This window comes from Xenopus laevis, chromosome 2S (genome assembly GCF_017654675.1).
Source record: "Xenopus laevis strain J_2021 chromosome 2S, Xenopus_laevis_v10.1, whole genome shotgun sequence".
Classification (NCBI taxonomy): Eukaryota; Metazoa; Chordata; class Amphibia; order Anura; family Pipidae; genus Xenopus; species Xenopus laevis.
The window spans coordinates 131,699,297-131,760,244 of record NC_054374.1 but is presented as its reverse complement, the minus strand read 5'-3'; the positions used below and the strand labels follow the sequence as shown (position 1 = coordinate 131,760,244).

The following is a 60,948-nucleotide window of genomic DNA, read 5'->3' as shown; positions in this document are numbered from 1 at the left end:
TAGCTGTGGAATGTTTCCTTGACTGATTTAGCAGTTCTGTGTCACTGTTTGTTTTGCTTTGTTGGGGGGGGGGGGGTTTGCATCCTTAAGTCTGAATGTAAAGAAATGGGTCCTCATGAATTCCTTAAACTATAACTTGCTGTAGCACACACCATTGCAGACATCGAATCCTTTTTATAAACCGAATGCACCAGCGTTTTAGACTGAAATGCAAACCTTTGTCTGTTTTAGAGGAAAAACAGCTATTCTTCCCATTAGTGGCTTTATTGTGTGGCCCAGTGCTTGCCAGTGATACTTCCCAATAATGGCTTTATGGTGTGGTCCAGTGCTTGCCAGTGGTTTATGGGAACTTTAGTTTTGGGGGCCCATTTACTTAGCTTGAGTGAAGGAATAGAATAAAAAAAACTTTGAATTTCAAAAGTTTTTTTTTTTGGCTACTTCGACCATCAAATGGGCTACTTCGACTTCAAAACGAACGATTCGAACTAAAAATCGTTCAACCATTCGATAGTCGAAGTACTGTCTCTTAAAAAAAAAACTTTGACCCCCTAGTTTGCCACCTAAAACCTACCGAAGTCAATGTTAGCCTATGGGGAAGGCTTTGCAATCTTTTTTTGGTCGAAGAAAAATCGTTCAATTGATGGATTAAAATCTGCCCCTAAGTGTTGCTGTTGCTATCTTGTAAATTCAGCAGGTGAAACACATCTTGGCTGGTCTGGCTGGCAGGGATTTCATTGTACCAGAAAGTTCAATGTTGCTTTGAGATCTCTGGAGGAGATGAGACAGAGGTCACCCATGTCTGGCCATGAATATATGCAGAAAAATAAACGAACAGCAAGACTAAATGCTCATTGATGCTTTGAGAGATGGTTGCATTTGTGCAATCTGCTGCTGTTTAGAAGCACCTTTGTCTGGAGGCTGGGGTTGCCATGTGGGAGCATCAGTTTGAGTGATTGATAAAAGATGTGATTACAAACTGGGATAATAATTAAATGAATTGGCTGCATCAAAATAAGGCACTTTAATGTTAATGTTAAACTGCTTGCAGAAGTTTCTTGTATATAAATGTGTCATGGGAGTAACCCCCCATTTTATGTGACTGCTTGAAACTCTAAGAAGAGTCAATTTGATGAGAAAAGCTCTCCTAATTCAATTCCAAATTTTTCCATAGAACCAGTAAGGAAAACGTTTCTCACCATTTATCACAAAAACTCAGTTGAAGTCTTTGGGGGGAAAAAAACTGATTTAGAAGTTTTTTCTTTTCAAATTGAATCTCATCCATAACTTTTCACATGATAAACCATAAAATAACATTTTCATGTAACTACTGGACTATAATATGATGCCAGCTCTGCACCTCCATTACATTAAATTGCTCAACTGTACAGCTATCTCATCTTTATGAGATGACCAAAATATCTGTTATAAACTTTGTCCAGTTTGTTTAAACTAAACCAGTTTGAGACCCAAGGAAACTAGGTATTATATATTGTATAATACCTCCCCTGTTTTAATGTATCTGCACACTTGCATTGCATGGAAGAGCTTTGCTATATGTACACATGACATTTTTCTATGCCATAATCATAGAGAAAGGGAGAGCCGCCGACTGCAGATTTAGCCGTTCTTGCCACGGCAGCAAACAATCAGCTTCAACACATGGCAATGGGGATTATTGAGCCGGTACACAATCCACTTCTGATGAAGTGACATAGTAGTCACGAAAAGCTTTGTCTCCCTGCCCGCTTGTATCTGTCATTTTAATATGGATTAATAAAGTTACTTTTGTTTTACTAAGTTTCGTTCCACCGTGGATCGTGTACCGGCTCAATAATCCCCATCGCCACGTGTTGAAGCTGATTCTGTGCCATGATCATGCCTCTTCATATTTTTACCAAAAAAATAATGTTAGAAGGGGTTGTCCTTTGTTCATTAAGGATTCTTTCCAAAATAGATTCCACTGTTAGTCTAGGGATCAAATTTCTAAAAATGATTACAGCAGGTTTTGGAACGTTTTGAGTTTCTTGAATTGTATCCATGGAACGTAGTGTGAATGTGTTGGGTAAAATATCATACAGTGTTTACCAGAATGATATTTTTTTTATATTAAAAAAATTCCCTAACTATAATTTTAATATTTCTTGAACAAATGTATCAAGTCTTTATGAATGTATTTGTTTCTTCTAAACTATTTGCCTTTCGCTTTGTCTCCTTCCTGGAATTCCTTCTGCCACCTGGTTCGTAGAAACCACAAACTGGACTGAACCCTTTTCCCTAACATTTCATATGGTCACTATTAGAGATGGAAGCACAATATTAATTGAGACATGAGAAAAACACATTTCAAACAAATACTCATTCTCATTTCCACAGTGAATTCCAATTCGAATGCAAATTGTTTTATGTGTGCAACAGATACAAACTCCTAGTAATGAAATTGCTCCTGTGCTTTCCTTGTCCCCCCAGTTTCCCACTTCTCAGCCACTTCTCCAATTCTGGTTGGGTCTACTGCCTCCATTCTATGGCTGCTTGTAAAGTTTCCGATTTCTCTGTGTCAGCCTTTGCCTTTCAGCTGTCCTGTTACCCTCAGACTTGTCACTCCCTCTCATTTAAGGAGCAGTTTGTTTCATTATCTGAGAGGAGTATACGAAGGATCTCTGCACCTCTCCTCTAAGGTTTAAGTACCTTCTGAAGGCAAAACGTTCCAGTAGATCCCATCAGGTGAGGAATATCTGTGCTATTTATGAATACTTGGATGCTGTGCTCTGTTTCCATAAGAAACTTTGTCCTTTGATGATCCTGTGTATGTAGGTGTAAATTATTTTTATGCTGCATAAAACAAAAAAATCCTGCACCTGCTTGGCTTCTAGTTGTCTTGTTAGAAAAATTCCGAAAGAATTTACAAAAATAATAAATAAATATAATAAAAATAATAATTCGGATTCATCAAGTTTGTTAATAAATGTACCGATCTTTATCATTGTTTTATAAAGTAGGAGGGATATAGTTGTGTTTGTTACAAATGCTTTTTGCCTCGTGAACCAAAAAAATTGTGTTTCAGTTTAAATATATAGTAAAACAATTGTCAAAGGTGTTCAACTTCTATAGCAAAAATGTCTCTCTTGTAGTGTTTCAGTCAGAGTAGAATTGCAGGGATTCTGTTAGCTGTAGTTCGAGAAGAATTGGGGAAATCGAGGGCAAGATGCCTATTCCTGTTAAGGAACACTAGTTAAGAAATAATCAGATTTCATATCTGAGCTGGATGACTTAAAGCAAGTCACTAACAAATACTAAAAACCGATTGTAAGCTCCTTAGACAGAGATGTGTATTGCCTGATGTGCTCATCATTAAAGGGGCACTATCATTAAAATGCAGTGTTTGCTCTCGTACTTTAGATGTGACAGTGTTTAGTTGCAGTTTTGAAAAACATGATATTTGTCTTTGTGCTTGCATTTGGTTTGTACATTTTGTTTGTCTACTTCTGCCATATGGCTCAGATTCCTACTATCCTTATAGATCCTTATAGAACAACATTCCGTAATAAGAGTCATGGAGCACCTGTCTGAAACCCACTGTTTACACCACTACAGCCTTTACAGACCTTAAATGGGATAGCAGGATGCTTGAGCCTGGAAACTAAGCAAATGCTGTGAAAAACAAAGCACTGTAACTGTTAATTTGTGATACTATAAATAAAAGAACAAGTATTAATGTAGGAATACTGTACTATACTAAGTTATGTCATACGGCTTATGGGGGGCGGGGGCGTTTATCACTTTCCTGGAAGTGTTGCCTACTAGGGATTATATTATTATTTAAACATACTACCTCTTTTCAAGCTACAAAACAAGTTTGTTGAACATACATTTTAAAGGAGCAAGGGAATAGGATATCTACCAGAACCCATTGTCATCATCCAACTTTCCTCCCAGAGTTTAAGCATTAAAGGAGAAACAAACCCTTAATAAAAAAAAAAACCTATCCCCCTACCCTACATAGAGGAGGGGTCTATGTAGGGAAGGGTTTTTTTTAAGGGATTGTTTCTCCTTTAAACCTTAGGGGGCGTGTCACTGGCAAATAGCCATCGAGGTTCTTTGCCAAGTGTCCAGTTACATTCTTGCCAATGCTGATTACAAATGGGGATATTTGTGGCCATGTTTCCAATCCACCAAGGCCACACCCAAACCTGCCCATAATGGCCTCAAACATAAGGACATTTTATAACCCAAAATCTGAGACTGTACTAGTTAAAATGGGATAGTTGTTGGACATGAAATTGTGTTGTCTTGGTGAGGATATTTTGTGAACAACATTTCTTCTAGGACCTACTATTCCATGTTTGGGAATCTAATGTTATATGTACTCTACTTCACTTACGGTAATTTGGCCTTAAACTAGCTGCCTCCTGGAGCTGGAAGTTAGAGTGCGAAATCACACATCACTCAGTTGTTGAAGAAGAACCCCCAATAAGGCACTTCACCGTGTTCTTTCATTTAACAGCAGACTTTATGTATGCAGGTCTGTAGGTATCTGCAAATACTTCCATCTAAATATTTTGGAGGGCACATGTTTTAAAAACATATCTGTGTCATATTCGCTGTTTTCTGTGCCTTTAGACACATAGGGAGGAATGTAATTAAAGTCGCGAAGAGAAAAACAATTTGCACCAATAAGAATAAAAATCCACATCTCGCAATGTAATATTGTTCCTTAAACTGTTATTGCATTGCGAATTTTAATTGCGCACTCTTAAGAAGTGCTTAAAGGTGTCGTCATCTTTTGGAGCAAACATAAGGACTTTTTCATTAAGAAGTTTTATTACATTTACTGCGCATTGGTGCCAACTGCAAAATTCACAAACGATATTCCTCTGTCGGAAGAGCTCGCTAAACAGTTTCCGGGTTTGCAAAAGCTATATCAAATTCGCGCACAGCAAAATTGGTTAGTGCAAAAGCATAACTTTTCACATTGCGAATAGTTTTCCCGTTACTTTTATTACATTCCCCCGATAAGCTGTTAATTCTAACCCCTGGCATCTGGAAAAGTATACAGTCGACTGCCAAGCCTTCTGAATTTTTGTGGGATTATGTCCCATCAGAGCATTCGGACAGAGTACAGCTGTTATCAGCCATCAAATGTAGCTTTTAATATATCCGGGGCTTCTGTTACACAGCTCACCAAAATAGTTTGTTCACAAAACCCCAAGTGCAAGTACTGTCTGCGGTTACTATACTGAATGCTGTGTCTATGGTTTTCGTATTTGCGTAATTATACTGCATGCATTGAATTGCATTAATACTGCTGTGGTCTTTGCACTAATGGTATTTAAACAATGTGTAGGTGAAATGTAGAAAAACAACTGGTAGGGTGCAAAGGGCCAACAGGTCTTAACACCCTTGTGATGAAAGAATTTTTATAGTGCAAGAATCAAGTTAACAAGTGACTGCAGATGCACATCTATATATACATGCATACAAATACATACCCAGGTGCTGTTTAATGAGGTATCATACAACCATAGAAGGATATAAGCAGGTGTATGTGTGTGTGTATAAAAATCATAATTTGGGTCAATGATAACAGAACCTAGAGCAATAGTAGGAGGAAATCTTCTCTTACTTGCCTAGATTTAGACTGACGGATATCCACCAAATTCATATACAAAAGCCAGTGCACCTCCTGTCTACTACTCTAACTGATGTACACAGAGTAGAGTAGTAGACGGGAGGTACACTGGCTTTTTTAGATGAAATTAAAGAGATGGGGAAGGCTACAATCTGGTTGGTGTGGAAGGTAAGGGGTGCATAATAAAGAGTCAGACATTTCATTTCTTCTGCATTTTTTTTGGAGGGGGGGGGGCAACCCCCAGTGACTGCTAGGCAGTAGGGCAGTAGTTGACACAGTCTAGTCATGGCCTCCTTGTGGTGCCTTGGAGCAGTGATGGGGCGAGCCATTTAGAGTAAGATTTGGTAGGTACTGTTCTTTTCTGCTGGCAGCCCAGATTTAAGGTCAGTTAGGGCTATATTTATTTGTGGTGAATATTTATTTAGTGTCCTAGATATTCTTGGAACTATGATACACCAATGTTTTCCTAAGGAGCTACAAAGGGCCATGAACAAAGGTTGATCCTTCCAGGGTGCTTAAACCAAAAGAATCTGACAACCAGTGCAGTAAGGAGTAATTAAATACACATACAGTATGTGTGTATTTTCCTCCGTGTGTTAGTGTTCTGTTTCATTCTTCCCTCTGTGAATCGGTTAGTTATACTGCCAAGCCTTGTGCTGTGCTTAAACTACAGCTGACCCTCACACAACATGGATTTACATATCTCCACACTAACAGGTTAAAGGGGCAAATTCATTAACCTCTGGAAATTCGCAAGCGACAGCTTCGCTCACATCGCCACACTTCGCCAGGCAAAAATTTGCCAGGACAACGCTAATTCACTAAAATGCGAAGTTGCGTCCAGGGCGCCGTACGATGGCGAAGTTTCGCTAGCGTTAATTCGGCAAGCAAAGCGAAGTTGCGCTAGTGTTGGCTAATTTGCATACGATATGAAGTTAAACTTCAATGGACGTATATGTTGCAACAAATACATTGAACCTTAATAAAAGAAAATAGAGCTGTTATATTGCCCTACACATGAGCCCAGTGTATAGTTTATGTGCCATATGTTAGGAAATGTAGGGGGGAAGCCGGGTACCCTACAGAAATTTACGATCTTTTGCAGCCTATCACCCTGAAAAAGTCACCAGCGTTTTTTGGCCCTTAGAAAAATGTAAAAAAATGTTTTGAGGAACTCCTATCTACTCTGTTGCACTTCACCTGGTCTAAGGTGTCAAGGGCAAGTCTGGCGCAAGAGGTTACATTCATTAAAATCCGCATCTTAGTGAATTTACGTAGTTACGTCCATTCGCCAGACCAAAAATTCGCCTGCTGTTAGAGTGCGAAGTAGCACTAGAGTCTATCTCCTTCGCTAGCGAAGTTACGCCAGTGCCCATTAGTAAATCGGCAAAGTCCCGAAATGACGTCACGCCGGCAAATTTTCGCCAGCATTAGTAAATTTGCCCCTTAGGGTTCTGTAATTCTCTTGAGAGACAAATGACCTGAGAACTGGGATAAGGGGCACCACTGGAGATCAGACAGGGTTGGAATGAGAAAAAAACCTGGAGGGCCCTGTCGGCCCAGATCTACTCCCTGCCCAAGTTCTTTGTTCCTGCCCCCAACCTCCTTCTACAGCCCGGTCATGGCAAAAACCAGGTGCAAGCAGTGCAGTTCTGAAGGTGGGTTGGGGCTGGGGTTATTAGCCCTGAGGGGGCTTTGAGGCAGGGGCAGAGAGGGGTCCTGAGCCACCAGCTTCACTGGGACCTGGGCCCGTTCATCCCAGAGATCAGATCAGACTTAGTATAACTAAACAGTGGAAGTGGAAAATCTGCTGGATAAGGATGACCTGTAGGATATGTTGAGCATATACAGTAGATACCTCTGAACAGAAAGCCAGGCCAGGGGTCAGATTATAGTGGAGGCTACGTGCCAAGCACTGACGGTGCTGCATTAAGGTTACATTAATAAGGTAAGAACAGAATGTTGGGCACAGTATCTACATAAAGTTTATTTTTGCCTAAAAAGAGGGCATATATGCACTGTAAATGGACCCTACATTCATTAGATAGAATTTAATATTAATGGGAAGCAGCTAAAGCATTCTTTCAATTGAAAGATGCCCTTCCAAAAGGAAAGATTTAAAAGCGGTCAGAAAGAACAGGGGTCTTGAAAGTTTGTGAACCCTTTACAATGTAAAATATCTTTATATGACTGTGACCTAAAACAGCATCTGATTTTCAAAAAAATATCTTTATTTGACTGACCTAAAACAGCATCTGATTTTCAGATGCTGTTTTAGGTCAAAAGTATATGAAAAAAACCTAGTGAAGCAAAAAATATTATATTTGGTTGTGTATTTATTGAAAAAATATATTGGTCATTCGTCTGGCAGAAAATTCTCTTGTGCAGAGCTTTTGCTCTAGCGAATTGTCTTACTCGCCTTTTAGTAAATAGGCAATGTTGTTTTAAATTGTTGTTTTGTGAATCTTCACCAAAAAAAACCCCCACAATTTCCCCTTTAATAAATGTCCCCACTGTCTCCTAAAATTTAGTTCATGGACAGATCTCGTGACATTTTCCTTTTGAATTCTCTGGTATAGTTCAGAATTCATTGTTCCATCAATGATGCAAAGCTGTCCAGCCCCAGATGCAGCAAAACAGGCCCAAACCAGAATACTATCACCACCATGTTTCACAGATGGGATAATATTTTTATTTTCTAGAATTTAATGCTCCTCATTTAAGCCAGAAAGTTCTATGTTGGCTTTATCCGTCTACAAAACATTCTTCCAGTATCCTTCTGGTGTGTCCACATGATCTAAAGCAAACTGTAAATGGTCAGCAATATTTTTGGGGGAGAGCAGTGGCTTTCTTTTCTCTCCTGCCATACTCACCATTGCTGTTCAGTGTTCTCCTATTGAACATCAACATTTGCTTATGTGAGACAGGCCTCTGGTAGCTTGGGGTTCCTTTGTAACCTCTTAGACTATTAGACGCCTTGCAGTTGGAGTGATGGTCGACCACTTCTGGGTAGGGCAATAACGGTCTTGAATTCCCTTCATTGGTACACAATCTATCAGACAGTTGATCGATGAAGTCCAAACTCTTTAGAGATCGTCTTGTAACATTTTCCAGCTTTATGGACATTATTATATATGTTATTTTTCTGAGGTCACTAGACACCTCCTTTGTTGGATCCATTATTCACATCCTCAAATATGTTGTATGTGTGACCAATCTTTGCTGGATCCCCGCTCTTTAAAGGGATACTGTCATGGGAAAAAAAACATATATCAAAATGAATCGGTTAATAGTGCTGCTCCAGCAGAATTCTGCACTAAAATCCATTTCTCAAAAGAGCAAACAGATTTTTTTAAATTCAATTTTGAAATCTGAAATGGGGCTTGACATATTGTCAATTTCCCAGCTGCCCCAAGTCATGTGACTTGTGATCTGATAAACTTCAATCACTCTTTACTGCTGTACTGCAAGTTGGAGTAATATCACCCCCTCCATCCCCCCCCCCCCAGCAGCCAAACAAAAGAACATTGGGAAAGTATCCAGATAACAGCTCCCTAACACAAGATAACAGCAGCCTGGTAGATCTAAGAACAGCACTCAATAGTAAAAACCCATGTCCCACTGAGACTCCTTCAGTTACATTGAGAAGGAAAAACAACAGACTGCCAGAAAGCATTTCTCTCCTAAAGTGCAGGCACAAGTCTACTTTTTTGACTTGTTTGAAAACCAGATGGTGTTTTAGGTCACTTTTCACCAATGTAGATGTTAATGAGATGCACTGTAGGAGTGGGGAGAGAATATACACAAATAAAGTTTTTTTTCAGGCTTCTTAGGAGTTTCTGAAGCAATATGACTGATACCATCCTCCTGTTTTATGAAGCCAATAATCCAATCTAAGCAAGTTTATTGCAGCTATTTTAGGATCCGCTCTAACATAGTCTGAAATAGCTCCATAAAGCACATTTATATGTTTCTGCAACATAGTAATTACAGATACTTCAGATTCAGTTTTATTTGAACAAGAAATTTCAAAGTTAAACTACACCAGGTATTAAAAATATTTTTTTGGAATATTTTTGTAACCAAAATACCAGTGCTAGGTGGCAAATCTAAGGTGTATTTAACTTGTGATGGGTCAGACTGTCCACAAAAGCCGGTGCAGTTCTGTGGGGCTCCCATGGGTTTGTGCTCCAAGAAGAGATTCTGCATAGAGCAATAATGGTCCAGTTGAACCAGTGGCACAAGGAATCACATCCACATTGATCACATTGACAAAATATGTGCATCAGGAATTGCCTGGATATCAGTTTGTACTTTAGGCGGAATCTATACAACACCACCAGTTAGATCCCATGTATGTTTCTCCAATCTCATTTTATAAAAAAAAAACAGAAGCAACTCAATGACACAAATGACAAAAATTAAAAACATTAGAATTAAGTGTAACCCTATCTTGGCTTAAAAATGCCTTTCCAGCTAGTGTAATTAGAACATTGGTCTTATGGGGCTCTCCTACCCCGATGGGCCCATGCTAAGTGAAGGAGAAGGGAGATGGTGTTGTGCAACTAAACACCTCTCTATTACTAAGTAGAAATAAAAATAAGTACAGGTATGGGATCCATTATCTGTAAACCCATTATCCAGAAAGTTCCAAGTTGCGGAAAGGTTGTCTCCCAAAGACTTTATTACAATAAAACAAAATCCAATTTTTTCCCTGTAATAATAAAACCGTATCTTGTACTTGATCCAAACTAATATATAATTAACCAGCTTATTAGGTTTATTTAATGTTTATATGATTTTATGAAGATCCAAATCATGGAAAGATCCTTTATCTGAAAAATCTCGAGCATTCTGGCTAACAGGTCCCATACCTGTACACCAGAGGTTCTTGCAAACAAAGCAATAGTAGTTTTATTGAACCACATCACAGGCTACATACTCAGATCATTGCTGTAGTATTTTGATCAGATATAATCATAAGGTAGAGCAAGGTTTTCTGAAACCACTGTCAAGATGCTTGGTGGGTTTAATATACACTTTTGGATTCCAGCTAATGGTCTTGATTAGAAGCAGCAGAAATTGTTCAGGGCTTAAAACACAAAAGGGGTGCCTTCACTTTAGGCCAGTGATGGCAGAGAAGAGCTATCTTCAGCTACAATTCTTGGAGAACAAAATGGTTCTTCTGGTTTGCTTTACTATCTTACTTTCCTAGAATGTTAAATGGAGTCTAATAATAAAAAGTCTTGTAACTGACTAAGACTTGTTCCCCAACTTTCACCAGAAGGGTGTCCCTTTAGGGCAGAACTCTTTACTGGGCCTTGCTGACACCAAGATCCACAGACACGTCCACCTGGGTCAGAAGATGAAGATAAAAGAGAGAGAAACACCCAATTCCAATCACTATATTCCAATGTAACAGGAAGTGGTCACTAACCTATGGCCAATAATATAGATATGTAAATAAGAATACGTAGATACAATGTTAGCCCTATTGGTCCCTACATAAGCATGAAATATTTTGTCAGACAATTCCAGAAATAGGCCAAACACCAGTTTGCATGACACAAAAATGTTTTAAAACCATGGAAGGACAGAGAAAGACTCCCCTGAAAATAATCAGAACTAAAATTATACTCAAATAAATGTTGCCTTTATGTCCTTCCAGTAACCTACCGATATTAGATTATAGACATAGAGAACCGAGGTAATACAAATTACAACATAGGGGTAATTAAGAGCAATGACAAAATTCTGACAGTTTGCACATTAGACCCCCTTAGAGCACATTATCTCCCAAAACGTCTCGTTGCTCCTGGTAGAAATGAATGAAAAAGCGCCATACTGGGTGCACACAGAGAGATGACATATGGATTTAAGGGCAAAAACAAAAGAAAATGTGAGATAGAAGGTACAGATAAGAACCATAAACTGTAGGCAATGATCTAAGGCTAGGAGGGCTAATTGTTGAACTTGCATAAATCAAAGAATTCCAACCCACAGCCAATTATTAGTCCCTTTAAACTACAACTCTCAAGAGCTTGAGGGCTGCAGGCTGAAACATACATTACAAATACTTAAAACATGTACAGGCATTGCACAATGTAATACAAGTCATTTATATTTTTTTCTAACAAGCCCTTCTGACTATATCTGTTAAATAGTAACTCCAACCTTGTTGTTACCTTTGCCTTTTTATGCTACAGTTATCATGGGTAATGTGATTCAATGCTCTATATTTGTACCAGGTCTAGTAACTCACAGGATCCAATCAGATGTTTTCTATTAAACACATGACTAGTTAATAATACCTGCTGATTGGGTGATAAACCTGTCACCTTTTATTTTACTGTATAACCAATTAAAGCTATAGGGTAGGTTTTTTTAAAAAACAAAATACGTATGCATTTCTGAATTCTACATCTACCGTACATACATTGATGTATGCATCATTTCTTGCAGGTGAAGAAATTGCCAAAAATGTTTAAGAAGAAAGCAAAAGAAGAAAATGAGTCCCCAGTCCCTGATGCTCCGTTAAACGGGGAGCTGCCCAATTCTGGTCCTATCATTTACTACATCTATGAATCAGAGGAAGAGGAGGAAGAAGAGGAAATCGAACCACCCCCAGAGCCCCCAAGGCCAGTCAATGACAAACCACACAAGTTCAAGGATCATTATCTTAAAAAGCCAAAGTTCTGTGATGTGTGCGCCAGGATGATTGTCTGTAGGTTATGCTCAGGTTCTGGCCTGGGTGCTTTTGTTTTTTTTTTATTTACTAAACTAAAGGGGAAAATTGCAGTTTACATAAGTGTGTATTTGAAATGTATGTATCATAGCAATGCAAGAATGATGCTACTTCACTATTTGTTCTTGCTAGGTGGCCACATCAGCCAACCATATAGAGAAAAATATCTCTTCATGCTCCAGACACAATTTTTCAATCCTAGTCCTTAGTCAAACTTAAATCTTTATTTTTGTTTGGTCACTAAGGTCATCTGATCTTTACATGAGCAGGAATACTATCACCAGATTAATGTCCCATAAATTCCGTCTCTACCAGTCTGTTCTAGTAAACCACACGGTCACCTACAGACCAATGTTCCCTATCTTTTCCTGCAGCCTGGATACAAAAATCTCCTATGAAGTTCACAATTTGTTGAAAGTTGGCGGCATAAATATGAATCATCTATTTGACAGAACTGCGCCAAAAATAGCTTTAACGGTCCACTCACTTTAACAGTCATAAATCTCTCTTGGCCAATAGAACTAAAGCATGTTTATTTATAGTATGCAACATTAAATAGGAATGACTAAATATATCTATGTTTGTTACTATGGGTAACAGATCCATGTCACAGTCTAAATCCAGAGAAATTATAAATATTCTATTATATACAGCCTGATATAAACTTTGGGGTTCCAGTAGAGCAGTGTTAGTGCTGTGTGGGTGATGGAAAGGCTGCGGGTGATGGGAAGGGTTTGTGGATTGATTTAGAAACAGGAACATGAGTGTGGAACTGTACTAAAGTTATCCACAAGGAATTCCTAAAACCAGGTCTGGACTGGGAGTCTGTGGGTTCTTGCAAATGCCAGAGAGGCTGCTGTAAGATGCAATAGACAGTCACTATTTATTGGGCCTATGGGGGGCTGTTTGTGACACTGTTTATTAAAATACCTGGGGCCTATTTTGATTCTCCGTCCAGACCAGCTAAAAACAATGTCCGGTTATTATCTGGAGTATCTAAGTGGCAGATGGGACACTACACAAACTTGTCCCTATGATTGAAGCAATTGACTGGTCCACTAAATAAGAAAAGGTGCCTCCTGTGAAGACGGTAGTTTAATATTCAGAACAGGATTTTTAGCCCTGCCTATTTGGGTCTAATGCATGATTCAGAGAAGCTGGGACAACCCTGTAGAAAAAAAAGGAGCAACATGGGCAACAGAGCACTGGCTCAATGAAGACTGCTAGTACCAGCTACGTTCTGTTGCTCAACTGCTAGTCTGTTGTTTGAGGATCATCTTTACCTCATCAGGCTAAAATATTCCTCTTTTCTCCATCTGTTGCTGCCTGGAGCTCCCTCTGCTGTTCAATCCATTCAATCGGTTTGTCCTAGTGGGCCTTCCCTTGCTCTATTGTAGACCAGGTGCTCTCTGGTATGGGCTCTATATAATCACATTATGCATTATTTAATACGTTCTCTGGATTTATACTCTGAAATAGATGTAACACTATCCCAGTACACAAGGGTGTTACACCCACAAGCTTCTTATATCTATAACATAGCATAGTTGCACTCACCAGCATGTACTGGGCAGGCCTCCATTGCTCCTTGTGCTCACTGGACATATAAGAGCTAGAATGGTGGATACCTATATGCATTGCCAAGCCGCCCTTAGATTTCACCTTGCCTGTTTCAGATTATGACACAAATGATACACCGGAAAGTTGCAACAAGGATGAAATGTAATGCTTTCTTACAATAGAACCTGGAGTGGAATTAGCCTTTGAATTATATGTAAATAAATGACATTAAATATGATTTTTTTGGGTGAAAATTCTGAAAAAATAGTGAAATTCGTGAAAATCGGATGAAAAAATTCGGGAAAAATGCAAAGCAAATTTTCTGGAAAATGTAATAATAAATAAGCATAAAAAACCCGAGTGGATTTGATCGGAGTTTGTAGCAGAAAATATTGAGATAAATTCGGACTTTGATAAATAACCCCTCAAGCGTTGGTATATGATTTAAATAAATCATTTCAAAAGATTTATTTTATTGTTCTTTTTTATAGAATAAGGAAATGGAAGGTTGCTGATAAATTAAACCGATTTTTTTCTCTTTCAAGTAAATAACAAGTTCGGATTGAGATGCAAAAACTGCAAAACCAACATTCACCATCACTGCCAGTCCTATGTGGAGTTCCAGAAATGCTTTGGGAAGATTGTAAGTTATGGCAGCTGTCTGTCTTCCATTTCTCTTGTCCCTATTTATGACTATGTTTTGTTCCTGTATTTTCAAGATGGTTTTTCTGATCATTTCCATTTATAGTTGAGAAACAATGGAGTTAATTCTGCATGGAGCTCAACTGTGGACTCCTCCTAAATGACCATACTTGTACCCTAGCTGGGTATTTAGTTTAGTACCAAGTAACTGCTTTGTGCCCTATGCACTGTGGTGCCCTGCATGCTCAGTGGCAGTTGCGAATCTGGCATTGTACCTTATAAATAATATTATTCCAGGAGATCCTAAAATACTCACCCCTGGGGTGCCACCCTGCAGATTGTACCTCTGCTATTTTTCACACCACCATGCCCTGCCCAGCAAAACAAAAATGATGCCAGCTAGAGCTACTTCATTGTTTTTCATATGAATTTATTTAGTATAAGTATGGGATCCATTATGTAGAAATCCTTTATCCTGAAAGCTCATCACCCATATACTTAATTGTAATCAAATATGTAAAATAATTTTAAAATGACCGTCCGTATATCACAAACTGCAAGAGGCCGCTCCAACTCACCACATTGCCTTAATTTTTAAAATGATCTCCTTTTTCTCTGTAATAATAAAACAGCACCTTGTCCTTGATCCCAACTATGTTATAGTTAATCCTTATTGGTGCCAATATAATTCTGTTGTGTTTATTTAATGTTTAAATGATGTTTTAGCAGACTTAAGGTAAGTTGATTCAAATTAAGGAAAAATCCCTTCTCTGTAAAATCCCAGGTCCCAAGCATTCTGGATAACGGGAATACCTGTACTAGCAAAATCACTAGCTTTTATTGTCACAGGTTAATGAGTTTACCCTTCCTAGATCTAGAGGTTGTGGGCTGCCATGATTGCTAAAAAAATTGACCCCTAAGCTCCACTTTCTTTTATTCTCCATATTTCTTCCAGCCTCCTGGATTTCGCCGTGCATACAGTTCCCCACTATACAGTAACCAACAATTTGCCTGCGTAAAGGAACTAATGTCTTTCTGTAAGTGCAATTAAACCATGTTTATTTCTGTTGGCTTGTATGTGTGTCTGCACAATAGGGACGCCCTGGAACCAGGTCTCAGTTAGAGATTCGGCCACATTTCACCTGTGATCTGGAGGTTTGAACCTTTAATAGCCCTTTTCCCAATGTAAAGGTCCAGAGAAAACCCCAAATCTCAAGATACTAATCAAAAAAATTAAAAAGATTTGTTCTCTTGTCAGTGATATGTCACATGACCACCTTAAAGGGGAACTATCGCTAAATTGAACATTTAATATAGGCTTCAGCATACTGAAATAAGTTTTCTAAATATAATGTATTGAACTTCTGTACCTTTTCTAAAATAATCAATTTTATCTTTTCTATCCAACTCTCAGCATCTGTTTCTTTTCATGCAGCAATTGGGTGTCAGATATTCATTGACAGTTAGATCTAATATATCTTATAGGGGCGCTCATTTTGCCTAGAAGATGTATTAGAGCTCACTCTATTAAAATCACCAGAAATCCTGTCTCTCTATATGCAGAATTTGTGCAAAAGGCAGTTATTTTGTTAGATTTTGTTTGTACTGGAAACTGGAATTTGAGTGAGCTCTAATACATCTGCTAGGAAAGGAGCCCCCCTATAAGATATATTAGATATTACTGTCAATAAATAACTGACACCCAGCTGCTGCATGAAGTCAGAATGAAGAGAAACAGATTCTGAGAGAGGGATAGTGAAAATAAACTTGATTATTTCATAAATGATGCAGAATATTTAACTGATTGCATTTAGAAAGTTTCAGTATGACGAAGCTTATATTAAATTTTCCTTTTCACGATAGTTCCCCTTTAAATTCAAGCATCAGATGACTCAGACCTGTTATGCTCTCTGCCATCAAGGAATCATAAAGACCAAGGTGACCCGGTGGAATCTTGGTGGTTCACAAAATCCATTTATGTGGATAGAACACAATATCTGGAGGAAGTCAGAGAGTGACCAATTTTAGGATACATATTTAAAGGAGAACAGAAGGTAGAATCGCTGGGGGTGCTATTTTATTGGGCATTCCCCAGTTATTCTCTTAAGTCCTACCCTAGGCCTGTGCTTCTCTCCTTCAAAAAATAATGGGGTCTTTTTTTGTGTTTGTTCCAGTGACATAGACTCTCCCTGCTCCTATTGCAGCTGGACAAACATATAGTACAGAAATCGGCAAAGATTTGATGCCCAGGGTTGCATGAATGCATATTGTTGCCCAGGGTCGGACTGGGACACCAGGGACCCACCCAAAAACCTTAGACCAGGGGCCCATTCTCAGTACTATTATTCTTCCTCTCCTCACTCAACCTCTATTCTTCTAGTCTCTATTCTTTACATATTATACATTATTATTTCATCTATTTAGCTTCATAGAAATAGGGAATGGCCATGAAATAGGCCAAATGTTTAGCAGCATGAGGGTTCACTGACACCTGGGCCCACTGGGAGTTTTCTGGATATCCCGGTGGGCCAGTCCGACACTGTTGTTGCCCCTAAAACCAGCTGCATCAATACATTTATTTAAAAAAAGCTGCCCTGTATATCCCAGGTGCTTCTTCATTTGTTTCAGTTCTCCTGTATCTACTCAATAAACAAAGATCATGGGATCATTGTGGGAGTGAATCGTGTTACCACAGTATGTAACTGTTGCAGAATTTGTCCATAAATCTCTGTCCGCTCTCCTCTATCATCCTGCAGATTGAAAATGAGAAAATAAATGATAGAAAAAGTAATCATTTTATTGACACGGCAGCTATGTGATGTCGCTGGGCTGCAGAGTTCTCTCCTGATTGTTTTTGTATTACCAGCTCCCACCGATGCAAGAAGATAGATGACAGTACAAAACCAATTTCACAGGAGCAAACGATCAATATCTGTTCTGAGCAGTGACCACAAGGTGGCATTATTGCATTGCTAGCTCCATATGAACTAAGCTCCATTCCTGAGTGCTAGAATTAGATCAGGAATGTGTATGTGTGTGTGTATATGTATGTATGTATATATATATATATATATATATATATATATATATATATATATATATATATATATATATATATATATATATATATATATATATATATTTATATGTACAGTACATAGGATTGGGAATGAAATTAAATTATCCAGACTGATAAAAGCAGATATCATTCTAAGGCTAATAACACATGGGGTGCATTATCCCCTGGTGTATTTTAATTGACAAATCAGCCAATGCTTTCTCCCAAACATCTGACAGCACTAGAACAGGCTGGAATAGGCAGAACATATGCCCCATATACAATATCCTTATTACCACATTAATAGATAGAGCTACAACAGGAATGTAAAGTTGAACAGCACTTAGCTGCCCAGTTTTTTACTGTCAATGTGTCCAGTTGCAAATGGCAGTTCTTATGGAATGGGAGGCAGAGAGGTGCAGTTCGGCTACAGAGAACTAACGTATCTTGTCTGCTTTGTTGGCTCACAGCTGCTGCTAATCGTACAGATCCTGTTTTTGATTCCCTGAGGATAGGGGTCATTATGGCAAATAAAGAAAGAAAGAAAGGACAGGATGACAAGAAGAATGTAAGTAACCAATATGAGTTAGATGGATTCATGTTCTATTTATTTGTGTTGTTTTTAGAGAAAATGAATAGCAAACAAAGAAGAAAATAGCTTGGGAATTGATTTATTAAAGGTCAGACAGGGATTTCCTGAAGCAAATTCACATTCATCAAAGGTCATTCATGTTCCTGGGACAATTTTCACAACAATTTTACTATAATCAAATAATTTAACAAATCAGCTCACTGTCACTTGGTTTTAATTAGTGATGGGCGAATTTGTCCCGTTTCGATTCGCCACTAATTTCGTGAATTTCCCACGAAATTTGCGAAACTGGCAAAAGATTCGTGATACGGCGATTAAAGCCATTAAAGTTAATGGGCATCCATTTATTGTCGCTGGCGTCTAAATTGGCGCCAACGTCGTAACCGTCGACGGCATCGAAAAAACTTTGACGCTGGTGTATTCGCCCATCACTAGTTTTAATGCATAAAAGCTGTTAAATTTTTGTGATTGATAAAACCTGTCCTTAACCATTATTTGTCCTATGGGTCAAAAATTAGCTAATCTGCTTTCTCTAGCACAAATATAGAGTATATAAGTTATTAAAAGTCTCCTTTCAGAATTATTAAAATACAATGCTATACCCTTTATTACTTGTCTAGTGAGGCCAATGCAGCAAAGCCCTTATCCCGACTGTGTGTGGTTTTTTTTTATAATTCGGTGTTTATTGATGACATGTATTATACAGTAACATAAACTATAAAGATACTACACTGTGGTACAATAGTAAGTCAAGTAAAGAAAGATTTTTCCTACAGCATAGTCTTTATATACTGTTTCAGACTGTCAATGTATATTTACATGTGGACATACTGTACATGCAGAGCTCATTTGTAAAACCCTGCTTCATCTACATAATCCATTTTCATAAAAATATACTTTTTCAGTAGTATGTGCCATTGGGTAATTATAAATTAGAAAATTGCCATTTTAAGAAATAGGGGCCACCCCCTACGATTCATGGTGCACACAAACAAACCATACATGTTAGGTTACATGAGCCATTGGACATTCTGTTGCTTAAGTATATATTTTGGGGGTATAGTTTTCCTTTAATCTTTATACAGTATATGGGGGATTATGCAGCCCCCCCACCATGAAACTAAAATTCTAAAACTCAAAAATACAGCCACTTTCTATTCAATATTGTATTCTAATTCTGAAAGTTTACCAGTGCTTGTACCAGTCTATATTCTGCTTTATCTAGCCTATGCTTGAGGAGGAACCCGAGGAGCCTCCACCAAAACCAGAAGAAGGAAAGCAGGAAGGAGGTCAGTAGAGCAGGGGTCCCCAACCTTTTTTACTCGTGAGCCACTTTTAAATGTAAAAAAAGAGTTGGAGAGCAACACAAACATGAAAACATCCATGGGGATGTCAAATAAGAGCTGTGATTGGCTATTTGGTAGCCCCTATATGGACTGGCAGCCTACAGGAGACTCTGTTTGGCAGTGCACCTGGTTTTCATGAACTAAAACTTGCCTCTAAGCCAGGAATTCAAAAATAAGCAGCTGCTTTGAGACCGCTGGGAGCAACATCCAACGGGTTGGTGAGCAACATGTTGCTCGCGAGCTACTGGTTGGGGAACACTGCAGTAGAGAATGTATTAGCCTGAAATGCTTTTTTCATAAGAACTTCCAACTCTTCAGTCCTGGAACGTCTGTCTCTGGTAGCTGATGGCTCTCTGGGGATGATACGAGTGACAGTTCAAGAGTTGTTAGTTTGCAGATTGGACAGGACTCCTTTAGTGTGCTTAATTATGCGATCATCTTGATTTCTTCTTTTCATGCGCCAGCCATATCATACATCTGTTCACCAGGGAAGGCAGTTAAGTAATTTAAAGGTAATGGCTATTTTCTGTAATATTATCCCTGATGGGAAGGTCAGACTTGCAATCTCACCAAAGGTCAATTACGTTTTCTCTTCTCTCAGAGAAGATAATGACCACCAGTGATAAATAAGTAATTCCAAGACGCGTGAGTAATTGGGAAGAACAGTACATCACAAGTGTAACCTTTCATGTTCTCACCTGTTCTCCTGTTTAATTCTAGACATGCCTGACGGGGACAAGAAAGGTGACAAAGGTGGACAGGATGCTAAGGTATATATTAGAAGGTTTACTTGGTGGTACTAGTAAAGGACTATCCTATAAATGACGTTCCTTCGCTTAAAAGTTTATGATCTTTATGCCGTATATGAACATAATCGCCAATTTGAACTATTATTGAATATTCTGCCACAATATATTTTCGCTCGAGCTGATTATTTCATGTGTAACGCTCAATACTGAAGGAAGAGCTGGAAATATGGTCACAGTGAGCTTTTTTACCTGTAATAATAGGCTTTGAGCTTTGGCAAATATTTTTAGTATTGGTGACAGCAGCCAGGACTTACTGCTTAACAGGGGCGTAACCAAACCACCCAAGCTTTGATAAACCAGAATATCGATAGCGTCCAGAATATCGATAGCGTCTCATTGGAAATCTAACACTATCCTATATAATAAAGTCCAAGTGTCTCTGCGTCCAGTCCCTGTGTCCGTGGAATTCGCTACTGCGCATGTGCCCCACCTGCCTGTGAAGTCACAGGGCTGCCTGTGAAGTTACAGGAGATACACACACTTCCCCTGCAGCCAGGCAGTCCTACCCACTAACTGTAAATGTGTGATAGAAACATGAAATACATGCTTGCCTGCTCCCATCCTCCCTAGAAGAAGTTACCTTGAGGCAGCCCTGCCCTGCTGCTCTCATGAATACAGGCGGACACTTCCCCCGCAGGCTGAGCTCCGTGGCAGGAAGCACTAGGACAGGCGAACCCCCCTCTCGCTATCACCTTGGTACGTCTAGCACACAGGCAGCAGCAGTAACACACAGACACGCCACCTGCCCTGCAAGGGCAAAGCCAACCCATTAGCCCTTTCCCATTCTAAGGAAGGTACCACTTACAGCCACAGTGGGGACGAACGAGACCATCGACTTCCTCCTAAACGGACATGGTGCTGGCAAATAATGTCCGGATCTGACCTGAACCAGTTTTACGCCCCGAAAAGGCCCGGGGATGTTGAAAGGTGAGACCGCAGAGGAGACAGAAACACTCACACCAACTTCAGAGGTGGTAAAAGAGATTCCACAGTCACTGTGAGGGAGCCGGGTGTGGCTGCCCGCACCTCCGTCCCTTTAGCCTATCACATGGCAGCATGACTGGGGCAGCTTCCTAAAAGTAAAGCCTGTCAGTCAGATACGCTTTGCATGGCCGGATCTGCACTCTTTGTGGTATGCCTGCACTGAGGCAAATGGGGGAACGTTACATAGGGTTGTTAAGTTTTTATTCGACTTTTACTTCGCCGTCGGCCGCTTGGCTTTCCGCAGACAACGCAGTGAGTGCATTTTCCTGTCTGCTGTAGAGAGCCACTCTCTTATTGGATCAGTTTGGCAGCTTGACCAATCACAGATGGCTTCTCATGCAGTAGGGAAAGCGCGTGTGAAAAAGGCAAAAAGTTTGCAGGGAGAGACTGTGCTCTGTGACTGTGAGAGTTTCTGTCCTGAGCAGGAATGTAGAAAAGCAGAGGTGAGAGGGAGGAGGAGTGTGTGCTATAAAGAGCCCAACGAAGCTTTTTGCTGAGCTGTGACACCTGGTTTTGTCGAAAATTAAAGGGCTGGACTCGAGGTCAGATTTACTTCACCAGCTTAATACAGACAAGATGATTATACACATCTCATGCCTTTTTGCTCATTTATAAGCAGCCAAGCTTGAAGGCAGATACTAAAGTATTGTGGTGGACAATTCCAATGTTAACCCCCCCCCCTGGCCACCAATGTTAACCCCCCTGGCCACCAATGCCCCCTGGCCACCAATGTTAACCCCCCTGGCCACCAATGTTAACCCCCCCTGGCCACCAATGTTAACCCCCCTGGCCACCAATGTTAACCCCCCCTGGCCACCAATGTTAACACCCCCCTGGCCACCAATGTTAACACCCCCTGGGCACCAGCATTAACCCCCTGGCCACCAGTGCTACAAAGGGGGCCCTGACTACTAATGTTACCCATTCTGAAATGTTGGGAGGTATGTGACGACATATGTTCCAGCGCCCATTAATTTAACGGGCTTAATGTCTAGTACCCTATACTATACAATATACTATATGGTTGAGACCAGGCGGCGGGTAGAAGCCAATCAGAAGTTTGAATATGGCATTGCCAAAATTCATAATAAAATTCCTCTCTATTTAGAGACATTGGCGCCACGGGAAATGTTAGCTTCTGGAGATTGATTAAGGGTTTTTGTTTTTTATATACAGTAGTCCTGAGGACTGGTTCCTCTACACCATACCTTTACTTGTTACTGCTGGAATGGCAATTCTTTAAGATAACATTGTAACTATAATGCTATGTTATTGTTTTCTTTATATATATATGTATGTAACTTGAGCATTGCACTAATGTGTGGCTTTAATAACTGTCTGCAAGATAACACTGCTATGCTGAATAAAAATTTTAAGTTACAAAAAAAAAAAAAAAACTATAAAGCAGACCCTGTGGCTGCAGGGGGGCCCCAGGAGGTAAAGAGGACTCATGAGGCTCTAATTTGTATACATATAAATTTGGAATAAATACTGGTAAAACAAGTCAACCTTTAGACATTTTTGGGGCCTGAAAAACAATATGCTGTGGGTTCAGCAATATCTAGTTACACTACTGCTGCTCAAGCTACTTACAATCATATACGGCATCTTTCTGGCATGTACACTGTCAGAGATACACAAGTCAGTAACCGAAAGAAAACATTCATAAATCAAGAACATGATTTGAACACTTAGGGGCTGATTCACTATGGGTCGAATATGGAGGGTTAATTAACCCTCAATATTCGACTAGGAATTGAAATCCTTCGACTTCGAATATCGAAGTCGAAGCATTTAGCACAAATTCTGCGATCGTACTATCGAAGGATTATTCCTTCGATCGAACGATAAAATCCTTCGAATCGAACGATTCGAAGGATTTTAATCCAACGATCGAAGGAATATCCTTCGATCAAAAAAAGTTAGGCAAGCCTATGGGGACCTTCCCCGTAGGCTAACATTGACTTCGGTAGCTTTTATCTGCCGAACTAGGGAAGTTTTTTTTAAAGAGACAGTACTTCGACTATCGAATGGTCGAATGGTCGAATAGTCGAACGATTTTTACTTCGAATCCTTAGATTCGAAGTCGTAGTCGTAGGTCGAAGTAGCCCATTCGATGCTCGAAGTAGCCCAAAAAAACCTTCGAAATTCTAAGTTTTTTTACTTCGAATCCTTCACTCGAATTTAGTGAATCGGCCCCATGGCATTCAATTTATGTTGACTAAACCCAAAGTCTATCTGTATAAAGCAGTACAGGTAAGGGACCTGTTATCCAGAATGCTTGGGACCGGATAACGGATCTTTCCGCTATTTGGATCTTCATACTTTAAGGGGCAGATTCATTAAGGGTCGAATTTCAAAGTTAAAAATACTTCGAAATTCGACCCTCGAATTGAAATCCTTTAGCGCTAATCCTGCGATCGATCGATCGAAGGATTTTTCGTTCGATCGAACGATTAAATCCTTCGAATCGAACGATTCGAAGGATTTTAATCCAACGATCGAAGGAAAATCCTTCGATCAAAAAATCACAGGCAAGCCTATGGGGACCTTCCCCATAGGCTAACATTGACTTCGGTAGGTTTTACCTGCCGAAGTAGAGGGTTTTTTTTAAAGGGGAAGTACTTCGACTATCGAATGGTCGAATAGTCGAACGATTTTTCGTTCGATTCGTTCGATTTCGTTCGAATTCGAACGAATTTAACCAATTCGATGGTCGAAGTACCAAAAAAATACTTCGAAATTCGAATTTTTTTCATTCGAATCCTTCACTCGAGCTTCATGAATCGGCCCCTAAGTCTACTAGAAAATCATGTAAACATTGAATAAACCCAATAGGCTGGTTCTGTTTCCAATAAGGATGAATTATATTTTGGTTTGGATCAAGTACAAGATACTGTTTTATTATTACAGAGAAAAAGAAAATACTTTTTTTTTTGGATTATTTGGATAAAATGGAGTCTAGGGGAAACGGCCTTTCCATAATTCAGAGCTTTTTGGATAATGGGTTTCCAGATAATGGATCCTATACCTGTCGTAGTCTGTCATTTTCATGCCATTCACTAACAAGGAGATGATGTCTTTCTTTGTTCATCTAACCTGTTCTACCTTTTTAAAGTGCTATACTGTCATTTGTATTGTTTTGAGTGCCTGGAGTACAGAACACAGCAAATATTGTATTGTGTATAGACGTCCTTTTGTGTTGCCTGCCAGATACAAGGAATATTTAGTTGAGTTTTCTTCTTCTTGAGCTGATGAATTTTATTCCGTAAGAGAGAATGTTTCTCTGTGTGGCTTAAACTATGGAAAAAGCACAAGCTGTATGGTTTTTAAGAAAAGTTTACACTTCAGTTCATGTGCAAACAGGTCCACACTTTGGTTCACGTTACGTTCAGAGGATTCTTTCAACAATCATATTTCTTGCGCTGCTAAAGAAAGTTTAGGAAATCCAATTTTCAAAGAGAAATGGTTTGCTTCGCTTGCTTAACATAAATATCTAAACTCTGTCCTTCCCACAAATTCATAGTTACATATAGTTACATAGTTAAATTGGGTTGAAAAAAGTCCATCAAGTTCAACCCCTCCAAATGAAAACCCAGCACCCATACACACACCCCTCCCTACTTTCACATAAATTCTATATACCCATATCTATACTAACTATAGAGCTTAGTATCACAATAGCCTTTGATATTATGTCTGTCCAAAAAATCATCCAAGCCATTCTTAAAGGCATTAACTGAATCAGCATCACAACATCACCCGGCAGAGCATTCCACAACGTCACTGTCCTCACTGTGAAGAACACATTTTAAATTTAAATTACAGTTTCATTTCATTGGTTTAAATATGTTCAGTGACGACATTAGGTCCTGCAAGGAATTTCTTTATTTCCTTTATAATTGTGTTTTAATTAGAGGTAATAAAGCCACATGGAAGAAGTTGGAAAGATCGGATACAAAATACCATTCTGTGTTTGTCAGATGATGCAGAGAGTTGCAACACAGCAGCAGCATGCAAACACATATATCGTGCCATCTATTTTATGTAATTGGGGAATGTTGGGGGAACATCCATATTCTACAGTTATTCTTTCACAAATAATATTCAGTTGTTATTTTTTTACTCCCTATTGTTTGTTTCATGTCATTTACATTCCATTAATGGCCAAAGCTGCACAAGGTAACATGAATTTTTTCAGCAATTAGTCCTTTTTTTTCCACAGTGTAACCTCTCTGCTTCTTTCCACTTGTGTTTCTAGAATAAGAAGGCACAGCCTGGGTTCATGCAGTCCCATTATTTTGTTGCCTTATATCGCTTCAAAGCTCTGGAGAAGGATGATCTAGATTTCCAGTGAGTAGAGTCTTGTTGTTGCTAGTAGAGTATCATACCCCTTGCTCTAGTGCACCTTGTGAGAGTCAAGAACAGAAGGTGACTTATTCCTATTTGTATAGTTTGTAGCATTAATACACAGACAGATAATGATTGTCAACTCACAATTTTAGTATAAATAAACACAATCCTATATGAATATATACACATAAATAATTGCTACAAAAATCGATTATTATATTGCCATCATCATTATTGTTATTAACACAAATTCCACATCACTGTACAATAAATGCATGTGTAGGCTGACTGATAAAATAACTTTCTCTTTAATTAGATAGTCCACTAAGGTTTGGGGCCTCAGTCTACGTTAAGACAGCTCTGGGTACATTTTGTAGTAGTCCTTACCTGAACAGGCAAGAAAGGTCTTGTGGAACCTAGATAGGTCAGAAGTAGCCAATGGTAGTAAATAATCTTTAATAGGTTGCTCTAGACTGATGCGTTAGGGTTATTTAGCCGAGCAGCCTAAAGGTCCAGTGAGGAGTGTTGGTAGGGCTAGGTTCCTGGGTGTACTACTGTACAGAAATAGGGAAACTAAATGTACAGACTCAGGGGCTAGGAAGGTACATTTGGGTTCCACTTAGGCTAGGGCCTGAAAACTCAGAGTGCCTCTTTATAAGCTGCACAACATTGTATGTTGCGAGTATATCTTTGCTACCACCCTGTTTTTGTTGTCCTGCAAAAGTCTTCTATGATATCTCATTGCACTCCCTTGTGGATATTATCAATAAATCTGTTTATGGTTAAATTAAGAACCTCTGGCGCTTGTTAACTGTATTCTACCCCATAATTGTAGTTCAATAACACCCTGCCTTCAGTACAAGCGTGGGGTCACGCCTGGGAAAAGAAACTCTTATCTGGAGCAAAGCTAATGGTTTTGGGAGCTCTGAGTTGTCCCATTTTACTATAGCTTTACAAATGTATAGTACATACACATTTACATAAAAAAACAACCAATAACCACTACAAGAGGTAAAGCAGATATTGCCATATGAGCTTACCATTTACTACCACCTCAGGCCCCCATTATTATCCTGTCTTTGGCTTTTGGACCAATTGATTATATCATCCTCATGAGGATCAGCATGTTGTTGGCCAGACTGGTCAAAAATTTGCTTGTTTGATGATTTTGTGAAAGAAGCAGATCTTAATATGTAGGCCCACTTAATCTTAATCTCCAGTAACAGCATTTATCACACGGCCCTGTATTCAGGGATCATAGTAAAATAAGTCAATTAATATGGGTTTATTCCTGTGTAATCAGCAAGCCTTGGATTGATGACCCAGCAACATGTATTGATTGGATTTATTCATAAATCATTACTGAGGAATGGTCTACCTTTCACCTAAGCCTAATATTTCTTGGAAAGCTACCAACCCACAAGTACCTCCTTATGATATACCTAAGCTGTTTTATGCACATTGTGGTTTGCTGTAGTGTAATTTTGTAATAGAAAATTGAGAATTTTGGCCTCTGCCCCTATTTGTACCATTTTCTAAATATTTTTTGTTATGAAACATACCCTGCCTTTTGCTCATGCAATACACTAGCATTTACAGCATATGGGTAGCCAGTGTTTGTTCATGTATTTGCCACCATACAATTTAATTACCAACTGGAGCTCATTTACTAATACTGGGAAAATTTGCACCAATGCAGTAACCCATAAAAACCAATCGCCAATTGGTTTTGATATGGTAGCCTCATGTTGATAAAAGTAAATAAGTGGTTGAAATGGGTTACTGTCCTGGTGCAAATGTGTCCAGATATAACAAGGGCGGGACTAGATGATGCGTTCTGACCTGACACGTCTAAACTAAATGCATGCGACGTGTCGGATGGTTTAGTGTAAACGGAAGTGAAGGAGAATCGCACGTTAACAACTACATTGATCTGACTGTCGGATGAAAACGCAGCTTGCTTCTTCTTCACTTCCATTTTCACTAAACCATCTGACACGTCGCATGCGTTTAGTCACATTGCGACGTGCCGGGTCAAAACGCATCATCTAGTCCTGCCCTAAAGTAAGTGTTTGGAAGGATTATAGGCTTCTACTTTCACCATTCAATATGTAACAACAATCTGAGAAATGTTTATTAAAGGAGTTGTTCACCTTGGAGTTAACTTAATGTAGAGAGCAATAATCTGAGAAAATTTGCAGTGGGTTTTTAATTTTCTATTATTTGTGGTTTTTGAGTTATTTAGCTTTTTATTCCGCAGCTTTCCAGTTTGCAGTTTTAGCGATCTGGTTGCTAGGGTCAAAATGATCGTAGCAATCATGCAATGATTTGAATAGGAGACTGGAATACGACTAGGAATGGGTCTGAATAGAAAGATGAGTAATAAAAAATATACAATAAATTTGTAGCCTTACAGAGCATTCGTTTTTTAGGTGGTCAGTGACCCACATTTGAAAGCTGGAAAGCCAGAAGAAGAAGGCAAATCATTCAAAAAGTAAAAAAAATGAAAAATCAAATTAAAAGTTGCTTAGAATTGGCCATTTTATACATACTGAAAGTTAACTTAAAGGGATACTGTCATGGAAAAAGATGTTTTTCCCAAAACACATCAGTTAATAGTGCTGCTCCAGCAGAATTCTGCACTGAAATCCAATTCTCAAAAGAGCAAACAGATTTTTTTATATTCAATTTTGAAATCTGACATGGGGCTAGACATTTTGTCATTTTCCCAGTTGCCCCAGTCATGTGACTTGTGCCGCTACTTTAGGATGGAATTACTTTCTGGTAGCCTGTTATTTCTCCTACTTAATGTAACGGAATCAGTCTCAGTGGGACTTGGCCAAGAAGTGTATATTCTATTTATACTATATTTGCTATTTAGTAAAGGTTTCATGCTTTGTTTTCTATTGTGGAAGCAATATGGTGCTCTATGTCTTGTTCCTAAATTTCCCTCTCTCCTCTTGTTTTCACAGAGCTGGGGAAAGAATCACTGTAATAGATGACTCCAATGAAGAATGGTGGAGGGTAAGTAAAGAATATACAACTATCCTTGTACAAACTGCATACTCCGCAAAATAAACGTTGTGGCATATAGAAAAAATTCCAGCACAGGCCTTAGTTATCAGAACTTAGATATCCGTCACTTATTCATATATTCCAAATATTAAAAACACACTGAACTGCGGAACTGAAGTACAGGGATAGGATATTATCAGCTTGAAAGTATGAAGAGGTCATGAGGCTAGGAAACCTTAAGGATAGGACTACACAGAATTTTTAGCCGCGATCCTACCAGATGCGTCAAAACGCATGCAACAAATCGCATGTGATGGAAATAAGGTAAGAGATAGAAATGTCGGATAAAGTTTCAGCGTCGATCCAAGTGAAATGACTGTTGGATGCGGACGCATCGTGCAGCATCTGCATCCGACTGTCATGTCACGTCGTATCAATGCTGAGACGTCTTCCGACATTTCTATCGCTTACCTTATTTTCGTTGCATGCGTTTTGTCGCAGCGCGTCAGATCGCGCCGAAAACGTCTGTGTAGTCCTACCCTAAAGTGCAATAGATAGAATCATCTGCTGGTTATTAAGTGAAAGTTGTACTTGTGACCCTTCCAATCAAATCTACATTTAGGAATTGCAGAAATCATAATTTTTGCAGTTAAAACACATTTAGAAATAAACAATAATTCATAAATAATCCATAAATAGAATTACTTATTTTAAAATTGGGGAAAATGATTTATTTCAGTAGAAATGTTTCTTTTAACAAAACTGAAATTGACTAGAATATAGTGTGGATTTGCCCCATGCATTCTCCTAATTGCAGCAATGTTAATTACTTTATTATTTGTCGGGAGATATCAAGGCTAGTGATGAGTAAAACAGGTGCATTTCACATCACCAACAAATTAGCAAAGCTGTGAAATTTTGCCCAAATTCACCTGAGTCAATGAGAAGGCGAAATGACATTGCATAAAAACTCCTTTGTACGACGTTAAATAAACTTGGGATTCACACTCACACATTCACCTTTTGGTTTTAGGGCAAGATTGGTGAGAAGACAGGCTTCTTCCCAGCTAACTTTATTATCCGTGTCCGAGCTGCAGAAAGAGTGCATAAAGTCACACGGTCTTTTGTAGGAAACAGAGAAATTGGACAAATCACACTAAAGAAAGATCAGGTAAATCTCTATTAATATTGTATGATACAAGAGAAATTAAATGAACTTATTGTGCAATGTGAATTTAAAGAGCAAAGTGCAATTTTGGAAGCAAATCGGCATGTTTACACATAATGCAGCATTTCCTCATACATAATTACAGCTTTATTTCAGCCACGCTGCAAATCATGTCAGGAAGAATTTCTTCCATTGCATCAAAATGGATGCAATAGCACTTGCATTTTACCCAAAACAGATGCAAGTTGTCTCTAACATTTTCAGAAAAGGGTTTGCATCACTTCTGGAGCACACGGACAAAACTGCATTTGCACCCAATTCTACTGCAATTCATTTTTCTCTGGTTAAAACCATCAAGCATGGCATGCAAGTTTTCAGCTTGTTTCATAATTAGACCTGATAATCTTTCTTTATACACCCAAGCAAAGACACCTATTCCATAAGCACACATACAGCTATTCAATTATGAAGTGTTTTCTTACCCCTTGCCATTAAAGATACAAGTTATCCATATTTACTGCACATACTTTAAAAAAATGGTTCCAATTCCATATAAATCCAGAGATGGAAGTCAATAAATGACATTATAGTTCAACATGGAAGTGGATTGCATTAGCTATTTATTTAGGGAGAGATTTTAGGATAAAGCTGAGAATTTTTTCCCTCAATCAATTTTTAACCACTAGTCCCTGCCAAACTGCATCATCCTGACTCCAAATAATGTGCCCACATACCTACTGGTCAAATACAAATGAAGCAGCAGCCATGTTTGGCTCTGTAGCTTCCGGTCTAGTCTCAACAATCACAATTACCTACAAGGATCATGCACACTGAAAGCCAGGAACTGGTCTGATGCAATATGGCAGCCTCTATATCTCATAAAGTAAGATAATGATACGTCATTGGTATAATGAGTTGTTATTATATTATTATCTGTCTTTTAAAACTGCCCTTTCTACTGGGGTAAAGAAGGACTGAGGTCAGGGGGAAATAATGGCAAATCTTATATACACTTACACAGTTACACAGTTAAATCAGGTTGAAAAAAGACCAAAGTCCATCGAGTTCAACCCCCTCCAAATGAAACCCAGCGTCAATACACACACACGCTAACCCCTCCATACACTCACAAACTATATATACTCATTCACTAACTATATCACAATAGCCTTGGATATTATGTCTGTCCAAGAAATCATCCAAGTCATTCTTAAAGGCATTAACTGAATCAGCCATCACAACATTTCCCGGCAGTGCATTCCACAACCTCACTGTCCTGACTGTGAAGAACCCCCTACGTTGCTTCAAATGAAAGTTCTTTTCTTCTAGTCTAAAGGGGTGGCCTCTGGTACGGTGATCCACTTTATGGGTAAAAAGGTCCCCTGCCATTTGTCTATAATGTCCTCTAATGTACTTGTAAAGTGTAATCATGTCCCCTCGCATATATCTCTCAGTGGGGCCATAATAAAAGATAAAGCAATAAAAGAAATATACAGGGTTAACTTCCTAGCAACAAATGGCCTCTTTCTTTATAGTTAATGATTACTTTCCATTTATTAACAGAAAGCATACATACTGTACATATCAATGGTAAAACAATGGTAAAAATACTAAACACATAGAGGCACATTTATCAAAGGTCGAATTTCGAATTCATGTGAATTTTCTTTTTACTCGAATAAATTAGAATATATTCGAAATTCGATTGGGAGGATATTTATTAAAAAAAAAACGAATATCTAAAACTTGAATGAATATTACCAACCTGAAAACTCAAATCTTAACTCAAACTGAGTTTTTTCTCAAAAAAACTCGAATGTCAGGAAGGCTAGTAAACATGTTCAAATTGGTCCCTGGACCTCTCCCGTTGACTTATACATGAACTTGGCAGGTTTTAGATGGTGAATAGTCAAATTCGAATTTTTAAAGGGCCAGGGCTTGATAAATCTCGAAATTCAAATTAAAACTCTAATCGAGCTGTTTGGATTATTCACAATTCGAATTTGAGAGTTTTGACTATAAAAGAAATTTGGATTCGAATTTTCAATTCTACCCATAATAAATCTGCCCCTAGTGTAGCAGGGGTATTGTTTTTCTGATTGGTAGGTATTTGAGGCAGTTTCTTTACACAAGCAAAAAAAAGGTTATAAACATTTCTCTACAGGTATGGGATTATCTGGAACCCGTTATCCAGAAATCTTAGAATTACAGAAATGGCATCTCCATTTTATCCAAATAATCAAAATTAAAAAATAAAAAAGTACCTTATACTTGATCCAAACTAAAATATAAGTAATCTTTCTTCGAATCAAAACCAGCCTATTGGGTTTATTTAATGTTTACATGACCTTCTAGTAGACGTAAGGTATGAAGATCTAAATTATGGAAAGATCCGTTACCCGGAAAACCACACATCCCAGTCACTGTGGATAACAGGTTCCATGGCTGTACCTTATTTCAGTTTCAACAATAAGTGAATATCTTAGAACAGCAGAGGTTTTTGAGACATTTTGGTTCAAGTCTCAGTTTGCCATAGGCCTCATAGTTACTCCATAGGCCTCATAGTTATAGAAAACCTTCTTTATGTTTTGTACATTTTGTTTTCTTTACATCAAAGTAATTTGCTTCTCTTATTATTCAAAATATTGGAAACTACACCTCACTATATATTTATCTCAATAACAGATTGTGGTGCAGAAAGGAGACGAAGTCAATGGATACATCAAAGTGTCCACAGGGAGGAAGTTGGGTCTATTCCCCTTAGACTTTCTGCAAGAAATCTGAAGAAGGAACCAACTGGGAAAGCACATCAGGAAGAACCTTCCCAAATGCTCCTTACTAAAGGAGAGTCTGATCCTTCATTCACACCACTGTGGATACTAAAGTGAGAGTCTTCCAAAAAGCAGTGTTAGTTGCTCCACTGACTCGCTCAGCACTGGGGTAGTTACGTGTAAGTGAAGTTGACCAGACCAAAACCTCAGAGGGTTTGACCAATATGTCAACACCTATAGTTGCCTCCAAAATGTAGAAAGAAATGCCTGAATTCCATAAGAAGGGGACATTGTTAATCCCTTTCGTATCTGTTGGTGCTCTGGTCCACTAACACAGAAGATGTTCAAACCATCACTAAACCTAACAACATACACTTTAGCAGTGTGTTCATTAACAAAATAGATTTTTTTTCTAAATTTCCAGTTGCAACGTTATGATTTTTCTGTAGAAATCTCCATGCAGCAAATATACTACACTTGTTGCCATTTTAGAGACTTAAATTTGTGTTTATAGTTGTGTTATAGTCAGGACTGCCTTTATGTGCTTTTCTTTGCATGCAGTGGGTATTTCATATGCTCTCTCTGTTAGCAAAACAATTCAAACCTTCACCTATAGCTCTAAATGAACTTATAGAGATAGATAATTCATTGGTCATGAAGCCAACTGGTAGTTTACAATATGGCATGTGACTAAAAGACTATTTAAAAACCCTATACAGAATACTAGATAAAATGACTTCTTGACACAAGGGTAGAACAGAGCTTCAAGCAGATGGTAATTACAGGTCACTCCAAGGTGCTCTCTGCTTGTAGGGTGCCAAGTGCAGCTTTGCAGACAATACTGTAGAGTTTAAAGGGGTCAGAGTTATGTGCTGCCATCCCAATATTAAATGATCCTTTTGGGGGAATGCTGCTTGTTCTGTAGCATGCTGACTCCAAATATTTGCCACCCAAGGCCAAGGCCTTTGTTGCCTGCCCACAAATCCTGTTCCTACATTTATATAAATCATGGGTATTCCACCAGCAACTATGTATCTAGATTAACACCCCTCAAATCAAGAGCAATAGGTACTTTCTTGCTCAATCTCTACATTCTCCATCTAGAGGTTATTCTCCACACTGCTGTGCTGCCTGCTTACTCAAAGGGTAAATATGTAGCCCAAGACTATTAGTATTTCTGATGACAGCTCTGCTAAGAACCATTATTGTATTCTAATAAAATATGTTAATTTTTATTTACTGTAGCTGTAGCTTTACAAATGCATTCACAATTATAGAAGGCAGAGCCATTCAGACATAAAGGGGCAGATTTATCAAGGGTCGAAGTAATGGGAATTTTTTTTTTGAACTCCCATAACTTCAAAAATTCGAATTAAAAAAGACCAATTGAAATGTATCAAAAAATCAAAGTTTTTTTTTTGCGAATAACCCCGTTTCCTATCAATTTCAAATGTACGTACGAATTGGAGTAACAGCGCATTCGATCTAATTCGATTCAAAGTTTTTCCAAAAAAAAGTCCACCAATTGACTCTAGGAGGTCCCCCATAGGCTAAAACAGCAATTTTTAGGAGACGGTACATGATAAATTTCGATATTTGAATTTTTTTCAATTTGACTATTCCCTAGTCGAAGTACACAAAAATTAGCTTGAAATTCGAATTTCCACTTCGACCCTTGATAAATCTGCCCTAAAGAATTGCTGCAATTAACTGTTTACATAGTGTTTTCTATAAGAGTGAGGCTATGCAAAGTGATACCTGGTGACTGTAGAATATATACTGTAAGCACATGCGTTAAACTGTGAAGATATGAGAAGAATGTGCTGCTACGTGTGCTCTGCACACTGTCTACATTCTGCACTTGCCATTGCCCTAATGTTATGTGGACCTGTGGTGGAGGAAGTATATGGAGAAAGGTTTGGCAAGTCTACTGTTATGCTTCAGTGTTGCAGCCTGAGCCCAATTAAATGCAGAGAATGCTGTGGGCTAAGCACAACTATGATAGAACAGCTACACAGGGCTGTCCTCTTAGCAGGTCAGTTGTACATGTGTTTGTGAAATGGCTTCCATTAAACTTGATGATGTTGTACAAAGAAGTCTGTGAGTAGTTATCCATCCATCTGAGTGCTTATCATCTGTCTGCTGCTTTGCACTGGCTACTGGATGAGACTTTATATCTTGCATTTCCAGACAATTCTTCAGGCTTCTCTACACAATTGCATACATGTATGTGTTAATTAAGAATGTTACCCATCTGTCTCGTTCCATCTTCTCTCTGCCACCCTTTGTGTTACTGAGTAGCTTCCCCCATGTTGTGTTATTTCTGACCTTCCGTAGTACCATCTTGTAGAAGTGATAGTTTTCTGTGACATCTGTTATACTCAAGTGCTAACGTCTATGGTAAAACTGATATTAATATATTTTAATAAGACTTTTTTTAAAAGTGAAAATAAAGATGACTTCAATTAGACGTGGAGTTCTTCATCCACAACTGAAGCATGAAAGTAATTGCTGTAGCCATGGGCAGAATAAGCATTTGTCTTATGACAGGGCCTGCTACCTGGGCTATGATGCCAACGACCTCCACAGGGGCCCTGCACCAATGAGGTAAGTTGAGAAACAAGTTACTGGGGAAGGCAAATAGCCACTCTTGGTAACTTTAAGAGTCTAATTTCTGTTTTTTAAACCTCTTCAAATCATCATTGACCCCCTCAGATCCCAGAAAGGTGAGTGCAGGGCGAGAGCTGTGGCAGAACGGAGAGCTACCTCAGGGCTGCAGGGGTATGAGAATTGAAACTGGAACCCCTTATAAAGAATAATTCAGAGAAGAGACAGTAAAGTAACTAACAGGCGCCAGGCCTTGTTGCAGGCCGTGCAGCCAGGCCCTTTCACTCCCTCCAGAAGAAATCTTTTCGGCAGATATGCAGGAACGCAAACCGCCGATGGGCACTAAATAGCAAAACATGACAACTTGACTAACCTATTTCTTCCAACTAGTCTATGTGTAAGCAGTAATTCCTTCTTGATTATCTTGACAGATGCAGAAAGTTGTGGAAAATAAAACTGAATCTGTATTCTTTCCAGGAGACCATGTTGTTAACACAACCCCCACACCAGCGCTTATGCTTTCCAAATAAAACAGTTTTCAGATTTTAACAGTCAGACAAACACTAGGTAGTTCAGTGTTCAGGTACATAATTTGGCCAATACTCGTGACTCTTTAAAGTGTTTCCCCTCCCATTCAACCTCCAGTGTCGACCCAGGGAACCTGTCAACATGTTTCCCTCTACATGGCTGAGCCCACAACACCAGGCTTGCCAGGGCCTCCCAATGGGTACTAACACTTTCTTGGTCTCTGCCAAATAACCCAAAGCCTCCAATATACTGGCCCTACACTCTAACTCCCTACCTTTCAGGGTACCCGCTACTTCCACTCACTCTTTGGTAGGGCCCTTAGCTGACGTTCTCACTAATTCTGCTAAATGTGCTATAACACACCTAACTTATACTGGCTAAATCTTTCCTTACTTACTCAGTGGAGTTTTTCTTCACACATGTCTTTCTAGTGGATGTTCTTCCCATTCTGCACACCTGGGGGCAGATTTACTAAGCTCGAATGAAAAAAAATTCGAATTTCAAATTTTTTTGGGTACTTCGACCATCGAATGGGTCAAATTCGATCAAATCAAATGATTTGAACGATTCGAAGTAAAAATCGTTCAACTTCGACCATTTGATAATCAAAGTGCTGTCTCTTTAAAAAATACTTCGACTTCATACTTCGCAACCTACCGAGCTGCAATGTTAGCCTATGGGGACCTTCCCCAGCACTTTCCGAAGCTTTTTTTGATCGAATAAAAATCATTCGATCGTTAGCTTAAAATCGTTAGATTCAAACGATTTTATCATTCGATCGTCCAATTTTACAGTTAGTAGTTTATGTTCATATAATACACAAAAGCCATGAATATCTTGTAAATTATATCCCTATAAATGGTGAGTTCTGATGTCATCAGTTATAAACGATGAGTTCTGATGTCATTTTTGTCACATGACTCACTGAAACTTGTGTATTATAATAAATATAGTACCCCCAAATATGAGGATATTAGAAGTTACCTTGGAGTTCCATGACCTGTATAAAAACACTCGGCCTTCGGCCTCGTGTTTTTATATGGTCATGAAACTCCTCGGTAACTTATAATATCCTTATATTTTACAAGAGGGGGTACTTTATTCACTATATATTTCTGTATTGACAGCTGGGATTTTATTTCTCTGCTGTGTGCAGAGTCACTGAAAAAAATACAGGGTCTCCATTTTTTCATGGCTGCAGTTTGATCCATTGATATAGGCTCTTAAAATGACCTGCTCTAGACATGACATGATGATTTTCCACTGGAAACTATGATTAATGATTTCTCAGTTTCACAAAGCAAAATGCCATGGAGATAAGTTTCCAAGCTCTGACTTATAGCATCTATGCACAGATACAAAAACAGAGACTGGTCTTGAAATTGGGGAATACCATGACCTATGAGTGCACATCTGATGTATATTCTTATGTATATGTATGTTTCATTTAAAAAAAAACAACTATAATAAAAAATATTTATAATGTCAGCAGTGGTATCAGGGCTGTCTCTTAAATTTTTGCATTTATCCTTGTTTTGTCCATAAAAGCAAAATATCTGCACAAAAAGTCTGCTGTGACAGGCTTGGTTATATTGTAATTACAGTTTTATGGACTGTATTTAACAAGCAAATTGGAATTGTAAAATCTATGTTCTATTGGTGAATGTCTCCAGGTTTGAAAGCAATATTCTGTAAAAGCCAAAAGGAACGCAATAGATCCCATATTTTTCTGCATTTAATGTGATTGAATAGCCTGATAATTATCCAGAGCAGCGCTCATTATATAAATGCCATGTACAGGTGTTATTAGCACTCACAAGAGCCAGAGCAAGTACTGATATTGATGAACCTCCCACATTGAGCCAACTACTGACAGTGGCCACAGAACCGGACATGTGAATAGGTGGCAGTGTGGAAATGCACTTCAAATAATAATTATAATGAAGGTACAGAACTAGTAAACAGTGTTGTGGGGAGGTTCAGGCAATGGGTCAGGTCAGGCAGCAAAGGTTCAGAAGTGGAGACAAGCCCAAAGTCAGGATCAGGAACAGGCCAAACATGGGCAATGTATAGTCCACAGACAATCAGGCTCAGTGTCACCATGAAAACAACCGGAGTCACTTTGCACTCAGTGCAAACTGTATTTATTAAAGTGTGAATTTTCCAAAGTTTTTGATGGGTTTCTAATATTGTGCTCACAAATAACACAGAGACATCAACAAACAACGTCATCAGGGAGTCCTAGTATATTAGAGAGCTACGGCTGTGATACCGTTTAGAGTGAGGCCCGACAGCATTAAAGTAAGGGCTGAATCAGTGTCTCCCCCGATAACATGAAGTTAGCTAACTGATAACACAGGTCTGGATGAAATAACCTTTTTGATATTTTTAAAACATCAAGAGCTAATGATAGAAAATGATATAGCATGCCATAGTAGAACCTGCCTTAACACTTCTCAAAGTACCAATCAAACTGACCTGAACAAAACCAATGAATAGGGATGAGCCAGCAGCAAAGTATTTCACACTGCTGTGAAAATTTTCTGCAAATATTTACTTAGGCAGCACAAGTGGGGAATACAAGCAGGGTCGCAGCTTCTACTAGTGCTGGCTCTCATTTCTGTCCCCAGTGCTTGTGCAGAGCAGGAGATTGCCCCACAGTAGCACTGACCAATGATATGACAGTCAGGTCATTTCTGACATCAAGAGAACACAGCTTTTTGCAGGGAGGCAGGTCACATACCTGGACACTGGTTGCTGATATTAGTTACACAATGAACACTTCTGCAAAGGTTCACTACAATTCTCTCCCACATATAGCATTCCTCTAGTGAAGCCTCCAGTCTCACGGTCATCTGGATGAACACTAGCAGAGTGCCGTTAGCCATTCTAGGGACCCTTCTCCTTTCTTCTCTCTAGGCTTCCCCTATTCTCTGTCATGTCCACATACAGCAAACAAGCTTCTCCGGACTCTGGACCACAGCTCCTGTAGGTTCCCTCTAACCTATACCTGAACGCTCTCAATTTCCTGAGTGACGCACACTCGCCTCAGGGGGAGTCAGGACAACATGCTGTGCTAACTAGCCTCTCTATCTCTCTAGAGTGAGCTCACACCCCACTACTAGCCACTTACCACTACCCCTGCTTTGTTGCCTGTCCTACATACATATTCAAAACAGGAAATATATAATACATCTATTTACATTGATCAATTGAAGATATAAACCCAAATATCACCCGATTCTGGGTGATTTAAAATATTTAGGGGTTATTTCCCATTTCTGTTAAAGGGGTTGTTCACCTTCCAAACACTTTTTTTCAGATTGTTCACCAGAAATACTTTTTTCAATTGCTTTCCATTTTTTATTTTTTCAAAATCTAAGCTTAAAGTTTAATGTTCGTGTCTCTGGTGTTTGAGTCTGGCAGCTCAGTAATTCAGGTGCAGATTCTGAACTGTTACAATTTTGCAACATTGAGTTGATCCATTTCTCAGCAGCATCTCCGGAGTATTAGCAACTATTGTATCAATTCTAACAGCTGACTTTAATGAAACCCAGAGATTCTGCTCAGCAGGGACAAAGATAAGAAATGGATCAACTAAATGGATCAATTTAGAACATTTTACAGGGTCGACAACCCCCCCCCCCATTCCCAGAGCTGCTTTAGAAGGTGAAAAATGACACTTTAGACTTCAATATTAGAAAAACGGTCACACATAGAAAATAAAAAGTAATTGAGGAAAGTATTTATTTCTGGTGAACTATCTGAAACCAACTGAACTGAAAAAAGTTTTGGAAGGTGAACAACCCCTTTAAGCAGTAACATTTCCCCCCTCCTTTTTCAAACCACTCCTTCTCCTTTAACAACCTCCTTAATAATCCTGGTCATTTTAATTAAAGAGATAGACAGGGGCATGTTTATTCATGGTGCATTTCTAATTATTGGGTTTCTGTGAACACATTGACAAAATGAAGACACCTTTAAAATATGTCAGTAACTAGGAGCAGATACCCTGATCATTTTAATTCATTTAGTAATCATGTCATGGGTTGTTACTGCAACCATCAGTGAATTGCTTCTAAGAGGACCTCTTCTTTTCAGTCTGTGTGAGCATTCCATCTACTGAACCTTATACTCCCCTCTGCATTACACCTCATATAAACGCATTATATATATATATATATATATTTTCCAAGGATATATATATATATATATATATATATATATACACACACACACACACATATATATATATATATATATATATATATATATATATATACACATACACACACACACACACACACACACACATATATATATATATATATATATATATATATATATATATATATATATATATATATATATATATATATATATAACCCTGAATTATACCAAGTTTAATACTGGTCTGTGCGTCTCTAATATATGGTTTTACTATACAGTAGTTTGTGCATGATTGCACATGTGCTCCACAATACTAAAGAGAACCATATCATACCTTTATATAGTCAAGAAACAAGAAGATAAGAAAGAAAGAAACCTGGTGGCACTAGATGGTGCTAGTGTAGTATTATTCAACATTGGTGCACAAAGGAAAACTTTACCTCTTGTGTTTGTTTCCAAATGAAAGTGCGTCTGTTTTTGTATTAATGTGTTTTGAGAGCAGATGGCCTGACTATTTATCAAAGAGCATCTGCTTTCCTTGTCAGCTTTTTAATCAAACTGCCATAGATCTTGCAACCTGGCTAAACACCTTACCCTTTCACAGAGCAATACAATTCAGAGAAGAGACACCATGGTGTTAACGACTGAGCTCAGACCTACCAGCAGCTTATAAACCAACCATCAACCTATTTTAAAAATTTACAGCGAAGATACATGCTGGTATAAACATTAGGGGGCACGTTTACTAAGGGTCGAATATCGAGTGTTAATTAACCCTCGATATTCGACCATTGAAGTTAAATCCTTTGAATATCGAAGTCGAAGGATTTACCGCAAAAACTTTGATCGAACGATCGAAGGAAAAATCGTTCGATCGAACGATTAAATCCTTCGAAAGGAACAATTCGAATGATTTTAATCCATCGATCGAAGGATTTTCCTTCGATCAAAAACAAGCTTAGAAAGCTCATGGGCAAGGTCCCCATAGGTTAACATTGTAGCTCGGTAGGTTTAAAGTGTCGAAGTAGGTAGTCAAAATTTTTTTTAAAGAGACAGTACTTCGACTATCGAATGGTTGAATAGTCGAACGATTTTTAGTTCGTATCGTTCGATTCGAAGTCGTGGTCGAAGTAGCCTATTCGATGGTCGAAGTACCCCCAAAAAAACTTTTTTTACTTCGAATCCTTCACTCGAGCTTAGTAAATGTGCCCCTAGGAGTTGTGGTGTTTAAGATAATATATACAGTAATAAAGTCCGCATCCTCCTCTCCCTTCCCTAATTTTATATTTACAACTCATTTGCCTATAAATAATAATTTAAATGGCAGCCATCACCAAAAGGTTAAAAGACTGCAAGCAGGTCAGAACTAAAGGCAATAAGTTATTAATTTCCATTCTAATTATCCTGTAACAAGTTGTACCGTTCCTATTGTCTATTTCCAAATTCTACCATTCTCCAAAAGAACCCAGTCTTAAAAAGTCAATTTTAAAAAATATGTTCCTGCTTTATTTTCATTGCTCTGGACTACCAGTGCCATGGGTATGCTTTGAACCACAATAAGTGGTAAATTGCACAATTGTAGTTGTCTTTTAATCTATGTCCCCCACTGCTTCCAGATCTACCAGGATGCCAGTCCCATAGTTGAAACCACGGCTTTAAGCCCTTGAAGCCTCTATCTTGACACCCCCTGTGGCCCTGCTCAAAAGATCAACAATAACTTAAGAAGAGCAATATTGATCTGCCTTCTCCCAGAGAGACATAGTGAAAGAGTGACTGAAAAATTGGAGAAATAGAACTGGTAAAAGGAGAGAGGGAAGATATATTTTCATAAATACAGGTGATTGTCCACAAGCAATTAGAAAGGAAACAGAAAAAAATGTATTTTAAACCTGCAGTCCAGTAATATTCTTAGGGCTACACAGAAATGTGGATATAAAAAGGATTATTTCAATAACCATCCCACAGACCTCAGTAATCAATAAGATTCAGTTGTGTGCACCGTTTTGTAGACTAAATAACAGGAACTACAGGAACTACCCCTGGGCCTATGGTAGCACATCCCTCCCCTACTTTCTCACCGTAGCAATGCCTTACATCCCCAACACTAGTAGAACATCTTGGGTCAGCTATTTCATTGCCATAGGACCGGCATTCCTCACTTTTAGTGTAAGTAAGTAAGTTTCAGATTGTGAAAAACGGATGTAAACACATATAAAAACTGCCATGCAAATGTGTATACTATATTAGCCTTTTTTTTTTTTTTACATACCGAGAGCTTGGTCACTGTAAAAGCCATGAGCTCATTTTGTAATTAGATTATGTTTTATGGATGAAATATGCCTGCTCATTAATAAAATATTAGCTAATGAAGCGACAATTGCTTATTCATAAGATATTAGCTCACCAAAGATTGACGTAAGGTTGTGACATGCAAGAGACTGACTCCATCACGGGGATAGCAAGAATTGATTGGTGTTGGGTGACTCGCCCTACTAGTCCGATTGGAGCAGGACAGAGCAGGGCTATTATCTCTATGCCAACCCTATTTATCAGATGCATCTATCACCAAGGAATAAAATGTTAACTAAGCCAAATTTGCCAAAACAAGGAACTGCATAAAAGCTTCCCAATGAATGAAAACCATTGCCAGTAACTGTTAAAGATGATTGTATCATACAGTACATGATGACTCTATCAACTCTTACTCTAATAGGGCAGGGAAGCTTTGCCTTGCTAGGTAGGTAAGGGAGAGTAGGGCTAACATCAGTGACACTAGGGTGAGGGGCACGGATAAGCTGTAAGAAAATAAATTTGCAAGAAGGGGTAGATGTCTTAGGGGAGAAATTGGGGTGGGATGAATGGTTCTCAGAGTGGAGAGGGGCTGGAGGAAGCTTAAATTAGTACCTCCTGGGGTATTGGTCCAAGGAAGTAGGGTTTTGGAGTAGGGTTGCCACCTTTTCTATCATTACAGTCCATAGACTCCAATGGGTGAAAAAATTGCTTGTAAAAATAATTGTCACTAGTCAAGAAAAATATAGTCGCCCATAGACTTCAATGCATTTGGTGAATTTTCTGCAAAGCAAAATGGGTACACCCCTCACTAGCCATGCCATTTGTTAAGAGTCCTTTCTGGATTCCTAATTTTGAAATCTGGCCTGGACCTGGACTACTGTTTTGAAAATCGGATGTCTGGGTCAAAAATGGATAGGTGGGAGCTCTAGTTTGGAGTGAGGCTTAACTTGTTCTCAGTTTTAAGCCAGCATTCCAGTGGGGTTTGTTGGTTACTGGGTATCATCACTACTTACTGTATGGCTTAATCCTTAATATTTGACATTTACACATTTTTTCAGTTTCTTTCTTAGGTCAGTTTGTTAATAAAGTTCTTGGTATCACTTTGATGAAATTCTGAATGACCAGATCTAAATGTTAGAATTTCAGTGCTGTGAGGGTGCATAAGTTGGATGTATTCTGTGAACCTATATTAATTCAATGCTAACACTGAGTTAAAGTAGAAAACTCCATAATTAAATGCATCAGTTAGTTTAACTGTCTTATATATCTGTCATCTTTAAGTGTCTTAGTGCAGTCACTTTAAAATATAATGTACAGCTGGTAAAATAAGACAAATAATGTTTCCAGTCTAAGAAAGATGTAATATACAAAGGAAATGAAGTACAATTCAAAAGAAACACAAGCAAATGGATGATATACAATGAGTAAATGAACAACAGCTGTGAGGATGTCATGCCTTAATGGTTATATAAACTATATGCCTAGTTCTTGTTACCATCTGAAAATGATTTATTCTTTAGTTATATTATCTCACTGTTTCCCCCTTGACATCATAGTGAGGAAAGAGGCATGGTAGGAGGGGGTTTTGAGAATGGGACCCTATGATCCAGAGGGAAGCAGGGCATTATGGGGCAAGGAAGCAGTCCCACCCTCTGGGAGTTTATTGGTCAAGGGTCCCTGGGGTTGAAGACCTACGGGTAGGTCCAAAAGTAGACTCACTAGTTCCTTTGGGCAAGTAGGGAGATCAGGAGAACAGCAGCAATGTTGAATGAATAAATCCTCAACAACTGAGCTGAGTTTGTGAGTTTTTGCATAAGAAAAAGTGAAACAAACATAAAAATTCTAATTCAAACTGTCTTGAGTGGTTTCTTCGTCTCTACTGCGCTTCCCAGCAATAACACTTCATATTATGAACAGTACCATATGAATTCTGCTGTAAACAGGGGAATCTTGAATCCAAGTGGAAAACAGCACAGTATTGGTGGATCTTGTGAAAACAAAAATGTCCCATAAATGTATTTTTCACCCTGCTAAAAATACCTCTCAATATGCAAAGTGCTTATGCCAGACAAAGCTCTGACTTAAGAGACTTCTCTGTTTCCTATTGGGGAGATATGACAGGGGGTGCAGATAAAGAATTAAAATTCTATTCATACACACATATTGTGCTCCAGAAGACAATGAGATCTTTCTATCACAGGAAATCTGGTAGATTCTAAAGCTGCTTGGCTATTCCACAAGGGTCACCATGTGAAATACTTCTCTTGTCTCTTCCTGATACAAATCCGACCTCCCTTCTTTTACATACACTCTACAGTCAGTCTTGAGTTATTCCACATCTCCAAGCCTGAATTATAATCATAGGACAAGTTTATATTTACAGAACAGATATGGACAGATGTAGACCATAGAAAGAAGTTTACTGGTAGGTTGCAATAATAACTTTAGAGGCGTGTATCAGAATCACACATATGGAAGTTAATTGTTTACCAGAGGGGGTTAATGCCAATATACCTGTGCATCTGTGCACATACTGTATGTGATGTATGTATTGTGTTGTCTATGTGAATCTTTACCTTAGTGCTCAAGCTGGGTATTCTGAGAGACCTCTGAAGACTTCTTCATGAATGAGCTGTAAAATTTCTGGATCAAGTTCTTAAGAAACATTGTAGTCATAAAATAAAGTATCAGGGAAAGCGAATCCAAGGGATTTTATTTTTGACTATGAACTGAGTTTGATAGCCTTGTGTCTGTCAACTTAGTAAGAATATTACTATACATTATCGGGCTACTGCCATTCCCATCATTAAAATGATACAGGAAGATAAATATATGCCCCAGGTATCCAGTAGTATCCCTTGTGAAACCCACTAAAATTGTTCTTACAATAATTGTTTTGCAAGAAAGAAAGTTGACAATTTTAGGAAATTGCCTTGAAGGAAAATATATTAGAAAATGTTACTACTCCAGGAAGGAGCAACTCTTTTGACTTCATGCAGTCAACTGAATAAAGGTGGCCAAAGACGTAGAGATCGACAAACGAGTGGATCTCTCCCCACATTGACTCGATCTGTCGGCAGCTTTCATCTGCCCCTGTATGGGGACCTTAAGGAGCTGACAAGGGTAACAGATTAGTTGGTAAAGAACATTTCTCTTGTGATCCTTTGTTGTCCCACTACTTCTGTCCTAATAGGTCATTATAGGCCCAGGCAGCATCTGCTTGACCACTAGACATATTATAGAAGCATCTGCATATCGGGGGATCTTTTTTCCTATAAAATGGATCATCGCACCAAACGCCACCCCTTGTATGAGCTCTTGGACAAGCATTTTAGTGATACTAAAATCTACAATTAGTATAGATATGGATACACACTGTTTATGTGAGTGTATGGAGGGGTTGGTGGGAGTATATATATATGAGTATATATATATATATATATATATATATATATATATATATATATATATATATATATATATATATATGTTTGTGGGCTGGGTTTCATTTGGAGTGGTTGAACTTGATGGACTTTGGTCTTTTTCAACCCAACTTAACTATGTAACTATGCAACTATGTATCTAGGCTGCATTGTGTCCCATTTTTCAAATGACTGTATGTGCTCATACTACGGCATGTACAGCAGTTAATGTAAAAAGAAATTTTTGTTGTTTTCGTTTTCCCTTGATCCTTCTATTGATCTGTTGTGTGTATTTCTCTCACTTCTCCCTGATTATCATATTGCTTTTTCTACTTTCTACAGTTCATTTTTGATCTTTCAAGCTTTTAACCATTGTGTGCAAGGCACTGCTCCATGTCTGCTATAAGATATATATATATATATATATATATATATATATATATATATATATATATATATATATATATACACATACATATCTCGGATATCTCAGTCATTCACAGGACTAGCCTATTTTTCAGTTAAACAACATAATGTGTTGTAACCAATCACTGATATTTCAACATAGTTCAATGTAGTTCTCTCAACGTATATTGACAGAATTATGCATTGCTTGCCAATGTCTATCGACAGGACTCTGCTGGGAGTTTTAGCAAGAGCAAGGAATCAGGGGTAATGCCATTGCCATTGGGAATACTGTATGATTTTCGTGGAGACAGCAAATTCCAGAATATGAGTGTGAGATGTGTGACTCACAATTCTATTTCACTCAGGGAAAGGCCAACACGAAAAACACAGGTTTTGCCATGACTAGGGATGTAGCGAACGTCGGAAAAAAAGTTCGCGAACATATTCGCGAACTTGCGCAAAAACGCGAGCGGTTCGCGAACGGTTCGCGAACCCCATAGACTTCAATGGGAAGGCGAACTTTAACATCTAAAAAAAAAATTTCTGGCCAGAAAAATGATTTTAAAGTTGTTTAAAGGGTGCAACGACCTGGACAGTGGCATGCCAGAGGGGGATCAAGGGCAAAAATGTATCTGAAAAATCTGCCTGTGTGTGCTTGGAAGAGATAGTGTAGGGGGAGAGCTGTTAGTGATTTCAGGGACAGATGATAGTAAGTTTGCTGGCTAGTAATCTGCTTGATACTGCTCTGTATTGGAGGGACAGAAGTCTGCAGGGATTTGAGGGACATTTTAGCTTAGGTAGCTTTGCTGGCTAGTAATCTACTGTTCTCTTTAAACAACTGCCATACGTTGACCTTGTAGGCATTGTTTGCCCAGTTTTTTTGGACGCAGCCACTGAAGCACAGTTGCCAGAAAAAATATGCCATATAAATGCTGAAAATAGTCATTTTTCGCCATACGTTGACCTTGTAGACATTGTTTGCCCAGTTTTTTTGGTTGCAGCCACTGAAGCACAGTTGCCAGAAAAAATATGCCATATAAATGCTGAAAATAGTCATTTTTTGCCATACGTTGACCTTGTAGGCATTGTTTGCCCAGTTTTTTTGGTCGCAGCCACTGAAGCACAGTTGCCAGAAAAAATATGCCATATAAATGCTGAAAATAGTCATTTTTTGCCATATATGCGGACAAGGTCAACGTCGTTGACCTTGTAGGCATTGTTTGCCCAGTTTTTTTGGCCGCAGCCACTGAAGCACAGAGGCCAGAAAAAATATGCCATATAAATGCTGAAAATAGTCATTTTTTTGGTCGCAGCCACTGAAGCACAGTTGCCAGAAAAATTATGCCATATAAATGCTGAAAATATGCATTTTTTGGTTGCAGCCACTGAAGCACAGAGGCCAGAAAAATTATGCCATATAAATGCTGAAAATATAAATTTTTTTGGTTGCAGCCACTGAAGCACAGAGGCCAGAAAAATTATGCCATATAAATGCTGAAAATATGCATTTTTTGGTTGCAGCCACTGAAGCACAGAGGCCAGAAAAATTATGCCATATAAATGCAGAAAATATGCATTTTTTTGGACGCAGCCACTGAAGCACAGTTGCCAGAAAAAATATGCCATATAAATGCTGAAAATAGTCATTTTTTGCCATACGTTGACCTTGTAGACATTGTTTGCCCAGTTTTTTTGGTTGCAGCCACTGAAGCACAGAGGCCAGAAAAAATTAAACCAGTAGGGTTTGCACCCTAGTTTGTAACGGTGGCGGAGGGAGGAGGAGGACGCTAAAGGACAGCTGTGTGTGGAGTCATGAGGCTTGAAGAGAAGGACAGCTGCATAGAAGTCAGAACAAGTCTTCCGGCGTGCAGTAACCCTCCGAGATCCACCCCTCATTCATTTTAATAAAGGTCAGGTAATCGACACTTTTGTGACCTAGGCGAGTTCTCTTCTCAGTTACAATCCCTCCTGCTGCACTGAAGGTCCTTTCTGAGAGCACACTTGAGGCTGGGCAAGACAAGAGGTTCATGGCAAATTGTGACAGCTCTGGCCACAGATCAAGCCTGCGCACCCAGTAGTCCAGGGGTTCATCGCTCCTCAGAGTGTCGATATCTGCAGTTAATGCCAGGTAGTCCGCTACCTGCCGGTCGAGGCGTTCTTTGAGGGTGGATCCAGAAGGGTTGTGGCGCTGCCTTGGACAGAAAAACATTTGCATGTCTGACGTTACAGACTGGCCAAAGGGCTTTGTCCTTGCAGGTGTGCTCGTGGCAGGATTACTGGCACCTCTGCCCCTGGAATGTTGATGAGTTCCTGAAGTGACATCACCCTTAAAAGCATTGTACAACATGTTTTGCAGGCTGGTTTGTAAATGCCGCATCTTTTCGGACTTGTGGTATGTTGGTAACATTTCTGACACTTTATGCTTGTACCGAGGGTCTAGTAGCGTTGCGACCCAGTACAGGTCCTTCTCCTTAAGCCTCTTGATACGGGGGTCCTTCAACAGGCATGACAGCATGAAAGACCCCATTCTCACAAGGTTGGATGCAGAGCTATCCATCTCCGCTTCCTCATTATCAAGGACTGCATCATCCACGGTCTCCTCCCCCCAGCCACGTACAAGACCAGGGGTCCCCAAAAGGTCACCACTAGCCCCCTGGGAAGCCTGCTCCTGTTGGTCCTCCTCCACAAAGCCACCTTCCTCCTCTGACTCCACTTCTGGCACCTCTCCCTGCGTTGCAGCAGGTGCCTGGGTTCGTTCTGGTGATTCCGACCAGAAATCGTGCGCTTCCAGCTCCTCGTCACGCTGGTCTACAGCCTCATCTGTCACTCGTCGCACGGCACGCTCCAGGAATAAAGCGAAGGGTATTAGGTCGCTGATGGTGCCTTCGGTGCGACTGACCATATTTGTCACCTCTTCAAAAGGTCGCATGAGCCTGCAGGCATCGCGCATAAGCACCCAGTAACGGGGAAAAAAATCCCCAGCTGTGCAGATCCAGTCCTACCACCCAGTTCAAAAAGGTACTCGTTGACGGCCCTTTGTTGTTGCAGCAGACGTTCCAACATAAGGAGCGTTGAATTCCAGCGAGTCTGGCTGTCAGAAATCAAACGCCTGACTGGCATGTTGTAGCGCTGCTGAATGTCAGCAAGGCGTGCCATGGCTGTGTAGGAACGTCTGAAATGGGCCGACACCTTTCTGGACTGGGTGAGAACGTCCTGGAATCCTGGGTACTTGGAGACAAAACGTTGGACTATTAAATTTAACACATGTGCCATGCAGGGCACATGTGTTAAATTGCCTAGTCTCAACGCTGCCAACAGATTGCTTCCATTGTCACACACCACTTTTCCGATCTGCAGTTGGTGTGGGGTCAGCCACCGATCGGCCTGTGACTGCAGAGATGACAGGAGTACAGATCCGGTATGGTTTTTGCTTTCCAGGCACGTCATCCCCAAGACAGCGTGACAACGGCGTACCTGGCACGTCGAATAGCCTAGGGGGAGCTGGGGGTGCACAGGTGTGGAGGAGGAGAAGGAGGACCCAGCAGCAGAGTAAGAAGAAGAAGAAGACGAGGTAGAGAGCGATGGAGGAGTAGAGGTGGTGGCAGAACCGCGTGCAATCCGTGGCGGTGACACCAACTCCACTGTTGTTGTTGAGCTACCCATTCCCTGCTTCCCAGCCATTACCAAGTTCACCCAGTGGGCAGTGTAGGTGACATACCTGCCCTGACCATGCTTGGAGGACCATGCGTCAGTAGTCATATGGACCTTTGGCCCAACACTAAGTGACAGAGATGCGGTAACTTGGCTCTGCACATGTTGGTACAGGTGTGGTATTCCCTTTTTAGAAAAAAAATTGCGGCTGGGTACCTTCCACTGCGGTGTCCCAATTGCTACAAATTTGCGGAAGGCCTCAGAGTCCACCAGCTGGTATGGTAAAAGCTGGCGGGCTAAGAGTGCAGACAAGCCAGCTGTCAGACGCCGGGCAAGGGGGTGACAGTCAGACATTGGCTTCTTACGCTCAAACATGGCCTTCACAGAAACTTGGCTGGTGGCAGATGACTGGGAATGGGAACAGGTGGTCAAGGTGGAAGGCGGAGTGGAGGGTGGTTCAGACGGGTCAAGGAGAGCAGAGGTAGAGCAGTAAGATGCTGGACCAGAAGGAGTGTGGCTTTTAGTTTGCCTGTTGCCTTTGAGGTGTTGCTCCCAAAGTGCTTTGTGCTTGCCGCTCATGTGCCTTCGCATAGAAGTTGTACCTATGTGGCTGTTGGGCTTACCAAGGCTCAGTTTCTGACTGCACTCATTGCAAATTACAATGCTTTTGTCAGAGGCACACACATTAAAAAAATCCCACACTGCTGACTTTTTGGAAGTGTGCGATCTGGCGGTAACAGTAGAAGTTGGCGGCATTGGCGGCAATGGCGGGTGCGTTGGCCGGCTGAACACAGGTGCCGATACATGTTGTTGCCCTACTGATCCCTGCGGGCTGTCCTCCCTGCTTCTTCTAAGTCTTATTCTCCTACTGCCTCTCTGACTCTCCGTCTCTCCATCTGAACTACCCTCCTCTTGCTCTCTTCTACTAGGCACCCACAAAACATCAATCTCCTCATCATCATTCTCCTCAGATGCATCAATTTCTTCTGACACATCACAGAAGGAAGCAGCAGCGGGGACCTCCTCCTCATCACTCATTATGTCCATCTCTGTCGTGTTCTCTGCCAGAATTAAATCTGGTGTAAGGTCCTCATCTCCTTCATCTTCTTCTGGCAATAATGGTTGCGCATTACTCAGTTCAAGAAACTCATGGGAAAATAACTCCTCTGACCCCAGTGAAGAAGGGGCACCGGTGGTGGAGGAAGTGTTACGTGGGGTGGCCATAGCAGTGGAGGATGAGGAGGATGTTGTGGTAAAGTTAGAAACGGTAGAGGATGGGGTGTGCTGTGTAAGCCAGTCAACTACCTCTTCAGCATTTTGGGAGTTCAGGGTCATTGGCTTTTTAAAACTGGGCAATTTGCTAGGGCCACAGGATTGCATAGCAGCACGGCCCCTAGCACGGCCTCTGCGTGGCGGCCTGCCTTTGCCTGGCATTATTTTTTTAAAAAACAACAACAACAACAAAAACTCAGTTGGTTTTTCTGCAAACGATAATACACACAGCTAGATGGCGGGTTGAAGAAAACAGTGTGCAAATAATGCCTACAAGGTCAACGTATACACTACTACAGCGGTGGATACGGATTACGTAAAATATATTATGGCTGCTTGAAAAAAGTCACTCCGGTGTTTTTTCTGGAGACGGTAATATTATGGATATTTAGACAGAATGTGAACAAGGTCACACAGCTAGATGGCAGGTTGAAGAAAACAGTGTGCAAATAATGCCTACAAGGTCAACGTATACACTACTACAGCGGTGGATACGGATTACGTAAAATATATTATGGCTGCTTGAAAAAAGTCACTCCGGTGTTTTTTCTGGAGACGGTAATATTATGGATATTTAGACAGAATGTGAACAAGGTCACACAGCTAGATGGCGGGTTGAAGAAAACAGTGTGCAAATAATGCCTACAAGGTCAACGTATACACTACTACAGCGGTGGATACGGATTACGTAAAATATATTATGGCTGCTTGAAAAAAGTCACTCCGGTGTTTTTTCTGGAGACGGTAATATTATGGATATTTAGACAGAATGTGAACAAGGTCACACAGCTAGATGGCGGGTTGAAGAAAACACTGTGCAAATAATGCCTACAAGGTCAACGTATACACTACTACAGCGGTGGATACGGATTACGTAAAATATATTATGGCTGCTTGAAAAAAGTCACTCCGGTGTTTTTTCTGGAGACGGTAATATTATGGATATTTAGACAGAATGTGAACAAGGTCACACAGCTAGATGGCGGGTTGAAGAAAACACTGTGCAAATAATGCCTACAAGGTCAACGTATACACTACTACAGCGGTGGATACGGATTACGTAAAATATATTATGGCTGCTTGAAAAAAGTCACTCCGGTGTTTTTTCTGGAGACGGTAATATTATGGATATTTAGACAGAATGTGAACAAGGTCACACAGCTAGATGGCGGGTTGAAGAAAACAGTGTGCAAATAATGCCTACAAGGTCAACGTATACACTACTACAGCGGTGGATACGGATTACGTAAAATATATTATGGCTGCTTGAAAAAAGTCACTCCGGTGTTTTTTCTGGAGACGGTAATATTATGGATATTTAGACAGAATGTGAACAAGGTCACACAGCTAGATGGCGGGTTGAAGAAAACAGTGTGCAAATAATGCCTACAAGGTCAACGTATACACTACTACAGCGGTGGATACGGATTACGTAAAATATATTATGGCTGCTTGAAAAAAGTCACTCCGGTGTTTTTTCTGGAGACGGTAATATTATGGATATTTAGACAGAATGTGAACAAGGTCACACAGCTAGATGGCGGGTTGAAGAAAACACTGTGCAAATAATGCCTACAAGGTCAACGTATACACTACTACAGCGGTGGATACGGATTACGTAAAATATATTATGGCTGCTTGAAAAAAGTCACTCCGGTGTTTTTCTGGAGACGGTAATATTATGGATATTTAGACAGAATGTGAACAAGGTCACACAGCTAGATGGCGGGTTGAAGAAAACACTGTGCAAATAATGCCTACAAGGTCAACGTATACACTACTACAGCGGTGGATACGGATTACGTAAAATATATTATGGCTGCTTGAAAAAAGTCACTCCGGTGTTTTTTCTGGAGACGGTAATATTATGGATATTTAGACAGAATGTGAACAAGGTCACACAGCTAGATGGCGGGTTGAAGAAAACAGTGTGCAAATAATGCCTACAAGGTCAACGTATACACTACTACAGCGGTGGATACGGATTACGTAAAATATATTATGGCTGCTTGAAAAAAGTCACTCCGGTGTTTTTTCTGGAGACGGTAATATTATGGATATTTAGACAGAATGTGAACAAGGTCACACAGCTAGATGGCGGGTTGAAGAAAACAGTGTGCAAATAATGCCTACAAGGTCAACGTATACACTACTACAGCGGTGGATACGGATTACGTAAAATATATTATGGCTGCTTGAAAAAAGTCACTCCGGTGTTTTTTCTGGAGACGGTAATATTATGGATATTTAGACAGAATGTGAACAAGGTCACACAGCTAGATGGCGGGTTGAAGAAAACACTGTGCAAATAATGCCTACAGGGCAAATAATGCCTAAAAGGTCAACTTATACACTACTACAGCGGTAGTAAAATAAAAAAAAGTAAAATAAAAAAAAATGAATATTAAAAAAAAAAATTAAAGTTGGTGCTGCTGAACTACTAGGAGCAGCAGATTAGCACACCAGTCCCACTCCCCAACACTGCTAGACTAATAGCACTGGGCTCTTATAGTAGTAGTAGTAGTAGTAGTAAAACAACAAAAAAATAAATAAAAGCAGTCCTTACAAGGACTACTGTTATTGCAGCAGTCAGCAGATGAGATCAGAAGCAGGACAGCTGCCCACTGCAGCTACATACAGAGCACTGCAGTAGAAGGTAGATTACTAGCCAGCAAAGCTACCTAAGCTAAAATGTCCCTCAAACCCCTGCAGACTTCTGTCCCTCCAATAACAGAGCAGTATCAAAACGATTACTAGCCAGCAAACTTTCAACTGTCCCTGAAATCACTAACAGGCAGCAGCTCTCTCCCTACACTATCTCTTCAGCACACACAGGCAGAGTGAAAAAACGCTGCAGGGCTTCGGTTTTTATAGGGAAGGGGAGTGGTCCAGGGGAGAGCTTCCTGATTGGCTGCCATGTACCTGCTGGTCTGGGGTGAGAGGGCAAAAAAAAGCGCCAACAATGGCGAACCCAAAATGGCGAACGTCGCGCGACGTTCGCGAACTTCCGGCGAGCGCGAACACCCGATGTTCGCGCGAACAAGTTCGCCGGCGAACAGTTCGCGACATCTCTAGCCATGACTATGGTTTATTTTCATTGTAGGTTTTGGTAGAAAGCATATATTATTTAATAATTAAATCTATATACTTATGCCAAACATGCTGTAGTCCATCAGAGAACCTGGGGTTGGATTTAGATTTCAGAACAACATTTAAAATTATATAATTCCATGTTTTCTTCAAACACTGAGATGAAGAAAGAGTTTGTGCATTGGATACCAGGATCTCTCTGTACATTTTAATTTGAACTTTTCCTTAAAATGTTTTTCTAATCGATGCCGTTCATTCACTTGAGTTCAAAACTCTCTTTGAAATTCAGTATATTTGCACCACTGCCATTGTGTTTCTTTTGCCTCTTCTGATGAATCGTGTGCAAGTTTGTAAGGAAGTGAAAATGTATTTTGTTGAAAAGTTGGTAATAAAGTTGGTAAAAGGAGGCGATAAAATGATCTGGGGTGAGGTGATCTGGAATATTGTCTGAACTTTTTACAATTCAAATAAAATATATTCCACCTCCTTACACACTGATGAACACCTTTATGTCTCCAGCCTGTTAAAAATGGAGTCTATAGGACAGGGATCCCCAAGTAAAAGGAGTTGGGGAGCAACACTAGCATGAAAAATGTTCCTGGGGTGCCAAATACAGACTGTGATTGGCCATTTGGTAGCCCCATGTGGATTGTCAACCTACACCGAGGCTCTGGTTGGCAGTACACCTGGTTGTAATGCAGCCAAATCTTGCCTCCAAGCCTGGAATTAAAAAATAAACACCTGCTTTGATGCCACTATGAGCAACATCCAAGGGGTTGGAGAGCAACATGTTGTTCACGAGCTACTGGTTGGGGATCCCTGCTATAGGAGATGGCCTTCTCCTATTTGGATAATGAGTTTCTGAATAATGGAACCTATACAGGCATGCGATCCGTCATCTGAAAACCTCTTATCCGGAAAGCTCTGAGTTATGGGAAGGCCGTCTCCCACAAGCTCCATTAAAATTAAATAACTCAGATTTTTAAAAATTATTTCTTTTTTTCTCTGTAATAATAAAACAGTACCCTGTAATTTATTACTTATTGGAGACAAAATAATCCTATCAGGATTATTTAAAAATAAAATAATTTCTAAGTAGACTTAAGAAAAGGAGATCCAAATAACAGAAGGACCCATTTACCTGGAAAACCCCAAGTCCTGAGCATTCTGGATAACAGGTCCCTTACCTGTACCTGTAAATCAACCCTTCTGTGTTGTATATCTTTTGTAGCTAATCATTCTGCAATCATATTCTTGACTATTGCACCCTGGTATTCAATTTCTTTCTTTAGAAAAACATGTTATAATTCAATTTTTTTGGTTCAGTATGAGCTGCCTCACTTTCAACTGCATTTCAGCTGGAGGAATTGATCTGAGAACACTTGACTTGATCAAAGGCTGACAAAGCGGCAATGAAAAGTGGGCCTGTCACCTCCTCACCCGCCTACTGAAATATCATCAGAATGTAGCTCTGCACATGTGAGCAACACTGTCATGCAATGCCCTGTATCTTACCAGCTCGATTTGCTCCATATTCTTTCTGATTAAAATCTTTCTCCATTGCTGTGAAGCAGAACCGTATGGGATACATTCAGAGCTTTCTCTCAGAATGAGTCTTTTGGATCCTACGCATTTTAAGCTGGTTCTTTTCTCAAGAAGTTTAATACAAGTGTAGGAGGGTAAACGTTTTGCTAACCTTTAGGTTATTTGTACCCCTGGGCAGGCCCGGACTGGCAATCTGTGGGTTCTGGCAAATGCCAGAGAGGCTGCTATAAGATCCCATAGAAAGTCAGTATTTAGTGGGCTGGTGGGGGCTGTTTGGGCCTCTATGTGGGCTGATTGGGCCTCTGTGTGCCTGAAATGCCAGGGCCTATTTTAATTCTCAGTCCGGACCTGCCCCTGGGCATAATAGATACCTAGATTGGGTCCTCTGTTACACAAGGAAAGCTGTGTGCTTTTTAATATATGAAAGGATTCTGCTGGTAGTTCAGTGACTGGCCAGTAGATGTCACTATTATATTTTATAAAAGGGTAAAGGTTTTTCTATACCCCAGGGATTTAGTTGGCCAGTTAGGCTGGGTCCTTTTTTCCCAGAGGGGAGGGGGAGTAGTTTCCCAGAGGTTATAAAAAGGGATGTTGCCATGTGTTCTGTCTCTTTCAAGTGGACCCATTGGAAGTGGGGCGTTGCTGCTAGGGTGTAGGGCCTAAGGTGGAGGTAGGTAGAATAGGTGAAGCAAGTGTCAGGTCAGAAACTGTAATAGGTCACTATAGGAGTGAATTAGTGAAGGGTTAGCACCCTGCGCTGACAAGGCCGCCAGGTTAGGGACTCAAGTGGTTAAACTCAGGGATAGAGAGATCCTTGGAGTTTAAAACCAGCTGTGAGATTCACCTTCAATGGGGATTGTGCACCAAAGGCAGGAAAGGTGGCTCAATTCACAAAACTCACTAACAAAGGATCATACAATACAGGAGTAATACAATTGTGTGTAAATGACCTACTGCTACTACTTGCTTCATGGAGTGTACATCTGAGCATATATCTTGAACATGTGCCTGAGTATTGAGAAGTGTACCATCAGTTCAATAAATGTTCTGCTGTTTGAAAGAACCACTAACACCTGTCCAAAATGTAGAACTTCTATAAGAACATGACCTATAGGTAACCTTTGAAGATTAACATTTTGAAAGAACATTTTTAGTGTCAGTATCACTTTAAGTATGTTTTTCTGTTCCTGTGAAAGGGGCCCCAGATCAACAGTCTGAATTATAGTATTCTAATCAGCACAGCAAGTGTGCTCTCCTCTGTCAGTTTTTTTCTTTGTATTCTGCATCTTCTGTATTTCTTCTTTTCTCTCTGAATGTTCTTCACGGCATTGGCTGCATTGTTATTGTTCTCTTTCCTGATTGAATGAAATCAGTGATGAACACAGACCTGGGCCCATCCTTCCACAGGACAATTATCAAGTGGCCTATTTTGGAAGGTCCAAAGAGCTCTTCCATCTTTCCTGTATCGTGTCTTTGTCACATTGGTAATTGTGTCTTCCAACCCCCGGGCTTAGACTTTCTGTATGCTGCACTGTATTAGCCGTTTAGCTTCCTTTGTGCTTTCTTTTTTAGCCAGCAGCCTCTTCCTGAAAAGGAAAGAAATTGTGCTTAAACAAAGCAATCTTCCATCTATCTGCGTGCGGCAAGCTCTCTGCTCAAAGTCATGTCAAGGTCACATGTCTGTTCAAAAAAATAGAAGACCAGGAATTGTGTTTACTAGTAATTTTCTACTGATGAAGAAGAATGTGGCTCAATACAAAAACACATGTCGTATAATACAGAGGAGAAGGTAAAGGTGTTCTCAGGAAACCAACTTTATTGAGACCTTATTATGAGTTCAATAGCTTGGTAAGTAAATCCTGATAGGCTTGATTGGCTTAAATGTTAACTAGAAAAAAGATTTCATAAATCGATTATGAACAATGTCTGCTTTAATAACAAAATCTGTCATATCAACTTTAGATGAAAAATATATATTTTCTCTCTTTTGTTCTGACGTCGCCATACGTCTTGGGATGGTGTAAAATGAGTGAGGTTTCCTAACCGTGAAGAACAATCTTTAAATAATAATATTTATTATTGTATTTTCCGTTATATTTTTTATTGATTTTAATACAAGATAACGCACACAGAACAGTAACAGCAGAGCAAGATAGAATTGTTTTATAAGCAATAAATCTGGTAATACAGTGCAATGAGTATTAACATATTAGAAAAAATCAGAGTAAGGAGAAAGATGTGGGAGATAAAGAGAGGAAGCGGCGATGGTACCGTTGGGAAGAGGACAGACATAGGGAGAGAAAAAAAGGGGGGGGGTGAAACAGGCCAATTTTGGTCCAATTTAAGTTTGGTGAACTATTACTCTGCTGTGTGCAGTTCTATCTCTGAAATCATTAAAGAGCAGAATACTTAGCAATTTGAGAAATGGTGAAAGTGTAGAATTCTTTGAAACAAAAAAGTTCTTAATTTTTTACAAGCCAGTCTTTGTGGGGGGCATTGTGATTTCCAATGTAGTGGTATGAGTAGTTTTCAGGTATTTAAATCTGTTTTTCAAAAAAGCAAACAGATTTTTTTAAACATCATTTTAAAATCTGACTTGGGGTTAGACATGTTCCTAGTTTCCTAGGTGCCCTCAGCCATGTTACTTGTGCTCTAATAAACTTTGGACATTCATTACTCCTACGCTGCCAGTTGGAGTGATATCACCCCTCTCCCACCCACCCCCAAGCCTATCAACAGAACACTTGATAAGATAAAGCTTCCTGACACCTGTATTACTATAATGCTCCCTACTTTGTGATAGATATGAGAATAGCACCCGATAGTAAAACAACCAAGTTGGACCATGATTCCTCCAGTTACATTGAGTAGGAAAAACAATAGCTTATCTGAAAGCAGTTTGATTGGCTTGTTGTTCTATTGCTATCCAGTTGTCAACATGATAAGACATGTCCACAATCCTGTTTAGGACCAAAAGTATGATATTATCTTATTACATTAAGCATTGCCAGTCCATACATATATCTTCTCTACATTCACCCTGCAATATTAATCCAAGATTTATTTATATAAAAATGCTGGTCATAGCTTAATTGTCAGTGCACTACGAATTATTATATTATTATTGGTTGACCTCAAGATCATGTTCTCCAGAAACACTGGACTTGGCCTTTATAGTTGTTATATTTTGTTTATAATCTTAACTAAATGTGCTCTCATTGATGCATTCACAGAAGGTGTGCTATGTAAATGTGAGTCCACTTGTACACTGCTGCGGATTTATCATTAAAACCATTCATGCACACATTCAGCATTTCATTGATTTATTGAAAGAAAATCATAATTTCAAAGATCTCTCATATTGAACGCATATATGAATGCATGCATGCATAAGGAGGGACAGTTTGAAGGAGAATGCTATCTGAGAAACTCAATAAATGTAATAAATTAATTAGGAGGTTGATTAAACAATGAAGAGAGAAGTTCATTTTATAAGAGCTTCATCAGCTCAATTGGATGTTGTTTCCCCCACAGCCTACTGTGAAAGTCCTTCTTGTTTAACATAAGCAATGTGTGTACTTGCTCCTGCTATTCTGTCAATTTCAATGTAAATTATTGTACAAACATTTTTGTGAGGGGTTATTTACCAAAATTATTTTTTTTTATACTTTACCAGAAACAAACTCGACCTAACTCCCATCCACTAATTTGGCTTATTTACTAATATTCCAGGTTGAAAAAATCAGATGGGAAAAAAATAAATCTAAAAATTTGAGTTTTTATTAAAAAAAAACTTGAGAAATTTGAGTTTCAATTCGAATCGTACAACTTTATCAAATTGCCACTTGAAAAACTCAAATTTATTGTGTTTTTGAGTGAAAACTTGCATCAAACACCCCAAAACTCCTAAAATTTGCAAAGGAAAAACATCTTCAAATGGTTAAAGGGACAGCTGCCATTGACATTAACATGAATTTGACAGGTTTGAATTAAATTTTCTTGAGTTTTAATAAACAACCCTCTTAAAATTAGACTCAATGAAACAATGTAGAATTCTATTCTCAACACTGGTCATTCACTGAACCCACTCTCTAATTAAAATTGCAGTCTGTGCAGCCTTTCTAGCTGGATTTTTAGCCAAGTACCTGATATGATAATATTATTCTAACCTAAGTAAGATTTTACCAATGTCGGACTGGCCCACCGGGATACCAGGAAAACTCCCGGTGGGCCCAGGTGTCAGTGGACCCTCATGCTGCTAAACATTTGGCCTATTTCATGGCCATTCCCTATTTCTATGAGAACAATGAGGCTAAATAGTTGGAATAATTGATTATAGTATAAAGAAAACAGACTAGGAGCATAGAGGAGATGAAGAATATTAGTACTGCGACTGGGCCCCTGGTTTAAGATTTTATGGTTGGCCCCTGGTCTATGGTTTTTGGTTGGGCCCCTGGTGTCCCAGTCCGACACTGGATTCCACAGGGACTCAAGTCAGCAGTGGATTGAAGGAAACTTAAACGCAGGGATGTTAAAGGGTGATTCACCTTTCAGTTAACTTTTAAGGGGGAATGTTATTTAAATTGCAAGCGTTGTTAAAAAATGGCAAAAAATTACATCGGCCATTATCACTAAGCAAGGTTAGAATTAACACCTGCTCTGGATCTACCTGTCCTGCAATATCTGTCAACGGTTAGGGTCACTATTATAGGCCACTAAACAATTATTGCTATATAATGGACCATGGAATCAATTGCCTAAATTGAGGTCCCCTTGCAGCTGTAAGCCACGGGCAACAGCGCAAATAGCTGTATCAATGGGTGGAATAATGCAACTATAGTTCCAGAACTACAATTCGCTTTAACCACCTACAACTCCCTCAGTGAAAATGAGTTCAGGAATAGTATTCTATTTTCCTTATTGCTGGGTCTGTGTCTACAGTGCATACATGTATTATGTATTATTAAAATAAAAGTAATGCAAGCTGCAGGAAGAGAACAATAATAGGGGAGACAAAAGTGCTGTCGTGCAGAGAACATGCATGGGTAAAAGTTTGGAAGAAGCAGATCATTTCCATATGGTTAAGTGAACGTTTTGTCAATGCACAACACTCTCTCACCGCATATCAGCATCAAAGTATAGGAGACAACAGTCTTAGAAGTCTTTAGGAGAGTCATAAAGTATCAAACAGACATTGGCTAATATTTATTGTGTGAGGCAGATAATGAGCTTTGTCATGAAGGGACTCGATTGCGGGAGGCATATGATAGTAGCATTTAAGAAAATTATACACA

At 39.5% G+C, this 60,948-nt stretch overlaps 1 protein-coding gene across 1 annotated transcript; it reads left to right on the top strand.

Annotated features, from left to right (window-relative positions):
• The first annotated feature begins 638 nt into the window (after positions 1–638).
• On the top strand, positions 639–34,176 carry stac3.S (SH3 and cysteine rich domain 3 S homeolog). The gene is made up of 11 exons (XM_018250061.2): positions 639–2,721; positions 12,089–12,350; positions 14,477–14,574; positions 15,529–15,610; positions 18,102–18,199; positions 19,449–19,512; positions 20,290–20,339; positions 25,624–25,715; positions 28,688–28,739; positions 29,764–29,901; positions 32,584–34,176. The coding sequence occupies exons 2-11, from the start codon at positions 12,107–12,109 to the stop codon at positions 32,680–32,682; spliced, it is 1,017 nt and encodes a 338-aa protein (XP_018105550.1). The 5' UTR covers positions 639–2,721; positions 12,089–12,106; the 3' UTR covers positions 32,683–34,176.
• Positions 34,177–60,948: the final 26,772 nt, after the last annotated feature.

Bases quoted from the DNA above. Each gene is read 5' to 3' on its own strand.
- stac3.S (XM_018250061.2), top strand. From the start codon at position 12,107: ATGTTTAAGAAGAAAGCAAAAGAAGAAAATGAGTCCCCAGTCCCTGAT. The intron at 20,340-25,623 runs GTATATATTAGA...TTGTGTTTCTAG, and splicing joins AAGGTGGACAGGATGCTAAG to AATAAGAAGGCACAGCCTGG. The intron at 28,740-29,763 runs GTAAGTAAAGAA...TTTTGGTTTTAG, and splicing joins CCAATGAAGAATGGTGGAGG to GGCAAGATTGGTGAGAAGAC.